The sequence below is a fragment of the Solanum dulcamara genome, chromosome 12, assembly GCF_947179165.1.
Source record: "Solanum dulcamara chromosome 12, daSolDulc1.2, whole genome shotgun sequence".
Taxonomy (NCBI): domain Eukaryota; kingdom Viridiplantae; phylum Streptophyta; class Magnoliopsida; order Solanales; family Solanaceae; genus Solanum; species Solanum dulcamara.
The window spans coordinates 7,625,188-7,680,256 of NC_077248.1; the positions used below are offsets into that span (position 1 = coordinate 7,625,188).

Consider the following 55,069-nt stretch of genomic DNA (forward strand, 5'->3'; position numbering starts at 1 on the left):
GTCGGTGGAACACTCGCTGCACCCCACAAAATAAAACAAGAAAAGATACAAGTAGGGGTCAGTACAGGACAACATGTACTGAGTAGGTATCATCGGCCGACTCAAAATAGGAATCAATATGCAATAAGTAATAGCGGAAAATCAACTGTAACACTTAACAGGTGGCAACCAACAAGATCAAGATCAAGTGACAACACAATAAACAATTCTATAACCAATCAATAATATTAAGATCACACATGAGGACTCAAGCCTCCATATCACACCCTTTTGGAAAATGAGTTATTGGAGATTGGGTAGTATTAAGTCATTTTAATTTATTTTTCTTTAATATTACCGTGCCGAAACGTGACACCCGATCCAAATATACCGTATCGGAGCGTGATACCCGATCCAAATATACCGTGTCGGAGCGTGATACCCGATCCAAATATACCATGTCGGAACGTGACACCCGATCCAAATATATCGTGTCGGAACGTGACACTCGATCCAAATACACTGTGTCGGAATGTGACACCCGATCCAAATATAATTAATTTATCATTCTTCATGATTACATTTCACTTCATTAACAATATTTCATCAAGCCTTCTTTATTCAAGGCACCATTTTTTATAGGGCAAATTCAAGATTATGGATTTCATGGCCTCGGGATTTCAGACCAATCACAACAATATATCAACCATCAAAACCGCAATAATTAAATGCGTAGTAAACTTCACACATTACTCAATGAATATCAATCACTATTAAGAGTCTATCTATGATATAGAATAAAAATCATAACCTACCTCAACCGAAAACTGAAGTAAAGCAAGCTAATCAACAATGTCTTTCCCCTTCTTCAATGCCTCACACCAATCTCAATCTATCAAATATATAATATTTATAAGTAAACTAATATGTAAACACCAATATTATATATATGTTTAACCTAGCCCCAATAACTCACCCAATTCTATAAACACGTTTCTAATCTTGATGCCACTTAACATGTCAACTCCCATATTTTTTGAATTTCAAAACTAGGGTTAAACCTCAATTAAATTAAATAATCACTTTAAAACTTGAGCCTTTCATATCGCTTCCGAATGATCAAAATCTGTTCAAATACATAATCTTCATAAGAATACGAATCCAATGACATCCATATAGCTATATTTATTTTCGGATAAAAAATTGGGTCAAAACGTTGTCCCTAGTCATTGAAGTCAAATCTAAAATTTTCTTTTCGATTATGTTCACTCATGATAAATTAAATTCACATGTCAAATTTCAGCTAAAACGGATCGTTATTCGACCCCCAAATCAAGATTTTATGTGAAGAACCCTAAGGTCATATTTTCTTATTTCAGCGTTATTTCTCCACCAATATACCCTAAAAATATGTTCATAATCACATAAAAATTTAATGGAAAGGATTAGAATAATTACCTTGATGTTTTGGAATGAAAATCTCTATTTTTCTCTTCTCCTTTATTTTTCTTTTCCCCTTTCTTTTTTTTCTTCCTCCGTATTTTTTTTCTTCTTCTAGTTTCTGCGTTTTCTCGTTTTCTCGTTACATCTGATGGCTTAATGCCATCAGATTTTATATATATAATATACATTTTTTTTTCTTCTTTTTCTTTTCTGAATCAAAATTAATAAATCCTATCATTTTCCTTTAATAATTGGTATAGAATGTTAAGTAAAATACCAACTTAGCCCACTAATTAAATTAGTTATTTAAATTTACCCCTCAACTAAATAAATATGGTTATCGAATAGTCTAAAGTACTCATAAAAATATACGAAATTCGTCTTTTATGAAATAAAAAGCTCTATTTCTCAAAACGACATAATGGGTCGTTACAAATAATTACCTTGACGCTTTGGAATTAAAATCCCTATTTTTCTCTTCTCCTTTATTTTTCTTTTTCCCTTTCTTTTCTTTCTTCCTCCGTATTTTTTTTCCTAGTTTCTGCAATTTTTTTCTTGTTTACGCCGCCCCTGCACATATGATGGCTTAATGCCATCAGATTATATATATATATATATATATATATATATTTTTTTTCTTTTATTATTATTTATTTCCTTCTTTTTCTTTTCTAAATTAATCATGTACTAAAAGTGACAAACCCTACTAACCTATTTTTATTAAATAGAAGAAAAGTGGTATAAGGTATTAAATAAATTAACACTTTAGCCCACCAATTAAATTATTTATTTAGAATCACCTATCAACTAATTAACCGAAGTTATCGAATAGTCCAAAATTCTCAATTTAGATGTACGGAAGGAGTCTTTTATGAAGGAAAGATGACTATTTCCCAAAATGACCTAACGGGTCATTATATAATTATTCTCGCTATGTCAGTTCGTTTGATCTATTTTTATTTGACACGAAATTTAAGAAAAAAATAAGATTTTTGAATCTTGTGATCTTAAATCAAAGATATATCAAATGTATCAAAATATTTTTTAATTTTATGGTCTTAAATATGATATGTAAAAAGTTAAAACTAAAAAGTTGCTAAAAAAGTTATAGAGCCCGTTTGGATAGGCATAAAAAGTAACTTTTATGTATGAAGTGCTTTTAGAACTTTGAAGTGATAAAAGTTATTTTTATAAATAAGCAGTTGAGTGTTTGGATAAAAGTGCTTAAATGAGGAAAATGATGTGAATTTTAGGGGTTAAAGAATAAAAAGGGTAGTTTGGGAATTTAGTTAAAATATAAGGGATATAAAAGTAATTTCTATGGTCAAAGAAAATGACTTTAAGCACTTAGAAAAAAAAAGTTAGGAATCCTAACTTTTCATTTTTGACTGACTTTAAGAACTTTATGGCTTAAAGTTAGCATTAGGCAAACACGTTCAAAAGCTAAAAATGGGCTTTAAGTTGGTTTTGACCAACTTAAATCCCATCCAAACGGGCTCATAATCATTATTTTTTAAATGAATTAGAGAGAAAAATAGGTTTTGTATTAAATTATACATTAATTGATATTATTTCATATCACTAAAATATGGTCTTTCCTAGAAATCTATGAAGATCAAGCATTCAAGGGTACATATAAATTAAACGGAAATCATAAGATCATTGATCTTAGAAGATAAATATTTTTTTTATTTGATATCGTATATATTCAATTTTAGTGCAATAAATCAAATAGAACAACAAGAAATAGTTCATGTATTAATTACTATTTTTTTACATTGTAATTCTTATATAACTTACCTTTAAACCAAATTACTCTCAAGTATAACTGTTTGATATGTAAAATTTATTAATCCGATTTATCAAAATTCATATCACATAAGAGCCTATTAAACGAAAAAAATACTTTCTATTTAAATTTTTTCTATTTTCAAAATTCAATTTGAAACTTAGCTCTTTGTGATAAAATTGAATTACTAAGATAAATCTCTCCCTTGTTATTGCTGCTAAAGAAATATTAGTATTTAAAAAAGATTGGGACTTCGTAATTTGGGCGGACTTTGAGTTCAGAGGTTCATCCAATTCCGAACCTCTTCGGTGAAAAATTATACTATTTATATATTGTTAAAATAATTTTTTATGTATATATAATAGATGTCAAACTCCTAGTTTGTGTGTCTATTCTTTAAATTTTAAACTTCCTTAATAAAAATTCTGGCTACAACACTTTCGTAACTTATACCGATAGTATAAATGATAGAGGTGTAGATATGTAGGTATAAGGGGTTAATTTGAATGTTTTTTGGTAAAAAATTATACAATATTTATAAGGATATATATATAGAGAGAGAGAAAAAATGATTTCTTGGTTTTTTAAATATATCTTTTTGCATATCTATTGCTGTTTGCGTCCAAATTCTAAACCAGCAACGCAAAACAAAGTGGTTGGACATGTCAAATCAATTGGAAGAAACGTGGGTAGAAAAAAAAGGTCATGACCCACCCTTTCAATTTCATCACGTCAAAATAGGGCAATTCCACACTTTCTAATCATTATTTTTTAAAATTTGAATTGATGTGATAATCTAATGTAAATTTAACTAATTGTTAGGAAAACAACAAAAATAAGTGGGCTAAGGGATGTTCTACTTTTAATTATGGGATCCATTAAAATGCAACTTGATTTATTTTCTGATTTTCTTGGCTATAAATAGCCTTGAAAATCAGAAAATTAAGAATGCAAATAAAATAATACATTGAATTTTCTCTAAATTCTCTCTCTTTCTATTATTCTTTATTTTACTATTTCTCATTCTTATTAATTTGTTAAGTCAGTTTATTTTATAATATATATAAAGATGGACTAATAAATAAAGAAATAGTGTGACCTAATATTACTAACTTGCTTTAATAATGAAACACACTACTAGATGTACTTTTTTTTGCTAAGCATCTTAAGTTTATCACTAAATATTGTGGTGGAATAGTATTGAATTCAAGTTTAGAATATAAAGTTATTTTTGAGAGAAAATATTTTACCGTTAAAATTAAGCTACCAACATGGAGCATTTTAAGAGCAAACAAACTATTAATATAACGTGACAACTGCTACACTAATATCTTTATAAACAACAAATGTAAAACAAAGAGAAATTAAAGGAAAGAGAACAACTTGAGAATCCTGTGTTTCCCATCATGTTATATTCATTTGAATTATGACATGAAAAATATGGATTTGTTGGATTATTTTATTAAGTTGGTGCCAAGTAACGATAGTTATTGCGCCTAAAATCATTTTCTTGCTCGTTAGTGTTGCTTTTTTTATTGCAATTAGCGCGCTTAACTAATAAGCTAGAAAGTGTTAAAATGCCTTTAATCTAGTCATGTTTGAAACAAGGAATCAATCATCATGCTTACATACACTTTTGATAAAGATTAAGGCCATTCTTTCTTTTAAGTAAAATCAAATTGAGTGATCTTCTATATATGAATATCTCTACCACAACAGAATGATATACAAATATAGAAGAAAGAAAATGACATAGATATTATTTATCTCACTAAAACATAGGCCAAAAAGACAAAATTGTTCATGTCTTTCCTATAAATCTACGAAGGTCAAACATTCAAGGGTACTAATGCTCTTAGAAAATAAATAAATATTTTTAATGATATCTTGCATATTTAATTTTAATGCACTAAACTAAACACTCAACAAAATATAATTCATACATTATTTATGAATTTCTACATTATAATTCTTGTATAATTTGTCTTCGAAACAACTAACTTGCAAGTGTAACTATTGGATATTTAGAACTCACAAGATAAATTCATTTTTGCATGTAATAAGATTTTTTTTAAAAAAAACTCTACTTTTTTTTCTATTTTCAAAAATTTAATCAATAACAAATAACTAAGTGATTGGACGTGTCAAATGTTGTGAAGAACGTGGGGAGAAAAATGGGTCCATATTAGGACCCAGCTGAAAGGGATTTTGACCTCATGACCCACTACTTTTTTTTCCTGGTTGAAACGAAAAACCTTTTCATTCTAATTTATGTGATAGGAGTAATATTTAACTTAGTATAAATTCAATAAAACATATATATTAGATATGTCATGAGATTTTTGTAATAATGTAAAATTTATATTATTAAGAGTAAAATAAAAATTTAAAATTAAATTATTTTGAAATATAAATATTTAAATAGATTAATAATAGTGTCAAATAAAATGAAGTCGAAAAAGTAATATTATTACCAATAACTTCCTCTAATAATTGAAACATGCCATTGAACATATTTGTTTGCTAAGCATATTAGAATATGGATATGTTATATAATTTATTAAATTGGCGTCAATTCATAGTAGCTATTGAGCCTTAGATTATTTTCTTATTTGTTAATGTTGCTTTTGATTGCAACTAGTGCTATAAAAAAGCCAAAAAGCCTTCAATCTAGTCATATTTGAAACAAGGAATCAATCATCATTTTTCGGAGGGGGAGGGTCGGGGTGTGAGGGTGGGTGGTGGTAATAGAGAAGATGATCTGGGTGGGGAGGGGTTAGGGTTCGGGGGGTGGGGGTGGAGGGGTAGTGTAGAAGACAAATTGGGGTGGGGTTGTGCTTCTCAATTCTTTTTTTTTAATTAGTTGAATTTAAAAAGATGTCACATGTCGTTGAGTCATTGACCCTTATTTTCCTGCTTAAAATTCATCACTTTAGAATTATTTTTGATATATATGTCACATGTCTTCATTTAATTTGCAGCTTTGACACATCATCGGCGAGTGTATTACACACACATTAGATATTTGGGTGATTATAAATAAAGTGTCAAAATGACACATCGGGACATTACTTGAGGTGTCTAAAATGAACAAAGTTTAGTTGAGGTGTCTAAGTGAAAGTTGGTGCCAACTTTAGGGGGCCACCGATGGATTCCGCCTTTGTTTTTAGTTGTCATGTTAAATTTTTCTGAATCAATTTGACTAATTTTTAAAGTTAAATTAGATTACATTAATTCAATACTTTAAATTAAATATTTAGATATTAAAAAGTTATATGAAAAGTACTATAAATTGTAATTCTTTTCATATAAATATGATGAAAAAATATATTTTAAAATATTAATCAAAATTCATATTGTTTGACTCTAAAAAAAAAAAAAAATTTAACAACTAAAAAGAAATGAAGGGAATATATGGGGTTCCATTGATATATCCCATTTAAGATGCATATGTCCCTTACTCTTATTTCCTTCTTTTTTGGTTAAATTACTTCATTTCATGATCCCCACTTAAATTATTGTAGTTGTTGAGGGAAACGCATTCAACCGACAAGTGAAATAACACGATTATTTTTGAGGATGGTAGTGAGATGAATAAGAATTTTATATATTTAATTAAAAGTTTTAAATTTAAGCCTTTTGTATGAAAATATTATTGATAGAGAGTGGTTCCCTTTTTTAATAGGCTTTTTGCGATAAAAAATCAGATTAATCAAAATTTCAATGTGAATGCCAAATGCCGGATGAGAAAGAACATAGACTTAAAGGAGACTACATTATATTCGTGTGCAAAGTTGCCTTGAGCTAGAATGTATGAGGCCACTTTCAGTCCCACGTTTGCAAAGTAGGCCTCTTAACTAGGTTTTGGGTCCCTCCAACCCGTCAAAGAAAAAAAGGGGTCATCGACACTTATGTCTCAATTTTGGGTTGGTCTTTAAAAATAATAATTAAGGAACACGAGTATATATTTTCGTATTATAATATTTTGCCAAATATGTCATGCATGATTTTAGTTTTTAAAGAATTTTTGTGTAGCTAGGAACAAATTTAGTTTAGTTATTGAAGGGCAAAAACTAAAGACTGGCCCATTTTAAGGACAAATATTATAGATCTATCCGTAATACAAGAAATTCGTGCAATTTAAACCAAAAAAACACTTCACTAAAATAGCATAAGAGTATACAGAGTGGGAGAGTCAGAGTCGAAAAGAGTATTCTTCACTTCTATCTCTAATTCAAAATCGTGCGTAAGATTTTCATCTCACAAGGCTCCTAAGTGATAAAAGAAAGAAGAACCCACTTTCTTTCTTTTTTGATTACCTTCCTCACGTATGTATAAGATCGAATCCATTCGATTTCTAAAAATGATTACTAATCTTTAACTTTTCGAGGAATCCTTCATCAGTGGTTGTGAATGACTCATTTTTTCAATCTTTTCGACCTTGGTTTCGTAGGAGTAAGTCAGAAAGATTGAGAAATAGAATCATCTGATTTCATTTGTTCTCAGTAACTACGAGATAATCATCTTAGGGTAATCCTTTTGTCGACGGATGCTCTTCTTAATTTAATATTTGTGAATAGTGGAGTTAAAAGCGAATCTAGAATTTAAATTTTGTTAGTTCAACTTGTAAAATTGTATTCGTTTTAATTTCTAAAATTTATAAGATCAAATCTATTATTTATGCTAATTTTAATAAAATTTCACTTCTAAAAGCACCATTAATGGGCCGAGCTTGACTGTTAGGTTGGATCAGTGAAATGAACCAAATGGGCTTGTTCACTTTCGGGAGTCCAATAATGGGCCCAAGAAACTCAATGATTCATACTGGGGGCCTTTTCTTTCTCTTTCTCTGAGACTCAAGAAAACGATTTTGCCTGTCTTGATTTATACATATACCTCGTTATACTTTCGGGTTCAATATACCCCTCATGTTATACTTTCGATTCAAATATACCTCTCTCATTATACTTTGGTACAAATTCGCGAAGAACACTTGAAAAACTCAAAATTAAATAACTCATTCCAATTTTAAATATCTGATTTTTTAGGAATAAACAAAATTTCCAGGTACTAATTTGAGTTTTCTTTTCTTTTCTTAGAAATGACAATACATAATACGTTTCATAATTTTAAGTACTAATTTGAGTCTTTTTTTTTTTATAGAATGGTAAGAATAGAAAATGCTGCAAAATTTTAAAAAATTTACTCACATCCTTATTAATGTAGCTAATTAATAAGATATAAAATAGGGATAATACACAAATACTCCCCTCAACTATAACCGAAATTGCTAGGATACACTTTAACTATACACGAGTTCTATTACCCTCCTGAATTATTTTAAAATGTAATAAACACACCCTAAAACCTATATAATCACTCACATGAAAGGAGGTACTTTACACTCGCCTCCACGTCAGCGCCATGTCAGTACCACGTTAGCACATAGTTAGTTCAAATTAAAAAATCATCAAATCTAAAAAAAAAAAAAAAATCGTCAGATCTAAAAATAAAAAATTTAAAAATCGCCAGATCTAAAAAAAATTATTTTATAAATTATTATTTTTAAAAAAGGAATTTAATTTAAATTGTGCTCACCGTATATTGCCTAAATAAATCTCTAATATGCAATTTTTTTTCGAATTTTATGTTAAGTGTTTGAGTAAAAAAGAAAAAGAAAAAGAAAAAGAAAAATTCTTTCGATATTATATAAATTGATGAAATATTTGGAAAAAGATCACCGACAATTTAAGTATGTTGTGAATAATTTTTTTATATTTCTAAAAATGATAAAATTGGGCTCTATTTCATAATGAAAAAAAGAAATTTTAATTAAGAAGATATCAACTTAAGTTTTAATGTTAACTACTTAGGTGTATTAATTAATAATGAAAATGTCCAATTGAAAATGAACATGTGTCCAAATTAGTCAGATTTTATACTTCTTTTTCGTCTCTCACTTGCCTCAAAGAGAGTGAACATACTCTCTGTGCCACCTCAGCACTGAAGGGTGTGTTTATTACACTTTAAAATAATTCAGAGGATTAATAGGACTCATGTATAGTTAAGACGTGTCCTAGCGATTCTGGTTATAATTGAGTAGGGTACTTGTGTATTATCCCTATAAAATATAGATGCAGAATTGCTTTAGCCAAGAAATACACTGCTAGTGTGCCAAAATTAATCAAATATTCAAAATATTGATAACAACATACGTAAATTATAATATGATCTTCAGCTATTTTGGTTATAATTGAGTAGGGTACTTGTGTATTATCCCTATAAAATATAGATGCAGAATTGCTTTAGCCAAGAAATACACTGGTAGCGTGCCAAAATTAATCAAATATTCAAAATATTGATAACAACATACGTAAATTATAATATAATCTTCATAGTAATCAAACATTCATGATAATCGAAAATGTAAACTCCCGTTGAACCTTTTTTTCTTTTTTATTGAAATGACATATCTCACCTTTTTCATTTTTAAAATATAAATAACTTTTGAGAAAAAACAAATGAAGATTTAGGTTTATATTTAAAATTGGGAATGAGTTATTTAATTTTGAGTTTTTTCAAGTGTTCTTTCGTTAAAATTAAGAGCGAATTTGTACCAAAGTATAATGATAGTAGTATATTTGAACCGAAAGTATAACATAAAGGGTATATTTAGTCCGAAAGTATAACAATGTATATATTTAAACTATTTTCAATGATACATGAATATATTCGACCATTTTCCGTACTATCAATATTCTATTCATGTTGGGTTTCACTTATTGGACAAAAATCCAAAGAAGTGTACTCTTTTTAAGGATAATTTTAGAATATTGTGAAGTCTTTTCATTTTTCTTAAATTTCGCACCTAGTCAAACTCGATAATATGTAAAAATATCACAAAATATTTTATTTGAACGTCACTATTTAATATATATTCAATTTTTAATTTTTTTGTACTTTTATGATATCAAAACAACTTCAGATATGTGATGTATGAAGTTTCATATGATTGAAGTTCAACCAAAATGACGTAACCCTAAACTTCAGTCATATAAAATCAAACATCTATGTATGAAGCTATTCCAAAGTGAGAAGACTTAAAAATTTGATTCAACCAAGTATTCACGATTAAAAGGGCCAAAATAAAGAAGCGTTTTAGTTAAATTCGTGAATACAAAATGTATAGAAGACCAAAGAGAAAGCAAGAAATCGGACATAAAATTTCTACTACTACTACTAGTTAATGCATACTAGCTACATAAAAAGATAAAAAATATACATTTTAATTAATTAAAACTTAAGTATATTGAATCATAGATCACAAAAATCAAAAAGGAGAATAGATTAATAATTTAAGGATTAAAAAAAAACTATTTTCCGTTGTAATTTTGTAAGAATTACATTATAAAGTGATTTATATGCGTTGGTGCAATGAATTGAACGTTAACAACACTACCTTATAGAAAAAAACACTTTTTCATATTCGTTTCGTCAATTTTTAAATATATTTTTCTTAAAAAAATAGATTTCTTAAAAGTGAGAAAAATAAGTTTCACTATTGATATTCCATATTGATAGTGCCAACTCCACTAGTCCACTCTCTAACAAATATCATCTATACCACCGCCTATGTAGCCCCTAATCCCATCATGTCACACCTCATATTTCATAAGATTTGCCTAAATTATATATTTAAAAACATTTTCAGAATGATATTTTTATTTAGGGACAAAACACAAAAAATAAAAAGTTATTTGCTTATTTTTCTAAAAATATATTTTCCTCCATACGTATACCCTTAGATTCTCTTTATATATTCGCAACACTTAAGATGCCGATTGCAGACAAAATTTATTCGTACCAATTATGAAAATATTCCTTAATCAAATATTTGTCTTTTGTACATTCTATTTTTGGCTTTTACCGATACTGCCCTCGTCTATTTCAAGGCTGATGTTGGTATATACTTTTTAAATCCCTTTTTTTTTTCTTCAGTCACTACTTAAAAGTTAAAATACACTTTTAATGATTAAGAAAACTTTATTTATTTATATTAGCCAAGTCAACTATTAATGTTAATTTTACCAACAAAAAACAAGTTCAACTACTAATGCCGGCAGAATATATGAGGAGTTGGCAGGCTGTACTAATCTCTTTAATTTATTTTTTAGTTACGACTAAAATATAAATTTAACATGATATATGATTAATTAAATAATATTTTAATTAACAATTTATTTAATTTGTGAAATTTACAAGAAAAGAAATTAAAAACACATATATTATTTAATTAAAGGTTAAATCTACTAAGATTGATATCTTAAGGACAAAAACAAAAAAAAAATTCAATATTTAAGAAACTAAAAGAACAACTTCCCCCCAAAACTTAGCTAATAAAAGGTTTGTTGTTCAATTTTGACAGTTGTTTGCCAGTCTGATTTAACAATGAGATACGTAAGTTGAGTTAAAGATATTATTAAGAAAACAATGTGTATTTTTCTAACAGTTTAAATTTTTAGATAAGACAGTTACACTATTTAATTAAATATCAGAATGAGATTTGCATATAAAAGATATGTCAAAGATATAATAACACAAGAAAAAAAAAACTTTCTTCAATAGTGTAAGATTCACATAAAGGTCAAGAAAGCAAAGGCTTGAGGGCTGAGGTCCCAAACTCATTTTTTACTAGTATTAAATTTATGAATTAGTTAAATAAAATAAAAAGAATTGGGTATTTGAAACTAAAAAAAATGTAGATATAGTCATCAATAATGCAGGTTTTGACTTATTTTCTAGATTAAAAGTATCATGAGAAATAATACAATAAGACAATACGCTTATCGATAAATTTAATCAGAAAAAGACTTGATTTTTTTTTAAATGTTTATATTATTAATAGAATAACATTAACAGTTCCTATAAAAGTTGAACCTGCACAAATACGATTTTTCAAAATTAAAATTGATAACTTCTTATCTAAGATAAACTATCTTAGATAATTAATATCTCAAGAGAGATTGAATAAATAGATGTATATATGTATATATATATTATCTAGGAAAAAAGGTTCAAATATGCCATCGAACTTTGAGAAAAATAGATGTATATATATTATCGATGACATATTTGAGCCTTTTTCCTATTATTTATTGGAAAAGAAAATTCGTACAAGGAAACAATAATAAAAAAATTATTAATATCTTTGCATCTCAAAATATAAAATTATAGACTTCAAATTAAAATGTAATCCTAAGATACTTTTTCTTAAATTAAAATTTGATTTTAGACCACTAATTTTATTGAATCATAAACATTGTGTTTTGATAAATTGAACCTATAAATATGTTTGTTGTTGACTTGCCAACTACTACTTATTCCATTTAAAGAGTAGCATGTGCAAATAGGTGAAAACAATCAAAGTCAGTCAGCTAACATCATACTGAATTCAATTCATGGAGTGTATTTGGGGATATGTGTTTTGGTCTGTTATATCTGTGATGTTGCCATTCTTACTCCTCCACTTACGCCGGCGAACATTAAGGATCAACGATCGCCGGCAGCTGCCTCCCGGGCCACGAGGGTGGCCCATGTTCGGCAGCATGTTCGAGCTCGGAAACGAGCCACACAAGACATTAATGGATCTAAAACAAAAGCACGGTCCAGTGGTTTGGCTAAAGCTCGGTTCTATCAACACTATGGTAATTCTCTCCGCGAAAGCCGCTGCAGAGTTCTTTAAGAACCACGACGTGGCTTTCGCAGAGAGGTCAGTAACCGAGGTGATGAAATCACACGGTTATAATAAAGGATCACTGGCTTTAGCTCCTTATGGTACTTACTGGCGGATCATGAAACGAATCATGACCGTTCAAATGTTAGTAAACAAACGGATCGTTGAAACAGTGGAAGTTCGTCGGACATGTATCGATGATTTAATCGAATGGATAGAAAACAGAGAAATGAACTCATCTGGCGGAATTCACGTGGCGAAATTTGTATTTCTCGCCTCGTTTAACATGCTGGGGAAATTGTTGTTATCGCGCGAATTAGTGGACCCAAAATCAGAGAAGGGGACTGAATTTTTCGCGGCGATGGTGGGGTTTATGGAATGTTCTGGACACCAGAACATTGTGGATGTTTTTCCATGGTTGAGATGGATTGATCCTCAAGGTTTGAGGAGGAAGATGGATCGCGGGCTTGGGAAGACAATTGAAATTGTTTCGGGTTTTTTGAAGGAGAGGTTCGAAGAAAGGGAAAGGACCGGAGAGAGGAAGAAGGATTTCTTGGAGGTTCTACTGGAATATGAAGGCAAGGGGAAGGATGAACCAGAGAAGATATCAGATCAAGAACTCATCTTGATTATTTTGGTAATTTTGCATTTTACATAACAAACATTATCATATTTCTTTCTTTTTTTGTATTAATTTGGGTGATCCGATGATCGTCTCTCAATGATGAGAACAAGGTAAAGTTTGAAAATAAGTTTAGTACTTGATTAATTTCTCGATCGATCTAGTTTAGTAGATACCAAGAGGCAGAATATTACTTACGGATTCAGATAAATCAATCACTTTTGCTTAAATCCAGTATTATATATTTACTTGTGAACAGAATAACTAAGACGAGCTATGTGTTTAGTGACAGTTCAAATCTCATAAACTTCAAATGCCGACTGATTTTTCTACCTGTCCAACCCACAGTTCAAGCTTCTTGATTTCCACTTTATTTAGTGAGGGAGGAATAAAACACACTTCAACCTCTATTACTCGAAATTGAATTTTATAAACTTGAGGATAAAGAAATTTAATGTGAAATTTAATTCACTATAACAGATTATTACTTTTTTTTTCCGATTACGTTATTAAATTTGTTGTAAAGAGTTATTTTTTATTGTAAGTTAACTTAACTATATATAAAAAAGGATACACATCGTCACTATGCATAACTTAAACTTTTATATGAATGGCTGAATGCAGGAAATATTCTTAGCTGGTTCGGAGACTACCAGCAGTAGCATAGAATGGGCAATGACCGAGCTGCTATGCAATCCAGAAGCAATGGAGAAGGTTAAAACCGAGCTATCCAAGGTTCTTGGAGATACCAAGAAATTCGAAGAAGATGACATCGATAATCTCAAGTATTTGCAAGCTGTTGTAAAAGAAACGTTAAGATTACACCCTCCAATTCCATTTCTAGTCCCAAGAAAGGCAATTCAAGAAACTGAATTCATGGGGTATCATATCCCTAAAGGCACACAAGTTTTCGTGAATGCTTGGGCAATTGGAAGAGATCCTGAATGTTGGAAAGACCCTCTGGATTTCAAGCCAGAAAGGTTCTTGGAATCGAATATTGAATACAGGGGTCAGAATTTCGAGTTTATTCCGTTTGGTGCTGGGAGAAGGATTTGTGCTGGGATTCCGTTGGCTCATCGGATGTTGCATTTGGTACTCGGATCGTTGTTACATGAATTCGATTGGGAGATTGATATTTCTGTTCTTGATGAGGCTTTGGATACACAAGACAGAATGGGAGTGACGGTTAGAAAACTAAAGCCATTGAAAGCAATTCCAAAGAGAAAAAACAGAACTCTATGAGTAATGAAAGACTCGAGCGGGCGTTGTATCAAAAAGAAAAAGAGAGAAAATTCTTAGCGTTGTGATAGGATCTACTCTTAAACTTTGTACTTATACCAAATACTTCAAAAAGGCTAGAAGATAATACCCTTGCAATCCAAGGAGATTGGATCCCAACCAGTATAAAACATCTTGTGTCAATTTTATTATTCTACACTTTCAATATTGTACTTCTAATTATGTCAACTACCGTCGACCAACCAGTCCCACTAGTTGACTAATACTGAAAAAAGGAAGAAAAAGAGCAATTCAACCCCCCTCTTGCACTTTCAACGCAAATAGAGATAAGATAATAAATATGGATGTAGATTTAAAGATATTGGGTTTGTAAGTTGAGATCAATTATATTAATCATCACAGTCCACATCGCTTCATTTATAACCGTTTGAAATTAGTTGATGTCACCTATATGAATTCTTATTGGCTTTATCTTTTAAGACCGTTTGTTTAATTTCCAAAAATAAAAAAACTAAACGAGACGAGACGACTCCTTCACTCGTTTGGCCATGAATAGTTTCTACTTTTTTTTTAATTCTATTCCGAAAGAATTATCTGGATATAGAATTGTTACAATATTTTGGAATTAGAATTATTTTGGAATTAGAATAAACTCTAGAAAGTTATTTTCACTCCAAATCCCTCACAAAAATTTAAAAACAACTTCTATTTTTATTCACGTCCAAACATAACTTCTCCAATTTCCAAATACAATTTTTAACTTGAAAACAAATACTACTGTTTTCTAAATCCATTCTCTCCTCTTTTTTTTTTTTGATTACACAGTAAAACTCTAGTAATACAATGTTTAATGAAAAGTAGAGCAAAGAAAGATTCAGACTTGTTGTATATCTTCTTTTCGATGCAACACTTGTATTTATAGTGCAACAGTCTGATCTTTTCTTTTTAGAAGAGAGCAACCCAAGAGTGTTGATCCTTGAAAAAGGCAATGTGAATCCTTTTCCAAGAATAAAGATGATGGCTTCTACTTTGGACGAGATATCTTTCCTGATTTTGAGTATCTCCTTGATGCATTGAATCTAGGAAATCTTCAATTAGTGTCCATCTGGAAGGTCTTCAATTTGCCATACTCCTTCAATCAGTACTCGTCTTTATTTATCCATCCTTTGGTTATGTCACTTATTGATTTGTTCCCTTTCTTGACAGTTGGTCTTCAATCATTTTTCAATCAATTTAGGAATTTCTTCTGATCCCTTTAGTTATCTCCTCAGATTTTGGGGAATCCTATCTTCCAATCAATATTTAGTGATTGATTGATGCTTTTCTTTTTGTTGTTAGATTTTTCCTGCAAAGAGACAATTAGTAATCATTAAAATCTTTCACTATCAATTGTCAGTAGTGATACTTCCCTGATATTTATGTGACATAGTTTGCTGCTCTTTTGCTCCCCCTCAGTTGTATGCCTTTGTTTGATATATCTAAAAAAGATATTATATATGCAAGTTCCCCCTTAATGGGAGTATACAATAGCTCCCCCTTAATAGGAGTTTCTCTTGTTTGATGGAGATTAACTCTATCCTTAATACCTGAAAAAGATGTAATATATGCAACCAGACAAGGCAATATATATGCATAAACATACAGATAGTAGGCATGGAACATAACTAAATCTCGTTCTTTGGCATCAGCAAAAAGGAAAGACAAACCAAAACATTAAAGTCTTAGAGCATGAAAGCTCATTAACAAAACATAGTTTGAGCAAGCAAAATAACAGATTGTCTTAGAAACACAGCCACAAAAGCTAACGAGGACGAAAGAAATAGATAAGGGTATTGACAATGGCAGTTGACATGGCTTCAAATTTGTTAGAGACAGTGATAGTGAGAGCAATAGAGCCAACTTGGATTTTGTTTGCAATCTTCACAGCTTCTTTGATGACCTGTTCAAGCCTTAGACGAACTCGGGCTACATCAACACCTGTTTCCTTGGTGACATCCTGAACTTTGACCATTTTAAAATGTGTAACAAGCAGGAGATCTTTGAAGTTGTCGAACCTTTCATCCAAATCAGTGACACGAGTGAGAATGTCACTTAGCTGAGTAATAGAGATAGTCAGGGCATCCAATTTTGCATCCATATCAGCAATCTTCTCAAGAGCGGTGTTTAATTTCTCAGTGGACACCGAGGTGGAAGAGGAAGGTTTCCCTTTAAGGGAGTCCCCAGCAGGATCATCAGCTTCATTTTTAAGCACCCAAGAAGATTTATGCGAGAATAGCCCATGCTGATGAATGCACGAGAATCATAACACTGCTTAAATATGAAGAAAGGAGGGTAATCACCCAAGCAAAGATGATTAGCTTCCAGGATACGAGAGATAAGCATACCAAAAGGAAGGCTAGAAGGCTCAGAAATCATTTCTGCCATGGCTGAGAGAATGAAGGACGAGAGATGAAACTTTTTCTGAAAGACAAGACAATAGGTCAACAAAGTATGAAGAAAGGGGGGTAATCACTCAAGCAAAGATGATTAGCTTCCAGGATACGAGAGATAAGCATACCAAAAGGAAGGCTAGAAGGCTCAGAAATCACTGCTTAAATATGAAGAACACTACTTAAATATGAAGAAAGGGGGGTAATCACCCAAGCAAAGATGATTAGCTTCCAGGATATGAGAGATAAGCATACCAACAGGAAGGCTAGAAGGCTCAGAAATCACTTCTGCCATGGCTGAGAGAATGAAGGATGAGAGATGAAACTTTTTCTGAAAGAAAAGACAATAGGTCAACAAAGTATCACGTTGAGTGAGAGTAGAATGAGAGCCAGCATGAGGAAGGAGAGTAGTTGCCACAATATGAGCTATGACACGGGATTCAAATGACAGGTGCTTAGGTCCCAATTGAGATGGAGGTATAGCAAAGGGATAAAGGGAAAATTCTTCATACAAAGAAACATTAGTGCTTCCAAAAATTATATCATCAACATAAATTTATATTATCAGATTGTCAGATTCAGAGTTCTTGATAAACATGATAGTATCAATTTTTCCTCTTGAGAAATTGTGATTAATAAGGAAGGTACTCAGACAATCATACCAAGCACAAGGTGCTTTCTTAAGTCCATATAAAGCTTTAGACAATTTAAACACATGATAAAGAAATTTGGTATTTTCAAAACCAGGGGGTTGTTTACCAAAAACTTCTTCTTCTATAAAATCGTTTAAGATAGAACTTTTAACATCCATTTGAAAAAAGTTTAAAACCTTTATGGGAAGCATATGTGAGTAGTAACCATATTGATTCTAACCTTGCTACAGGGGGGAAAGTTTCATCATAATCGACCCCTTCTCGTTGAGAGTAACCTTGTGCAACTGGTCTTGCCTTGTTTCTGACCACTTTTACGCTTTCATCAAGTTTATTCCTAAAAACCCATTTTGTTCCAATGATGGATTTAGGTTTGGGAACAAGAGTCCATACTTGATTTTTCTCAAATTGATCAAGCTCCTCTTTCATAGCTTTTATCCAGTAGTCATCAGTGAGGACCTCGTCAATCTTTTTTGGTTCGGATTGTGATATGAGAGCAACATTTGATTCATTTATCCTTGCTGCTCGAGTTTTCATTCCTTCATTAATATTTCCAATGATGAATTTGTTTGGATAATTTGATTCACTTCTCCATTCATTTGGAACAACATCAACTATTTGCTCAATAGACCTTTTTTTTCATTTGTTGGATCAATAATTGAAGTTGCTTCTTTGGAAGTTTTGACCATCAGTTGACTTTCATCCTCATCTGTACTAAATCTTTTCTCAACAGATTTGTTAATATTATCAAATATATAACATGAACAGATTCTCCAATGCTTGAAGTGCGTTTATAAAAAATTCTATATGATCTACTAGAGTTTGAGTAGCCAAGAAATATACCTTCATCACTTCAAGCATCAAACTTACCAATATTATCTTACCATTGTTATGGACAAAACATTTGCACCCAAATGGATGAAAGTAACCAATATTTGGTTTCTTTCCATTCTACAATTCGTAGGGAGTCTTCTTCAGGATTGGTCGAATTAGACAATGATTTAAAACATGACAAGCAGTGCTTACTGCTTCAGCCCAAAATTTGTGAGGAAGAGAATGTTCAAGATCATAGTTCTTGCCATATCTTGAAGAGTTCTGTTTTTGCATTCTACCACTCCATTTTGTTGACGAGAATGAGGAGTTGAGAAATTATGTGAATAACATTTCTCATTGTAGAAATCTTCAAATAATTTGTTTTCAAATTCTCCTCCATGATCACTTCTTATGGAGGTTATGTAGTAACCTTTATCTCTTTGAAATTTTTTCACAAAAAACTCAAATTTTTTGAAGGTATCATCTTTGTGAGGGAGAAACATAATCCAAGTAAAACGAGAATAATCATCAAAAGATAACGAAAGCGTACATTTTTCCTCCGATGCTAGCTATTCTTGTAGGACAAAATAAATCCATGTGTAGAAATTGTAAGGCTTGCTGGTTGTTACAATATCTTTTAGAGGAAAGGAACTTCTAGTTTGTTTACCCATTTGAAATGCATCACATATATGTTCTTTGGTATAGTCCAACTTAGGTAGGCCAACAACCAATTCCTTCTTTGCCAGTTTCTCAATTAATTTCATACTTGCATGTCCTAATTTTTTGGCCATATCCATGGATCTTCAGACATTGAAGCAAGACATAGATGTTCTCCTGTATTTTTTACTGAACCTAGGATATATACATTTTTCTCCCTGCTTCCTTGTAGAAGATTTTTGCCAATTGAATTTTCTACCAGACATCCAGTTTTTCTAAATCTCACAAGATATACATTTGTGATGTCACAAGAGTCATTGAAAGATATAGTGCCAATAACAATAACAATTCCTTTAGAATTATCACCAAAGCGAATACTTCTACCTTTATAATCTGCGACACATTTAAATAGATTTTTGTCTCCTGTCATGTGATTTGAACACGCGCTATCCAAGTACCATTTTCCTTTTGATTTTCTGCGATGTTCCTGCATACACAGATAATTACTTTCTTTTAGATACCCAAGCTTTCTTGGGTCCTTTATGATTAGAGTTATCATAATTTTTGGGTCTCCAAATCCATCTAGAGGTATCATTATTTCGAAACCAACAATTGTATGATATGTGACCAATTTTACCACAATAGTAGCAATTTTTGGAAATAGCTTCACTTGAAAGGGATTTGATACTGTTTGATTTAGAATCCATTGACCTATCTGACAAGGTTTACTAGTTACAACTAAGATAATTTTCATTTGAACCAGAACTTGATTTTTCAAGAGATTTACCAGAAGATTTGGAAAGACTTGTTTTCAAAGAACTAGGTTTATTTTGAAAACTATTCACCATGGTTTTTAACTCATGCATTTCTTCATAGAGAAGATCTTTTTCAACTTCACAAACCTCCAATTTTATTTCCAAATATTTCTTTTCCGTTTGAATATTTCTAAAGTCAGTAAACTTATGATTTTGATCAGAAATAGCATGATCAAGTAATTTCTTGAATTCAATGCAGTTAAAACATACCCTAGTATTTGAGTCCTCTACTTCCATGAAACACATGTTTCTAGTCTCTTCATTTTCATTATCTGAGTTGTCTTCATCACTCCAACTGCTTAGAGCTCTATTTTTCTGAACACCTCTGGAGTAATTTTCTTAGCTTCTGAATATTCACTGGCTTTGTGTCCATATTTTTCACATCCATAGCACTTGCCATCATTCCTATTTTGATGAGTTATATATTTACATTTTGAGAATCCTTTCCTTCATCTATTGTTTCTGGATCTTCTGAATGATTCCATAACTGATCTAGTGATTAGGGCAACTTCTTCTTCTCCTATTTCTTCTTCTTCTTTTTCTTCTTCAATAGCTTTGAAAGCAACAATTTTCTTCTTGTTTTCCTCTTGACCTCGTTTGTTTAGGTGAGTTTTCTCAAATGCTATGAGACCTCCTCTTACCTCATCATATGTTAGAGTGTTCAAGTTCATGCTTTCAAGAGCCACAACCTTAGCATGCCATTGTGGAGGTAAGCTTCTAAGAACTCTTCTTATGTCCTCAATTTGAGGAGAGATTTTTCCAGAAGCTTTGAGTTCTCCAATAATTTTGCTTAGCCGTGAAAACATGCTTTCAATGGATTCTCCTTCCTTCATTTGAAATAGCCTATATTCATATACTAGTAAACTGATAATAGTTTCTTTCACTTTGTCAATTCCTTCATATGTCACTTCAAGTTTGTCCCATATTTCCTTTGCAGTTTCTCAACATGATATTTTTTCATATTCTTCACCACTGATAGCATTATAGAGAACATTCTTTTCTTTTGAGTTAATTTGAATTGTCTCCATCTGTTCATCAGTATATTCTCTAGACTTGGAATTGTGATAGATTGTCTGTCATCTGATCTCTTAAAAATAGGAATATGAATGTCTTCAAGCTTGATAACTCTCCAGACCTTCACATCATAAGACTTGATGAAGGTTTCCATTCTTATCTTCCATTGAGAAAAATGTTTGCCATTAAAGTATGGTGATCTAGTTTGAGAAGTTCCTTCTTGAAATAGAGCATCCATGAGGTGGGGGGGGGGGTTGAATTGCTCTTTTTCTTTCTTTTTTCAGTATTAGTCAACTAGTGGGATTGGTTGGTCAACTGTAGTTGACAGAATTAGAACTGCAGCATTGAAAGTGCGGCATAATAAAATTGCTATAAGATGTTTTATACTGGTTGGAATCCAATGTGAATCTTACTCCAGTCCTCTTGGGTTGCAAGGGTATTCTCTTTTAGCCCTTTGAAGTATTTGGTGTAAGTACAAAGTTTGAGAGTAGATCCTATCACTATGCTCAGAATTTTATCTCTTTTTCTTTTTGATACAACGCCTCACCAACAAAGTTATTCTCTCATTTTTTTGATTACACAGTAAAACTCTCAGTAATACAATGTTTAATGAAAAGTAGAGCAAAGAAAGAGTGATGATTCAGACTTATTGTAGATCTTTAGATCTTCTTTTTGATGCAGCAATTGCATTTATGATGCAACAGTCTAATCTTTTCCTTTTTAGAAGAGAGCAACCTAAGAGTGTTGATCCTTGAAAAAGGCAATGAGAATCCTTTTCCAAGAATAAAGATGAGGGCTTTTACTTTGGACGAGATATCCTTCCTGATTTTGAGTATCTCTTTGATGCGTTGAATCTGGGAAATCTTCAATCAGTGTCCATCTGGAAGGTCTTCAATTTTCCATACTTCTTTAATCAGTACTCGTCTTTGGAAGGGCTTTATTTAGCCACCCTTTGGTTATGACACTTATTGATTTGTTCCCTTTCTTGACAGTTGGTCTTTAATAATTCTTCAATCAATTTCATCAATTTAGGAATTTTTTCTAATCCCTTTTAGTTATCTCCTCAGATTTTGGGGAATCCTATCTTCCAATCAATATTAATTGATTGATTAATGCTTTCCTTTTTATTGTTAGATTTGTCCTACAAAGAGATAATTAGTTATCATTAAAATCTTGCACTATCATGCGTTTCTAAAACTTAACAACAATTGTTCTTTCTAATTTGTTTTTTTAATTAATATGTATTCTTGCCCACTTTGTTCTTTTACTATCACAACACCTGTTTTCATCGAGTTGAGGTGTCTAGATGAAACCTCATGGAATAGGGGGGTCGAGATATTGGAAAAGTGCAGTACGAGAGTGTACTTGGCTATTCGTCCAAAAGAATATTAAGCAAATTCAGATTATTGGCTTCACACCACTAAGAATTTTCTACACCTCATATGTAGCTCTCAATATATTCAAATGTCAAAGTGGGACTTTGTTCTCACACTGAACAATCTCTCCCTCGACCTAAGTTTCACGTGGCTCATCACCATAATCCACGAGTCTCCCCCTTAAACCTTAGTTCCATGTGGCTTGTTACCATGATCCACAAGACAATTCCGAGATTCACTATGTGCTACCCACATCGTTAAAGTATTTTTGGAAACCAAAGCCCGCAACTAGCTTCTACTTGTGTGCGCATATCCGATTTTGAAAGTGTAAGCAAATTGAGCCCAACACCTACATCACTCCGCCATCCCCATACTCATCCTACTGAAGCTAGACTCTGAAACCAATTGTTTGGCTGAACCAGCCCATAGATACTCTTAACAAGGTGTGAATTGTTTGCTTTGGGCCAAAACCACATGACATTTCACAAAGTTCTCACAACATTAAGAGATTCAACACCTTATATGTAATGGCCTAGCCCGCTAATGATATTGTCTGCTCTGGACCATTACAAATGGTATCAGAGCCACTCATGTGTCAGCCTTCGATATGGGACAGGGTTCAACTAAGTTTAGGCAAATCCCGATTAGGCGGGGCAAACCTCAGTGCTGAGTCTAGGCAAATGTAGGGCAAACCTTAGCGAGGACGCTGAGTCCATAGATGGGGTGCATGTGACACCCCAAATTAAGATAAAAAGTTTCACATCGGCAAAACAAAGGAGAGATGTTGAGTATATAAGTAAGCAGGTCTTACCAACTAGTGACGCATTTTAAAGCCGTGCGGGCTTAGGCCCAGAGCGAACAATATCACTAGTGGGCTAGGCCGTTACATTATATGTAGGCTCCCACTCTGTTCAGCTATTAATGTGAAAACTTTCCCAGAATTCAGAGGATTTTCCTTCCTTGTAATACTGATTAGATTATTCTTATTTTCAGTCAACTTACTAATTATGGATTACCGTCAGAATAATTATTTTTTACAAATCAAGTCCTTGTTTCAGTTTGAAAAAGTTAATATGGATAATTTGGCAGAAAGCTGAATTACTGACAGTAATAAATTAAATATGATCTAACCAAGATTATATACATCTAATCAAGATTATGTTAATTGAACTTCATTATTATATATACACATCTTGCTAAAGGTGCTAGTCACCAAAACAAAATATGGATCTAAAATTCATCTCTACCTTTCTCTGCTTTGTCCTGATTCATTCATCAAAAACATTTGGTGATCATTTCACTAATCAAAGTGATTTAGAAACCTATATAGTACATCTTGAATTTCATGATCAAGTTCTCTCTAATTCAAAAGATTTACATCTCTTGCATCAATCATTTTTGCCTACAAATTCGAATCACTCATCGCGCATTTTGTATTCTTATCGTCACGTGTTCAACGGTTTTGCTGCTAAGTTGTCATCAGATGAAGTAAAAGAAATGGAACAAAATCCCGGTTTTGTGTCAGCGCGTCCCCAAAGAGTACTTCAGATGCACACCACACACAGTCCAAGTTTCCTTGGCTTGCACCAGAATGTTGGCTTGTGGAATGCATCAAGTTCAGGTAAAGGTGTGATTATTGGTTTATTAGATACTGGAATTGATCCTCAACATCCTTCATTTAATGATAATGGAATGCCTAATCCACCCCTTAGATGGAAGGGCAAATGTGAGTTCAATGTTACAACTAATTGTAACAAGAAGCTTATTGGAGCAAGAAATTTTGCAGACGAGGCTACGTCCCCTTCGGACAAAGCTGGACATGGGACACATACTTCAAGCACAGCTGCGGGGAACTTTGTGAATGGTGCCAATTTATTTGGTAATGCTAATGGCACGGCTGCTGGCATTGCACCCCGAGCCCATGTGGCCATGTACAAAATCTGTGATGGATATCATTGTCCAGAATACATGATCTTAGCTGGTCTTGATGCTGCAATTGAAGACGGTGTGGATGTGATTTCCATTTCAATTGGTTTAGAACATTCTCCGCCTTTATATGATGATACTATAGCTATTGGCGCGTATAGCGCGATGAAGAAGGGGATTTTTGTAAGTTGTTCTGCAGGAAATAGTGGACCGGATAGTGGGACTGTGACAAACGGGGCACCGTGGATTCTCACAGTTGGTGCTAGCGCAACAGATAGAAAGATAAGGGCTGTTGCAGTTTTGGGTAACGGAGCTGATTATGAAGGAGAATCAGGCTTTCAACCAAAGAATTTTTCGCGAAAACTGTTACCACTTGTGAATGGTAAGGATTGTGATTCGTTGTATTTAAGTGGTGTCAAGGGTAAAATAGTGTTGTGTGATACAAGTGGTTACTTGTCTAGAAGTGAGAAAGGAAAAAGTGTGAAAGATGCCGATGGTGCTGGCATGATTCTCATGAACGAAAAGTATCGTGGCTATACAACATTGTCAGAATATGATGCCGTTCCCATGACACAGGTTAGTTACTACGACGGACAAGAGATCATAAACTATATGAAATCAACATCAACACCAGTTGCAACGATATCATTCAAGGGAACGAAGATTGGAGACAAGCACGCGCCAACAGTTGCTTACTTTTCTTCTAGGGGACCATTTATGCAGAGTCAGGGCATACTAAAGCCGGACATTGTTGGACCTGGAGTGAATATCCTTGCAGCGTGGCCAACCCCTATAGGAGGTGAGACAACATCTGCATCTTCATCAGCAATGTTTAACTTCCTTTATGGAACGTCGATGTCTTGCCCTCATCTTGCAGGAGTTGCAGCATTGTTAAAGAGCGCACATCCAAATTGGTCTCCAGCTGCAATTAAATCCGCAATCATGACCACAGCTGACCTCGTTAACCTTGGAAACGATCCAATTCAGGACGAGACTCTTGAACCTGCTGATCTGCTTACAATCGGATCAGGGCACGTAAACCCATCAAAAGCAAATGATCCAGGACTCATTTATGACATCCAGCCCAAAGATTACATCCCATACTTATGTGGCTTGAACTATACAGATGATCAAGTCAGTTCCATTGTGAATAAGAAGGTGCATTGTAAATCAAGCATACCTCAATCAGAGTTGAACTATCCGTCATTTTCTATTCCTAAGAAATCAAGTGCTCAAACTTATACAAGGACTGTGACTAACGTCGGAGAAGCAATTTCAGCTTACACAGTTAAAGTATTTGGGCTAAAAGGCGTCAAGGTGACTGTTAATCCTAAAATCTTGAAATTTACAGCGTCAAATCAGAAGGCGTCATATAATGTAACAGTTAAATCGTCAAATCTTACAGGTCATTCCCAAGGGTACATAATTTGGTCTTCTGCTAGGTATTCTGTTAGAAGTCCAATAATAGTATTTCCCCATATCAGTGTGATTTAATTGATTGGATTTGTTATAAGAGATGACTTCTTCATGGAGTATTATTTAGACAAATTTCTATGCTTTCTTATCTGATTTATTTAGTTTCTAAAAATTCAACATGAACAGATTCTACAACAACATTAGACTCTAAATCAAGTAATCTATATGTTTTCGAGTGTTGTGCATATCCTACAAATATACTTTTTATTCCTCTAGGACCTGACTCTGTTGTTTGATGGTCAGGAACTCTATAGAAAGATATATACCCCCACACTTTAAAATAAGAAATATTTGGTTTTTTACCATTCCAGAGTTCATAACGTGAAATATGCGTACTTTTTGAAGGTACTATATTTTATACATGACAAGGAATAAGTAGAGCTTCACCCCGCAAATTATGTGGTAAGTGAGAATTCAGCAACATAGAAATAACCATATCTACTAGAGATTTATTTTTTCTTTCAGCCAACCTATTTTGTTTGAGGTGTATAAGGAGCACTAGTTTGATGTATAATGCCTTGATCTTCACAAAACTTACTAAATTCACTAGAAAAGTATTCTCCTCCTCTATCACTTCGAAGAATTTTTGCTTGTATACATATTTCACACTTTCCTCCATGTTCAGATTTACAGTTAATATAACCTTTTTTGGACACATAATTTAAACAACCAAAATTTAAATGTCCTAATCTAGCATGCCGTAAATAAGAATCATACACAACAATATAAGCAGAAGCATACATGCCATCACAGTGACATCCTTTTCCTACAAATAAACCATTTTTATACACAATTACATGATCAAGCTCAATTACAATCTTAAACCCTCGCTTAGAACATAAACTAGTAGAAATCAAGTTCTTCATCATTTATGGAGCATGGAACACATTTACAAGACTTAGCTTCCTTTCAGATGTGAAATTGATCTTAATTGTTCCTTTTTCTGAAACTTCGGCTGGATCATGCTTGCCCATTAACACCTTTTCAGAATCTTTTACTTTTGAATAAGTCTTGAACATATTCTTGTCATGACAAAGATGAACTGTTGCACCAGAATCCAACTACCAATCTTGATTCTTTGTAGTTGTAGCAGCCATATTCAACTCTTTAACGGAGATCAAAGCAGCCAGTCCTTTGTGAAGAACTTTCTACAACGTTTACCTTCTCTGACTTTCTAGGTTTTCCAAATTAGCTAGATTTTTCAGTATCTTGAATGAAAATTTATTCCTACTTTCTTAAACCTGCAATCTCGAATCATATGGCCTTTCTTTTCACAATGATAGCAATCCATATTCTCTCTCTTTTTATTAAGTGACTCCTTGAAAACTTTCTGCATTGTTCTGACTAACATTATTAACTGTGAAACTAGAGATTGAACTAAAGCATCTCTAACACGAGTCTCACTTTTAATTTGAAGGTGAGTTCTAAACTATTCCACACTCAATTTTTCAGTAGAATACAAATTTTTCTTTCTATAGTTATTTCATGAAGAAGACAATTTCGAAAGAATTGCACCTATTAGAAGTGCATCAGGAATTTTCACTTCAAGGTTAGTTTTGAAACTAAGATTTGTAACTCATGAATCTTATCCGTGACATGCTTTATATCAATCATCTTAAATTCAAAATTCTGCAGAGATAAGAGTTTGTCGATACCTCGTTTCTTATTTCCATATGCGATCTGCAACGATGTCCAGATTTTCCTCAGAGATTTCGAATTTGAGTACAGATCATACAAACTATCAGTGAAAGTATTCAGAATGTGACTTCAGCAGAGCAATTCATCTTCTTCACATTTCTTCCTCTCTGTTTTGGTTTCATCAGTATCATCCGGGGTGTGAACAAGAAAATTATCTTGTCCTTTCAGAGGGTGAAATTTCATCCATCAAAACAATCTAGTTTGATCATGTCCTTTGGATTCTCAATAGCGCACAATAATTTCTCCATAACTCAATAAACTCTTGAACATATATGCAATTGAATCCGCTACTTCTAGATCCAAGTCATTTAGATACATATATATTAAATATATATAAGTAAACTTTACTCAATTGAATAGACTTAATGGGTTAGACCTTAAATGACCTTAAGGGATGCCTTTCCCCATCGATATGGGACACCCACTATATTGCAACTATCTCAACAGAGATCATAAACTACATGAAATCAACATCAACACCAGTTGCAACGATATCATTTAAGGGAACAAGAATTGGAGACAAGCACACGCCAACAGTTGCTTACTTTTCTTCTAGGGGACCATTTGTGCAGAGTCGGGGCATACTAAAGCCGGACATTGTTTTCCCTGGAGTGAATACCCTTGCAGCGTGGCGAACCCCTATAGGAGGTGAGACAACATCTACATATTCATCAGCGATGTTTAACATCCTTTCTGGAACTTCAATGTCTTTCCCTCACCTTGCAGGAGTTGCAGCATTGTTGAAGAGCGCACATCCAAATTGGTCTGCAGCTGCAATTAAATCCGCAATCATGACAACAGCTGACCTCGTCACTTGAACCCGCTGATCTACTTGTTGAGAATGATAAGAGCCATACAGAATTAGAGTCATGAAACAGCTCAATATATGTGTTCCTATCTACAGCTGTTACTCTGTAACTGCCTTTCCAGTTTTCAGTTAGTAGTTAAGATTAGTAGCGAGTCAGTTAGGATTAGTCCATGAAGTTAGTTATCACAACTATATATTGGGATATACTATTAACCATGTATCTAAGTTATAGTATTTTATTTTATTTAAAGACTTTTTATTTTATTTTATATATTACAATAAAGTCTTTATTTAAACAAACTATTGTGAATATATGTGTGTCCATTGCTTGTATGGTGGACGATTTTGTGTATGGAGTAATTTAACTCATACAAGAAAGATTAAAATTGTCGGTTCATATAAGTTATAAATTAAAGGTTGAGAAAATAGTCAAATCCCCCTCAACCTATTGCAAAGAAAAGTTAGGCAGCAAAAGTCAACAAAGGTTGCTGTCAACAAATGCTGCCTCTTTTTAAAAGTAAAAACGCATAGAAAAACAAAGGTAGGCAGAAAAATGCATTCTTCTTTTGACAAAATACAACGCGTAAAAATTTTAAGCGTTTTTGGTTCCTATAAACAGAGGGCTCTTGCCCTCATTTTAATCATTCAGAAAAAGAGAGTAAGAATACAAACAGAGTTATACACCAAGATAAATAATTTAGTCTTGAGTGTCTTCTTTAGTGAGTTGTTCCTTTTACAAGAGAGAAGTGTTAATTGTTGTTTTCTCCTTGTATTTGAGAGCAGTGTACTTTCATAATTGAATAGTAAAATCCTTCTAACCCGTGGTTTTTCCCCTCTATCTGTTTGAGGGGTTTCCACGTAAAATTGTTGTGTCCAATTTATTTTAATTATTTTCATTATTTTTATCATATCAAACTTTAGTTGTGGTGCTTTCTCCCCCCAACAGTGGTATCAGAGCCCTCAGTTATTCTGTCTGTTTTATGGAAAGGTACTATTCGTGAATAGTAAATTTTCGTGAATAGTAAATTTGGTGAAAAGTACTATTCACGTGAATAGTAAATTTTGATAACGGTACAGTTTGTCACGATTGTTCGCAAAAAAATTCAGAAATGATCTAGAAGGGTGTGAAGCAAATAACAATGTCGAATACAACAAAGTTTGACGTTGAAAAATTCAATGAGACTAATTTCTCATTGTGGAAAATGAAAATAAAAGCGATATTGAGAAAAAACAATTGCTTAGCTGTAATTGAAGGCAGGCCCACAGACTTTATTGATGACACCAAGTGGAACGACATAGACAGCAACGCAGTTGTTGATCTGCACTTGGCACTAGCTGATCAAGTGTTGTCTAGTGTGGCTGAAAAGTGGACGACGAAGGAAATATAAGATACTCTTACGGGATTGTATGAGGACAAGTCTTTGTATAATAAAATCTTCTTAAAAAGAAAATTGTATACTCTTCAAATGACAGAATCCATGTCGGTTACTTAACACATCAATACTTTCAATACTTTATTTTCGCAACTTACAACAGCGGGTTGCAAAATAGAGGGGACTGAACGTGCAGAGATTCTACTTCAAAGTCTGCCTGACTCGTATGATCAACTCATCATCAACCTGACAAACAATACAGATAGTCTAGTTTTCGATGAAATTACAACCGTTGTCTTAGAAGAAGAAAATCAGCGCAAAAATAAGGAAGATAGACAAGCAAGTTCGCAGCAAGCTGAAGCTTTGATGATGGTGAGAGGAAGACCAATGAAACATGGCCCCAGTGGGAGTCACAATCATGGTAGATTTCAATCAAGAAGTAAGAAAAATATCAAGTGCTACAACTGTGGCAAGAAAGGAAACTTCAAGAAAGATTGTCGGTTCAAAAAGAAGAGTGAACACCCTGAGCCATCAAATGCTCAAGGGAATGTTGCATGTACCTCGGATGATGGCGATATTTTATGTAGTGAAGCAATATCAAATAATAAAGGCAGAAAACGTTTCGCTGATGTTTGGATCATGGACACAAGAGCAATATGACACATGATTTCCCAGAGAGAATGGTTCCATCAATATAATCCTATCTCAGAAGGGTCTGTGTTCATGGGAGACGATCATGCTTTGGATGTTATTGGTATTGGGTCTATTAAAATAAAAATGTATGATGGCACGATATGCACCATCCAGAAGGTACGACATGTAAAAGACTTGAGGAAGAATCTATTATCTTTGGGACAATTAGATGATAATGGATGTTCATATAAGACTCAAAGTGGAGTCATGAAAATATCCAAAGGAGCGCTTGTAGTGATGAAAGCAGAAAAACTTGCTGCAAATCTATATGTGCTTAAAAGTGAAACACACCAAGAAGGAGAAGCATCAACCGCGTCAACAAGTTCATTTGAAAAATCAAAGATGATATGACATCGTAAACTTGGCCATATATCAGAATGAGATTTGAAGATTCTTGCTGAACAAAAGCTTCTTCCAGGGTTCAAAAAGGTTTCACTACCCTTTTGTGAGCATTGTGTTACCAGTAAGTAAAATAGACTGAAGTTTAGCAGTTCCTCTGCTAAAAGCAAGGAATTATTAGATCTGGTCCACTCTGATGTCTGGCAAGCACCAATGGAGTCCCTAGGAGGAGCGAAATATTTCGTGTCATTTATCGACAATTACTCCAGGAGAAGTTGGGTGTATCCAATCAAGAGAAATGCAAATGTTTTTTCAGTTTTCAAAGAATTCAAAGCACGGGTGGAACTTGAATCTGAGAAAAAGATCAAGTGTTTAAGTCAGATAATGGAGGAGAATAAACTGGTGATGAGTTTGATAACTTCTGTAAACAAGAAGGTATTAAACGGCAGTTCACAGTGGCATATACTCCACAACAAAATGGAGTAGCAGAGCGGATGAACAGAACCTTGTTGGAACGGACAAGAGCTATGTTGGCAACTGTAGGGTTGGATAAACCATTTTGGGCAGAAGTAGTCAAAACCGCCTATTATGTGATCAATCGGTCACCATCAACCGCAATTGATCTGAAAACGCCAATGGAGATGTGGACAGGAAAACCAGCTGATTATTCTCGCTTACATATATTCGGAAGTCCTGCTTATGTTATGTACAACACCCAAGAAAAATCGAAGTTGGATCTCAAATCTAGGGAATGCATTTTTTTAGGGTACGTTGATAGAGTCAAGGGGTATCGCTTGTGGAATCCCACTGCCCGCAAGGTGGTAATCAGCAGGGATGTTGTATTTGTTGAAAACAAGATACAAGAAAAAGAAGGTAGCACTTCAAAAAAAAATTAGAGACTACTACAGTTGAAGTTGAAGAAAAAAAATTCCAGTTTGTTCTAAAGCAGCATCAGAGCACGAAGAACAAGAGCAAGCTGAGATCGAAACTCCAGAAGTTCGACGGTCAACTAGGGAGAAAAGAGAAACTGCAATTGATCATTATTTTACTATTTAAAAAGGGAAACCTCAGGAATACTGCCTCAATTTCATCCTATGAAATTGGGCTTGCTCTTTTTCCATTAAAAAGAAATGTGATTTTTTTATCACCCGCCAAAATGTGATCAGGTGCACTAATAAATCATATACAAAAATGACATTGGTCTGTTTGTCGTATCCAAAATCTTGTTTTAATGAAAATGTAAAACAAGGGAGGTTATAGCAATTTCTCAGGCCGCAATAGCGTAATTCTACTGATCGAGTGTATGCATAGCTTATTATTACCTAGTGGAGGTAGTAGAATTATTTTTGAAAAATTCTCGGTTCAAGTGCAATAAATTCAAGTAAAAGAAAGAAGAAAATATTTTCATGCACTTTTTCTTAAGAGCCTTACCATAGGCTCATTGCACAAAACATTTAGCGTTCAGAAAATGTGTGTAGATATACACTCTCAAAATTGAAGTATGTTTTACTTGCCAACTAAACCAAGTTTAAGTGTTTATTAATATAATGTAGTTTGCCTTTCAAATATCATTAATTTGGCAATAATATTACAAAAGGACAATATCATCCATCATATTTGAATTTTATGTTTGGATTGGCTTTTTAAAAATAGCTTATAAGTTAAAACTCATAAGTTGGTCATACCCAACCTTTAGCTTTTAACTTTTTTTTGCACTTTTTTTTGGCCTAAAAGTAAATACTTAAAGCATTTTTTATCTTTTTCAAACACCACAAAAAATAACATTTAAAAAGTTACAAGCACTTGAAATAGATTTAAAAGAATTAAAAAAAATGCTGGCTATGGGGTTCGAACCCATGCGCACTTATGTGCAGAAGATCTTAAGTCTTCCCCCTTAACCTCTCGGGCAAACCAGCTAGTGCTCAATATTGGAAAACAAAATATAATTATATAAACAGAACAAAATAAAAGTGAAAACTTGAAAAGATCATATATTTCAATAACGTGTTCTATATTTTAGATTTTATTATTATTTAGATTGGTTTATTGGAGTATTAAGTACCTTATTTTATAAAAAATTCATGTTACTTAGGTTTGGTGTTAAATTACAGACATTTGTTGTCTAATTTGATTCACGGATTGTTTGATTTATGATATGTCCGAAACTTAAATTTTATCTTATTTGCCTCCTGAAAATATCAAGCACAAATAAAAAGTTACCACTTGCATGCGATATAAATTCAAGGTTTTTTCGATATGAATTTATCTCGATATTAAAAGCAAATATCATAAGTTACTTTTGTGATCCTTTTCTATTAAAAGAAATTTTTCGAAACTAACAAATAAAGAAATAAAGAACAAATGGGTGGCAAATTAAATATTCTAACTACTATATTATTTTGTGATACGTATTTGTAAAGATGGATCTTGAACCTAACTCAATCCCAAAAGTTAGCTTATGACGGAATGATTATTCAAGTTCATAAAAGCAAACCACCAATTTATTCTCCAACCAATATGAGAACTTTTACCCACTCTAACACCCCTCTCCCCCTCACGCCCAGATCCAACTGGAGCGTGGACCGTAAGCCCAAACGAAAATTGACCTAGCTCTGATACCAAATGTCGAACTTAACACAACGGAAAGCTCAGAAATCAAAAGACAATTAACAGGGAAAGCAAGAAGTAAGATGAGAAGCGTGAAACTGTTTTAAGAGAAAAGTTGTTACATACTTCATTCAATACGTTAAGTGGCCTTATAAGCATATATTAAAGCTTACATATTTTTTGAAATCATATTCCCAGTAAACCACTTCTCCTAAACTCTAGCAAAACATTTATGCACTACTATAAACTAAGAAAATACCACGACTTAACAAAATAACAACTAAAACCTAGAAAATAGTTATTGCAAAACTTAGTCAAACTAAAATAAGGATAAGTTGAGGTTGTACGATTTAACATTACTTCTTTTTTAAATTGTCAAAAATACCGCAATCTTTCTATATTCTGACTTAAAACTTTTCATTCAACTGCATTGGTATATTTTAATCGATATAAATATTGCTAAATAATTTTTTTTAAAATAATTAAAGTCAGTTATACATGTGATATAAATACTAAAACCAAAAATAACATCATGCACAATAAACTTTTTGTAAAAGTATTATTTCGAAAATATTAGAGTAATATTTTCTTTTCAAGAGCAGTTGCAAGTTTGCTTTCTCCCCACAACAACATACCCAATATTTTTTTGCTTTCTCCCCGCCGCAAAAAGGTTAATAGTGCTACAACTCAATCATTTAATTAGTATCATCTAATTTCATTCAAAAATAAAACTTGAATTTTCATTTTCAACAATCAAACTTAAAATCTTCATAGTCTAACTCACTGTCTCATCCACATAGCATGAACTCCCTCGAGGTGCTTTCTCCTAAAAAAGAAAAGTCCTTGGTTTAATCGTTTCGTCAATTCAAATTGTCGTCATCCACGCGTACCTAATAAAAAGAAAGAACTTGCTAGGAAAGCATTACCCTACCGCAAATGCACTATCAACTCCCTCAAAAATGCTACATCAGCCTGTAGAAAAGTAAGAAGCTATGGCAGTTCTTCCATCTAATGACCGCATATCTATGATTCTTGAGGGGAATGAAATGTCGGATTGAATCACCAAAGCAAGGCTAAGACGAATAGATATTATCGACAAAATGAAGTCTTCTTCCTTATCTTAGTCAAACTGGCATGAAGCTTACCAAGGAATTAGGAAGATGAAAGAAAGAAAAGTTAAAAGGGGCAATACAATTATTTATTTTTCCCAACAGTTTGGCCCAAAACCAAGGTCAGGAAAAGAGACTGCCCCGCCTATCCCGCATAGAAGGTACAACACTACTATGCTACAATCTTCAAACCATAACAACACTAAGCTGCAACCTTCAAACCTCAAACCTTCCTATCTAAGATAATGTAACTCAATGAGTTGAATCAAACAAGAAATAGCCAATCATCTCATGCTATGCAGATGAGGGAAGTCATTAAGCAACAAAAAAGCTAACGTAGCAAAATACCAAAAAGGTAATAACCATTAATTTGAATAGAATCTCAACCAACACGACAGCCGAAATTGTAATAAATCTTTCACTAGTACCCAGAGATAGTTCCTTCTCGATACAAAATACCAATAAGTAGCAAAACTGGACCTAACTCTGGCTTTACATTAGGGTCAACCAACAAAAGATATTCTAAAGGCTAACACTCTTCTGATTATCATTCCCTTCAACGCTTAACATTTCAAAATCGTATCTCCAGGCAGATGTTTCTACTCCTATTTACTTTCCAGCGCTGTGCTTAGCTTTCGAGTGAGACTCCAGCGCATTTTCAGAACCAAAAGTCCTGCAAGGAGAAATGAATACAGGATACAACCTAATGCTCCTAAAATAATCAAAAAGATGTATTGAAGTTACCTGTTGCATGTCTTGCAGGCAACTGATCCGCCAGATTTTGGAGTCTGGTTTGGCTTGTTTCCAGGAGTTTTACCAGCCTGTTTTGAGGGGTGAGGGGTTGCCACATGGACAGCACCTTTCTTACCATCTAAACAGCCCAAAAAAACACTCAGGAATAAGATGAGTTAAATCACATAATAACTGAGCAAATATGCAAAAAAATGAGCCACTTGCTTTTGTAAACATTTAACATCTTTTTTATTTACTTTGAAGCTTAGAATCATTCCCAAGTAATTAATACTGGTATTCCGGTTTCTGGTCAAATTTTCTCATGCAAATCAAAAGGTGTTGGCAGACAGTCCAACATTAGACAATACATCTCCAATATTAACATTAAGGTAAAGTATTAACCAAGTAGAAAAACTAACCAGTCTTTTGAGGAGTTGTAAATTTTGTCTTTTTATCGGGAACAGGTGTTTTTGCAGCAGAATCTGCAGGTCTCTTTTTGCTAGGTTCAGCCTAAAAAAGAAAAATGAACCAGGTAGCGTTAGCTCACCTACCTGCTCAAGTAATTAGGGAGAAAGGAGAAGACCAATAACTACTAGCTACCTTCTTTGGTGTCTCCTCACTCTCATCAGACTGATCTTCATCACTATCACCATCTTCATCCTGAAGAGAAAATACTCAATAATATAAAACATTGGAAGCTATGTTATGCAGAAGAATTGCATTGTGGTTAATGCTTCAGACCCCGAAAGGAAAATGCTAGATTAGTTATATGGACCAGAGGATGAACTAGCTCAACTCAGATGCAGGGTTCTGCTTTTTCAACATGCAACATAACATTCAAGACATAAAAATCTGATACTCAATAATATAAAATATTGGAAGCTATGTTATGCAGAAGAATTGCATTGTGGTTAATGCTTCAGACCCCGAAAGGAAAATGCTAGATTAGTTATATGGACCAGAGGATGAACTAGCTCAACTCAGATGCAGGGTTCTGCTTTTTCAACATGCAACATAACATTCAAGACATAAAAATCTGATATTCAGTTTGATGGCTCTTGCAAAAGCAATCCCCCAAATATGACGATTATTTTCCCAATCTGACAATTCCATTTCGCCCTATATTTCAAGAACCAAATAGTATCTGTTTTTGGCTACTCAAAAATATGTTTAGTAGTAAGCAAAGATATTAAATCGGTTTCATCCATTAATTTTTACCCAGACAAAAGCCCATAAAATACTTAAAGAACTCAGTGATATCTTTGACAAACAATTGTTTTGCAACACCCTTATCAAAAAGTTCTCATTGAAAATTTGTTTTCCAAGACTAATTCTTTTAAAACCAAATCCAAAGTGTGATCTGAATACTACCAATGCAGATCATATTCTTCCAAAAAATCTTTAAAAGTTCACATATTGAAGATCACTCAAGTACCACAGGTTGAAAAACATATTCAAACAATTTGGCTGGAAATTGTTTAACAAGCTCAAACAAGTACGAATTGGTTTTTGTGCTTAGCCCAGACATCTAAGAACATTTAATGATAACAAATGTTATAACAATACTATAAAGCACTGAGCATATATTAGATGATAAGCCTACCTCCCCCAACTCAGAATCATCTTCATCCGCAGACTCATCATCACTGCTCTCATCTCCATCATCCGCCTTTGCAACTTTACTAGGTTCTGCAACAGTCACCTTCTGCTTAGCTGAAGCAGAATCCTTTGCACTAGTCTTGGCTTCAGTCTTTCCTGTCAGACAGGTAGGCAATACTTTAGAACAAAAAAATGGTAGATTGAAGAGACAACTATATACTAAATTTTATGTACCATTGTTTGCAATTGTGAGGGGCATTTCCTCATCAGACTCTGCACACAATAAATTATCAATTAAGTCTTTGCCTAATCCATCGAAGCTTGAATATGCTCAAACAGAAGATTTTTACTTACCATCTTCTTCTTCTTCATCATCATCCTCAGTGTCACACAGAATTGTTGTCAAGGGAACAAAAAGAACTTGAAAAATCTAATTCTTTTAATTGGAAAGCAAGGGAATTGTAGAAACTAGAAAGATAGTGAAGTTCATTTCAACAAAAGATAGAAGTTAACGGACAATGAAAAGGATATTCCTCAAATGGGTTGGAGGCCTTGTATCCAAAAAAGTAGACACTACCATTTTTCCAGTTGTGTGATAGTTCAAAGTCTCTATCAAAAATCAGGTCAAATTGTTGTTGACGCAGCTTATCTGAGCTGAGTGTTCCCAGAACAAGCTTCTTGCCATCAATAGTTACAGACAAGCATACAGGTTCTGATCCTTTATCCTTTTTCGCCTCACCAAGAGATGCCTACAAAAAAAATACATTGATAGAATACTAAAAAGAGATGCCTACAAGGTACTAGATATTGCAAATGAATTTGCCTATCAAATTCAAGTGACAAAACATACCTGTGAAAGATGCAAAATCATGTCATCTCCAGGCTGTACAGATAAAGGTTGTCCACTTTTCACCTCCGCACCTAAATGGAAGAAAATTTAAAACAGCTGTCAAATATACTTCCAATATAAAGAGGGAAGCAAACACACTAACACACTTGGATGAAGTATCAACAGCAAGCATGCATAAAAGGAAACATATTTTTTACAATACAATTATTACACAAAAGTATAGGCACAAAAGTACATTCAAATTGTATATGTGACCCAACAGAACTTCAAAAGTACGGATTCTTGAGCAATAATAATATCAAGGAGACAAGTGGTCATCAAAGTGAAGCGTAAGAGTAATTCCAAATATAATAATGAAAAATTGAGGTTTTTTCGCATCAAACACTTGAGAAATCATTTCCGGGGTTCCAAGCAAATTCTTGATTCTGAAAGAGCTAATATCAAATACCCTACTCTAAACTCCTATATAGAGGAACGGAAAATGAACCCAGAGAACAGAGTGATGACAGCATCTATGGCCAATTTGAAACACTAAAAAGCCATCCTTTTTTTACTGTTAACATTAAAGAACAATAGCCAAAGCAGAGTGTGACATATCATATATAGGCAGCATTGCACTACAATTCAAACATTTCTAGTTATTTGATTCTCACTCTCTGTCATGCCAGTGATGAAAAATGCATAGTCCGGGAATCTATCACAAAACAGTACACAAACAACATACCATGCGTAATTCCACTAATTTGTGTCTAGGCTGGGAGGGTGGTGTGTAATAAGCATTATAACTACCTTGTGCACATAGAGATGTTGTTTTCGATAGACCCAGCTATCACAACAACAGTAATCACACAAGTAGGCTCTATAGAGGGTAGACGTGTAGAGTATAGCAGACCTAAACCCAAACCTTGGGAGGGTGGTGTGTAATAAGCATTATAACTATGTGCACATAGAGAGGTTGTTTTCGATAAACCCAGCTATCACAACAACAGTAATCACACAAGTGAGCTCTACGGATGGTAGAAGGATAGAGTATAGCATACCTAAACCCAAACCTTGGGAGGTAAAGAGATTGTTTCCGATAAACACAACTATCACAAAACAGTAAAGAACCAAAAAAAAATGTAACATAACTTGAATTTGCTCTCAAATTAACAAGCTGTGAAATGTGCATATATATATAAATTCAACTACAAACAGGGGTTTCGACATTCAGACTCAGTCATCATATACTGAAGAAGTGTCTGATCAGAATCACATAAAAATCAAAGCAGAACAAACATTGAAACGGCGAAATGAATAATCAACAGATACAGCATATGACACCACGAAGCAAAACAAAATATTAAGGAACAGTCATCAAGCAATGCAGATAATCAAAACAATGAAGCGATAAACAGAGAAAAAACAAATAGCTTGAGAGAGAGTATGTACCCCAAAATTCCATTGATGATTTAAGAAGAAGATAGGGAGAAAATCTAGGGTTTAGGAGAGAGTGAGCAATGGAAGTCGGCAAGCGAAGGTTTATAAGCGGGAGAATGGAGAGAGAGAGAGGCTATAATATATATTCATGTTTCGCGTGCTAACCCTAATATGCATTATTGGGGTGAACAAAAACTGAGAAATTTCAAATAAAGAAAAAAAAAAGTAGTATTTAGAAAAAAAAAAGTGAAAAATTGGAAGTTGTGTCTGTAGGTGAATATAACTTGGAAAACTATACCAACATGAGTTATGACGTAGTGATGAAACTACTTCATCATTAATCAAAGGTCTTGAGTTCGAGTTCTAGTATAAAGAAAATCATATTAGGAGCATCAACCCCTAATTGGCACTGCAATGCACGATAAAAATTATTGAGATTATGATCCTACAACTCTGAAAGTTATAAAAGGATTAAGAATCATATATTTTTTAATCTAAAAATATTTGAATATACGACGTGTATTTTTTAGTTGTTTCATCATAGCACACAACATAAAGATACGTCTTCTAAGAAAAATATGACACACACACATATATATATATATATATAATTATATTGATATTAAGGTGGGGGAAGGGGCAATTGCAAATAAATAATATATATCGAATGAATTATCATAAGTATATTTGGATCTTCGTAAAAAAAACGTAAATTTAAAATTTAAAAGATAATTCATTTGTAAAATATTGCAATTCAAATGTCACATATTTTTGCTAATCCAAAACATATATTATGGCGTTCAACAAAATAAACTCTAACTGCTACGACTTCAAATAATGTTGAGGTAGCAGTCATTTATGAATTCAATAAAAAAATGTGTGTAATTGAATCAATAACTCAACACATTATATAGCTCTATAGTCTTTTTTTAAAGACGAATATTTCAATAATATTGTGTAAAGTAACAATACTCGCATAACTCAATTAAAGGAAGTATACATCATAGGAAACAAAACAAAATATATTTCACTAAGTTTTTTTTTAAAAAAAACATGATCTTTAATAGAATGATGAGATAAGTTTTCAACAATTCTGTTCAAGTGATAATTTGACAAATTTATTCACTAATAAATTATCAACATCAAAATTTGATAAATTGATATACATGATTGGAATGTGTTGTCTCCGAGATGCCGAATGATATTTTTATTAGGAGAGTAAATACGTGTGGCGCTCTTTTTTTATTCTTAATCAATATTTTGTCTCAGTCATATTTTCAATAAGGCATATTATAAGATATGCATACTCTTTTTTTTACTAGGTTTTTTTTTATTAATTTTTTTAATAAAATTTTAACGAGACACACTATTTATGAACATAATGTTATAAATCCACACAATTGTGTGAATATTTCGTTCAATGGACTCTTTAGAATACATATACTTTACTAATGCATCACTTAATATTTATATCTAACGGATGATTTGTATATTCTATAGATATTTTTTATCTTTGGTGGCGAATAGACTACAACACACCTGAAAGAAGAAATATTATCTCCCTTTTTTACCTTAGTTATCTTTATATTATTCTATAGGCTGTATTGTTTATATTTTATGACACAGTTATCTAAAAAGAGTGTTCTGAATTTATTCAATCGTGTGGATATTTCTTTCAATAATTTTTTTAGCATCTATCTATATATATATATATATATATATATATATATAAAAGAGAATGTTAAAGTTCGATGACATGGCACATCCACAAATTAGCATTTATTTTTTAATTTCCCACTTAAACTTTTGGCTGTATTTTTTTTAAAGTCACGCTTTATTCAAAAAGAAAAAAAATGGTGCAAATGCAAAACGACGTGTCTGACTTAAAAACTACTAATATGAATAATCACCTTAAATTTTGATAGCTGCCCCATCGCTTCCTCTCCTTTTTCAGATCAATTTTGGTCTCCATCTTCCCCAATTTCCATGGTTATTATTGTTGTAGCCATAGTAGAACAAAATATCGCCTATTCAACCATCCTTGCCTTACCGTCATGGCTGCTTCCTACAGGTTGCAACCCATCCACAGATACAATCGACACCTCTTTGTTTAACTGCTGCAAATCAAACTCAGACCAAATAAGGTACCCATGTCTACTCCCATTCTCTTTCTAAAGTGCTTAAAGTTTCAATCCTTCTCGGAATTAATTAAAGCTTGGTTTGTTCTGTTACTCTGTCACAATTTCTTTTATTTGAATGAATTTCCTTGTGCTTTGACAAAACATGCTGGGGTAACAAGTGAAGAAAATGAGGATCCTTAAAACAAAGCCGGAAAAGTAAGATGAGTGAGCAAAAAGTCATTCTTTTGCCATTACATAATTGTATATTGCATTATGTTTTTGTTTTATTTTAGATTTTTTAGAAAGAAAGAGAGGAAGTAACTCTCTTTTACCCTCACTTCGTTAGGGACAGGAATTACCCCTATAAGTTGAAGATAACAATTGAAAAAATGATGAAGACCAAGTATTTGGTAAAAGTCTTCAAAGAAATGAAGAACTCCTCTTTGAAGGAGAAGTTCTGAATGAAGGACGGGCTTCAGATGATGTTGCTTATGCTAATGTCCATGAGTTTGAAAAACCAATTCCGACATCCTTATCAATGATATCTGGAGAAATTAAGGACCTAAGAGAAATGGAGATCAACGGTACAAATGTTGGTAAACCAACTATTCCTAATAATGACAAAATATTGCGTGCAAATGTTCATGCTTTCGCTTGTGTACCGGAAGAGTATGTGTGGTATTCGAATTATTCATTTCATTCTCTTGCTTTGAAAATGGGGTCTACATATGAGGTGTTTTGGGTAAATTTGGTGACAAATAAACGCCATAAAAATGGGGAGATATAATTTGCTCGATAATGTTGACGTAGTTCCGAGTGGATATATGGATCGTAGGATTATAATGACATGTTGCTATGAATTGTTTGATGAGATTGGGAAGAAAATAGAAGTAGTTGTGACTAGGACAACAGGAGTTACTAATTTAGCAATAGAGGAGATGGTGGACCTAAGATTATACCTACTTTCAAAGAGGTGTACATGAGAAAAAAGAGTCGAAATACTGCACTGCTTCTTGCTTGGGTGTATTTGGTTGTCACTTATATTGCTAGAGTTCAGCACTAAAAGTTTCACATTGCTGATTTGAATTTTTGAAAAATAAATTGGCTTTAGAGCATAAATAGTGTAATTGTTATTGTGAAAATCGAATTTCTAAGTACATATTGCCAGAAATTTATTTTGGCACTTTTCATGTCTTTAATGATAAAGTTGTGTAAATATTTTCTGTATTCAGGAAATAAGAAAAATTTGCTAACATCACCTCTGTTGTTACTTGGATTTGAATTGAAATGTTCAGAAAGTGTTCTTCATTTCTCTTTCTTTTGCTCTATTTTCACATGATTTTCTGGTATTTATATTTCAGTATCTGGATACCAGACACCCGAACATCTGAACATAGGGAAGTATATTGCATCAAACGTACCCAGCTTAAAAGGTTTCATTGAACAATCAACTATCCAGCAGAATGGGATGTCTACTCTACGAGCTCTCTCTTCTGTGATATTTCTTCTTCAAAGGTCATGCCCATGCCCATGCTTTGAATATTGGACTAGGCTGATCTTCTTACTAGGAAGTGATGACTCTTCAGCTACTTTTATTATGCCTTCCACTTTCACGTTTCTTGTCTGACAATGTGTCCTGCTATGTGTAGTATCTTAGTGGTTTATTATTTAGTATGCACCAGAATTGGTTAAAGTGAAGTGGCCAATGCCAGAGAAGACAATAGACCTCTTGAGCATTTGGAGTGGAGTAGTTGGTGGTGTTAACCAAAAATAAATGATGGCAAACCATCCTAGCATGCATCTGGTGTGCTATGTGACAAGAAGGTGTCACCACAACTTAAGGGCAAGTTCTACAAAGTGGTGGTTAGACCGACTATGTTATATGGGACGGAGTGTTGGCCAGTTAAGGTCTCTCACGTTCAAAAGATGAAAGTTGTCGAGATGAGAATGTTGAGATGGATGTGTGGGCATACCGGGAGCGACGGAATTAGAAATGAGGCTATTCGGGACAAGGTAGGAGTGGCCTCAGTGGAGGACAAGATGCGGAAAATGCGACTTGAGATGGTTTGGGCATGTGAAGAGGAGAGACACTGATGCCCCAGTGCGGAGGTGTGAGAGGTTGGCCATGGATGGTTTCAGAAGAGATAGGGGTAGGTCGAAGAAATATTGGGGAGAGGTGATTAGACAGAACATGAGGCAGTTACAACTTACCGAGAACATGACCTTAGATAGGAGGGTGTGGAGGACCCATATTAGGGTAGAAGGCTAGTACATAGTCTCGTTATTCTTCCGTATTAGTAGGCGCATTAGCGCACTATAATTTCTTGTGCTCTAATTTCTATTATTATTTATTACTTTCTGTACTTTGATTACTCTATTTTATCTGTGTCGCTTTCGTTATTTGCTTTCCCATATCGCTTTGAACTTCTTAGCCTTATCTGACCTCTTCTTATGCTTCTATTGAGCCGGGGGTCTCTCGGAAATAGCCGTCCTACCTTGGTATGAGTAAGGTCTGCGTACATTTTACCCTTTTCTGACCCCACGTTATGAGATTTCACTGGGTTGTTGTTGTTGTTGTATGTGATTGATAACACTTGCCATGCATGTATCAATTGTTAACTCAAAATCATGAGGTAAATATCAAGAAGGTAAGCTATACAATCTCTAATATTATTGCACGAAAGAGAGCCCAAATATAAGTATATCTTGATTTCACTTAAGTACTTCTGATTACTAGGCTGCTACCAGGTCATATCTCTGCATGTAATGTTTAATAGCTTTTTGTCTCAATAAATCACTAAATTCTTATCTAAAGTGAATAATATTTAGACATAGCAATTCTACATCAAATGTTATTTTTAAGTTGTTTGGATGTGTCACGACCTGACCTAGGGCTTAGTCGTAACAAGGCGGTCGAAACCCCGAAGGCTCGAACCAAGCCTTTTGTTCATATCATAAGCATACATAAGGTAAAGTAAAAACGGAAACATCATAAGAGAGTCTAAACCATGAATAGTAAACGAAGAATGTCACATGACAACATAGATTCGAAACATTTGTCCAACTAGATGCCTCTACTAATGAGCATGGGCGGGGGCTAAGACATGTCCCTAGCTCACCCTCAATATGACACATAACAAAAATCTTTGAAAATAATAGCTAACTCGATGACTAGTCCCCGATAAATAAGGATTCACCACAAACACCGTCGGATAAAAAAGATTAACTAGCCATGTAGACGAATATGATCTTCAACCTCAACCCCTACATTATGAGACAATGTAGGCAAAAAGTGTGCATTAGTACGTTGGATTGTACTAAGTATGAGGGCATGACATGCAACGTAAATCATGGGATGCAATGGTCAAGTAAAACAGATGATAAGATGAGATAAGTAAAGTCATGAAAAAATCATAATGACCAAAGCATTAGAAAAACATAATTTAGATCATGAAAATACATATGAGGTCGTACATATGTTGGATAGGAACCCTAACCGACAATAAAATCATGCGAACTATAAAATGGAATCCCAATGTTACCACCCCTCCATCGGAGAAAAGGGGAATCTACTTGCCAAGGTATACTCTACCCCGCTAGGCGAGTCATACGTACGCTATATGTGGATCCACTAGCTAGGACAAAAAGGGCAATCCTACGGTGGCACGTAGTTATGGAACAAGAGACTTTATATAAGGGCCCCATATTTCGAGCCCCCACGAAATACATACATAGCATAGAAATAGTAATAAACATATATCATAGTCATGATCATAGGTTTGAAATCATAGAGTAGCTCATTTTTCATAACATAAGTGAAATGCGAGTATTGTCCTTCTACATTACCAATCATACATACATAGACATAATTCATACTTGAAAATCCATGATCACAGCTTATACTTAAAATTAGGATAAGACTCAATGCATGATCGATTGATTTGAAAATCATGAAATTGACTTGAAAACATGCATGATCATATACCTCCTATCAGCCCATACATAATTCATAAAGATAATATCATTTGGAAGTATAATTGAAATTACCCAAAATTCATAACATGAACCCTAAAGATCAATATAAGAGAATTCATGGAAAAGCTCTTCAATTCAATGCAATAAACATCAATTTATATCAAAATAGACTCATAATCATAATTTTAATCATAATTCATGCAATTGGAATAGAGATCATAAAACCCATAAAATACCATACTTTAATTTGATAGGAAACTTGAGAAATTGATTGGGTTTCACGGCTGAAAGAGTCCAAGATTCAATACCACATACCTTAAGTGAGAAAACCAAATAATTTGGAAGAACTTGAGAGTTTTGATGGAGAACTTGAGTGAATTTATTTGAAGTGCTCAATGGAGTCCTTGAGAGTCTTTTGTAGAGAGAGAAATATTTGGGTATGTGAATTGTAGAAGAATGAATAGAATTAGAGGTTTAGATTAATTTATAGAGCTGAAATAAGTCATAAACACGTCTAGGTTCATTAACTAACAATTAGGAAAAAGTCTAAAGTGTCCTTACGTAAAAATTGAATTCGGACAAAAACCATCGCCCAGGTTCGCGACGCGGAGGTGTTCCCTGATAGGCTAATTTTGAGTGAATGAGATTTTGGCCAGATTTTGACTCAGAAAAAATTGCACTGAACGGGAGCAAATCCGCGACGCAGAAATGTCACCCACTTTACTGTTTTGCGCAGTTTCTTGAAAAATTTATATTTCGATATACGGGTCCTAAAAATCCATCGAGATCATTTTTCCGTATGTTTTGACCCCCTGATTGATAATCCAGACTCGAATTTGTCAAAAAGATTAAGAATCATGCATTATGTGAGGCTTATTCCCAAGACATTCTTAAGGCACTTGTGAGCATTTTGAGGAATGTTACAAAATGGAAGCTCACTACCTAAAAGCTTATTCTTTTGTGTCTATTTATCCTTTAGTAAGTATGTGTGACTAACGCCAGAATATTTTGTACATCAAATTGACTTTTTATAATAAAAATGTATATATGACTTCTTTTCGAGAGTGCAAAGTTGTTCACTAAAACTGTTTGTAATTTTGTCCCAAAAGATAAAACATTTATTTTCCTAAAAAAATATATTAACAAGATAATAAAACTAAATGTGTTGTAGGTTTAATGATTTCCAGCAATAATTTTTAATGCTCATTATCTGATGTGGTTAATTTTGAAAAAAATAACTTGTATCCACAATATTGGAGATGTCCATTGACGCAAGTTTATATTCATAGAGAAATAATCAAAGATAAAAATTGGTCAAGAGAGCTTTGAGAGATGGAGAAAATATAACAATTATGTACATAACTCCCAAGTTACAAAAATTACAATATAAGACGTCGAATTCCTATACAAGATCACATAAAAATTAGTTACTTGAAATATTGGAATCACTTATTGTGACATGGTATTCACTTCCTTTTGCAGCATCTTAATTTGTGCATGCAACTTTAACTCCTCAGCATTTACAACAACTCTCTGTCAACGAAGATTGTTTTGTTAGACATGAAATAATAGCCCATACACTAACTCTTTCTTCTGAAGCTTTTAAAGAACCCTCTAACTGCTGCACTTTTTCCCATTCCCCATACATTTTCAACTTTTCCGCTCCTGAAATACCCTTGACAATTTTCCTTCCCATTAGTTCTTCAGATTACTTTTGACATCTCCCGTTTACCTTAATTGACATTGGAAGCCTCCATAGATCTGTAAAACAATAGAGCTAGAGGCTTCTAACTTTATGAATGTTCCGTATAACTACATGTCTTTCATGTTATTACCATACAGTCGTGTTTGCTTATTGTCGTTCATCTCTTAATAGAGCTTTTGCACCTACACAATTAATTTCAACATTTTTCCTCTACGGCCTTATAATTTGTGCACAATGCTGCCTCAAATACCTACGCACCATCCAGTTATGCTATTTTCATACAGTTTACCTAGGTTTATATGACTAACATAACCACAAAGTTCTTACCTGGAAAAACAAAAGATTAAAGTATGATTATACGTTTGATCTTACCCCTTTTGCATTTAAGGATCTTGGGCATAAATGACCTCCAGAACTTCATAGCTGTCATTTCACTTTTTAAAACTACCTCTTTATACATGCTTGGACGCTAGGAACTCTATGTATATTTGGAATAATGTCATGTCTTTTCGCTTATTGCATTATGGCCGTCTTTGTTTATTGTAGTTCATCACTTAGCTAATATTTAGGACCGATATAGTTAATACCACAAGCTCGCCTTTGTTTCATTAGAAGTTGTGCATCATGCCGTCCAAAATCCCTACACACCATTCAGGTATGATGCTTTATAATTTTATTTTTAATAGTGCATAAATGCGGCGTAAAAATATGATATTCTAACCAATGGCTTGAGTCGGTTTACCTCTAATTTTTCACTTTCTTAATTTCTGATTTCAAAAAGATACTATTTAGTTGAGTTGTGGCTTTTTATGTAAAAGTCTTTTCCATTCTCTTCTAATTTTGGGTTAGGCAGAAATAGTTGAAATTTGCTATTTTCTTAAGGAAATACTATGATAATTCTGATATGATCATGATATAAATCAATATTAGTTGGATGTTGCAGTTAAGTTTGCTCAAAGTTTATTTGATTAAAGTTATGGTTGTTATTGCAGTTAAAAGGAAGCCACTGATATATTTGAGCCGCCCCTACTTATTATTTGTCAACTTAATGACAGCACACTCATCATTGTTGATTTTCACACAAGTCAATATACACGCAGCTGACAATTCTAATTTGGGCACATGCAAACTGCAGGTGATAAATTTTTTCATAATAAGGCCAAGGATAATGTTACCATTCTCAAAAGAAAAAAATCAAGGATAGTTGAGGAGTGCTCATATTCAAGGGTGAACAAACTGTCACTCAGACAATCTCAAGTCTCAAAATCACTAGAGTTGACTGTGCCTTTAAAGATTAATTTGTTGGTCTGTTTAGTCATTCTTCCTCTGTGGGCTGTCATCACTGTTATGCGCAAAATATAGGGGTCTATGAGATTAAGAAAGGAGATTTCTCTATTAAGGTGACCAGTTATGGTGCCATAATCATCTTTGTTTTTCTTGCTGATAAGCATGGTATGTCTGTCTTTCATATTATCCATTCAGGGCGAATTCAGTATTTAAAATTGACGAGTTCTATATTTATAGTTCTTAACAATGTACTTATTCTACATTTGCAATTATGGGTACCAAATTTAGTGTATGTTGTAATTTTAGTATTTTTCAGATTTTTATTTATGTTCTGTGTTGAAAATATTGTTCCATGGAACCCAGAGTACATAGGTGGCATCCACCTTCGAATGAAACTTATCTTTCGACGTTCTTGATGTATATATGTGAATTGTTTTCTTCTGTTCCATGAAGAAATTGATCTTATAGTCTCTTGCTGATCTTTTGCAGGATAAATAGGTGATTTTGTTCTTGGATATGAAACCATTGAGGAATACAAGGTTAATTCACTTTGTTCTATTTTATGACATGTCTGGATTTACTTCTTTTTATAGAAAAATTAGTTCATTTTCTCATCAAGGAAAAAACAAATAGAGAAAGAGAGTGATGTACCTCTTGCCTTTCCTTTCTTTGATTTGCCTTATATTTTATTGTGGCACTGTGATTCTCCGTGAGTCAACAACAATTGTGCCATGTCAAAATTCATAGCCAATTATGAGCCAAATAAATTGTGTGTGGATGACCGAGAAGCATTACTGATATTTTGGCCTTATGTACTTTGATATATAACTGTACGACTGTATCGTTAAATGCCTTTCACAATAGGCTTTACAAAACTTAAAATGTTGCCTCTTTTACTTCCAAAATATCTATATCCCTTAAATGCCTTTTTTGGACACGTTCTTTTATAGTGCATGAAAATCATAAGTCATTCTTTTGCATCATGGTATTCGAGAGGACCATGAGAAACTGAGTTAAGTGAGTTTTTCAATTGAAGATCTATAGAAGTGGAAGATAAGCACGATTTACTTTAAAGATTGATCTTTCCTATCATAGACATTCTTTGATGGATGACAGAATAGTTTGCCCAGAGTATTGTCTAAGAGCAATCATTTGTCAACTTGGCCATTTATATCATGACTTGAGTGTTCTATGTGTGAATTTTAAAGTTCACATCTCTTGACATTTTCATACTTTTAGTAATTTTGTTTATGAACTATCTCATGGTTCATGAATCCATAAACGACATTTTTCTATTATAGACTAATTAAAGAATTGGTCAAAGTATATTTGTAATAGCACACTTAAATGTAGGAAAATGCGGATACGGAAACTAAGGAAGTCGTGGAGAAGTTAATAACTGAAATTTTGAAAACATTAATGGTAAATCTTTTTTGTTTTGATCAAGTAACTTTGGAAGCAAAACTAAATTGAGTATTTCTATATTCTTTGCATATTTTGTTGTCTAACATGTTATCAGTACCGTTACTAATACAGGAGATTATCGAAGGATGTTGGAAGCGATGAAAAATGTAGGACTTTCAAAATTGTGTTCTTGAAAAGAGGACATTATGTTCTTTGAAGTGTAGTTTGTTATATTTTACTCGAGATTAATCATTTAATTTGGCTATGCTTCATGGCGCTTATTATCGGCATGTCTTCACCATTTACCCATAAGTTAGACATGCATTTTTTCGTAAGTTGTCAGGCGATGTAATCATTTTTTATTTTGAGCTATGAAATAAAATAACTTATGGTTCTTTTTTATTCAAAAACTTTAAAAAGTGATATTTATTGCTCCTACATAATTGATTTTCTACGATTTGGAAAATATATTCCATTTTTTACATATTATTGACGATATGAAATTATAATAAGCAGTTTCAACAACTAATAATATATCAGTCACCCAATCATGTAGATACTCAACTAACAATATATGAGTAACCATATTAAATACTCATCTGCGATAAAATGTTATATACTTAAAGATTCCAAAAGAAGAAATTCATTTAGTGAAAATTGTTAATATTGGATTATGAATTTTATATTTAGGATATCATTAGAATGGTAGAAAATCAATTTTGATATGGTTGGAGAGAGAATTTGTAGTTTCAAACAATCATAGAACTTCTGTTTATACAACAAATTTATTAGTATATATATATATATATATATATATATATATATATAAACGTGGCGTCCTAACAATTAAGTAATTTTTTTAAATCCTTTTTCAATTTTTTCATCTCTTCCTCTATTTGCCGTGCTATTTTGCCCTTGCTTCCTCTGTTTACTATGCGTTGTTGTTTACTCTAGTCGCGGGATAAAATTGTACCATCTGTGTTGATTTTGAAGTTAGTAAATTCTTTTTCTATTTTTAACAAAAATTTCTACCCCAAATCATATATTCTCACTTTGTGTTCACTCTCTTTGTATATAAAAATGAATCTGTGAAGTGGAAAGTTCTTGAGGATAACTGCAGCCTCCAGGTATTATCAGCATCTTTTGAATTTCTTATATGATATGCAAGGTTCTGCAAATAATCTTTTATTTTTTAGATAGTTTAAAATAATTTCTGAGTCACCTCTTCACTTATGTCTATCGTGATTCTTCTTCCTTGAAAGTTGCATTCCTAAAAACGTTTTTTTGCATCTCTTAAGTTTTCAATAATAGTGCTTAAATACGATTTCAGATATTTTGATTTATTCCATTTTACTTATACAATTTTTTACACATTCCAACGTTTGAATGTCAAAAATTAATTTACTATGATATCTTATAATTTTGGGTTCCCCTTCCAGTGCATTCAAGATTCAAGAAAACTGAATTGCTTAGTCAATTCGTATGACAACAATTTTATTTACTTTCGGGGGTCTTAAACACCAAAATGCAACCATTTCATAGAAATGATTCAAAAAAAAATTCAGCCAAGGTAAAAAGAATGTTGCGATATAGACCTCACTGAACAATGTACAATTTTCTATATATTCTGGTCAATATCATCAAATGATTTGAGAACATTGAAAGTTAACCTTTGTTGTCGATTTATTGGATTCAAAAGAAACACAAATGAGGAGATGTAAATCAATTGGACTGGCCGATAGTTTTGAGGTGAATCGTTAAGAGGCCAAATGAGGTGATGCAAACCAAATGTCGGTTTTCTGCTAAAACTTTTTTTCGGATAAGAAGCCAATACAAAAGGGGCCAAAAATTTCATGAAATCACTCGTCATTATGATCTTTACTACATGTGAAGTGCAATTTTCTTTCTACAAAGCTTTTTTTACCTTTAGTCTATGGGCGCTTTTATTGCCATTTACTAAATCTTTGTCGTAATGTCGTTTTCTGCCAAATTATTATTTTTTGAATAAAAAGTCTATACAATAGGGGACAAAAATTTTATGAAATCTGCCTTCTTATGATCTTTACTATATGCGAGGTGTTATTTTCTTTCACAAAGCCTTTTTTACCTTTAGTCTATGGGCTTCTATTACTGTTTACTAAATCTTTGTCATAATTTAATGTAATATAGAAGGAATAGTTATTTTTGTATCCCAGAGTTCTAATTTAAGAAATAGCAAAAAGTTATTGTTCTTTACATAATTTTTTCTATATGATCACTTGTCGATGATATTGGTTAGACTAGCTACAAAGAACGAGGATCGCATTCCCTTAAATAGGTGTAGAGCAGGTTAGTTTTAGTTTGTTGCCAAGTGTTTAGATGATAGAGTACACTGTATAGTCTTTTTATTGCTGCACCAATTGATAACGATTAAATAGATAGCAAGAAAATATTGAAATCGATTGAGACCTTAAAGATATTAACTTTCATAAAGAAAGCTTGCAACTGTCTTACATATATATGATTTTGTTGCCAATTGTGATCTTCATTGGAGAAGAAAAAAAGGGGAACTATAAGTTGAACCGTCTCTCTGGATGTTCTCTGCCACCTCTGCTAAGTCAAAGTAATAATAGAAATTCATTTCTTAAAGAAAATATCCATTGTGTTGTGAGTTTCATGTTTACTAGCAGATAGTTGATTTTTTTTTATTTTATTTTTTTTGTATCCATGTATTTGTTACTTGCAGAGATTTTTGAAAATAAATTACGAAGGGGAGAATATAAATTCTTAAAGGCAAGAGGGAAGGACTCGTACTTTTCGAGTGCTTGAGAATTCATTGGAAGATTTTGAAGATTTTAACTTCTTGAATTAATTGTTAACTATGAAGTACCATCCTTTTGAATGTTAGCTTTGCCTTTTTCAAAATAATTAAATCAAAGAAATTTCTTGAATGTTTCTTTGACGACTAAGATCGAGTAGTAGAATAATGATATTGGTGATGACTAACACAAACAATGATAGTTATAGCGGAGACTAACTTGCTGTCGAAAAAGCTTATTGATGATTTGTAGGATCTGGCAAGTGTCATGCAAAGGTACTCACTTTGATTTAAACGTGCTTATGATATATATTGCTTGATCAATTTAATTTTATAATGATAAATTAAATCAATTTTATCAGTTTATTGTGTGGATGCTTTTCTACAAGAAATTTATTTTTTTCTCTGATTGAATAGGGAACTAAGCAGTTTAATGAACTAAAAAAGATGTACAATAATAATTAATGGTAAAAAAGAACTAGCTTATCAACACAGAAATGACTACAATGGTAAATTCTCATTCTTCTCTTGAAAGTTTCAATGGAAGTTCTTTTTTATCGTTAGCGTAGTAATACATGTGTTAAGATAATATTTGACATTTTTATTTGTTTGTAAATATTGTGTATATAGAGTAGAAAGAAATATATTGAGTTTGCTCTAACTTGCTTTATGATGAATTTAGAAGAGTAACTTCAAATTTTTTGATCAATATATATTTGTAACTTATTGCTAGTCTTCTTCTTTTTCCTATTCTTTAACAGTTTAATGTTGTTTATTTTTTAGGACTCAAGAAAATACTTAGAACGGATATTTATCTTTCTCCTCCTTTTTTCCTTTGATGGAATCACCCTCCAAGCCCCTTTGCTAGACATCATGATCTTAGCTAAAAAACGACTTAGATTACTCCATAAGTTTATTAGCCACAACATACATATAATGTGACTGAGGACTTGAAAGAACACATGAAATTAATCCTTGGTATTACGCTTAGTGGTGTTGATAAAGATGAATATTTGAGCCAGTTTAGCCATTTTTAGTCCACCGAAGAAAGATGACAATTAAAAAGTACTTGAATTACGTATTTGAAGTTTTCAATAAAAACCAAAATAGTATATAGAAATTGAGAAGGTAAAGAATACCTTAGATGAGCTTGAAACTTACAATTAATAAGTAATTGAAAATTATTATACAAGATGTGGGCACTGACAAGGTTAATATATATACTTTTGTACTTAAATTTTATTTTCTATGGCGTGCTTTCTTGATATTTTATTTTACTGTGGATTGAAAAAAAAAATGGTGTTGTCATGCAAGATGCTTTATGTGCTGACATTTCATACTCTTGTAGGGTGGACGGATAAGTTACTACGAGTTCTTTATAATATTAAAGACTGAAATAAATTGGATAGGGTTTCAAGACCACTATTCACGAGAACGATACAATAGCCTCAGCTTGAAACTCATGAAAAATTGAACTTCACAAGTGAGCAATTGAACTAGATAACTTAAGTCACAGGACGATATCTTGAAGAGCATAACTCAAACTTCTGGCTTTCTAAATTCTTCTTCTCTTTTAGCTTTTATTTTGCCATTATTTTGTTGTTTGTGTGATTTCTTTTCTGAAGGTGGATGAATATCAGGTATTTTGGTACCCAACATTCATGTGTTCTTTGAGTTGTAATCATGTTGTGTTTCTTTCTTTCTTTTTTCTTTTGGATGATCTGAATAAATACAACGAAGAATACGAAGGTGATTATTTTGTGGTTGTATATGGACTGTTATGGTGCTCAAATTGTTCAGTTATGGAGACTAATTATTTAATGATACAACATTTTAGATTAAAAATTGTACTTTCAATTTTTTTTACGTTAAATTTTTCATGGATAGCATATAGTTTCCGATCCTGTTTGACATTATGTATACATGTTTATTAATAAATAGGAAGTCATCAAAGGCTTCTTCTGGAGCATTAGTTTTTCGTGCCAGTGTTAATCCTTCATTTTACGACAATTATTAGAATATATGATATATTTTGATGCCAAAACAAAGGATGCTTTAATTTTGCATCTGAACATTTATGCAATTCTTCATATATATATTGTAATTTTTCTATATTTATGGCAAGACTATCATTCAAAATATTTTGCATAAAGCATAGTGTCAATTAAATTCATGAACTGTATCGCCTTATTAATGATTTGCATCTTATTACTAATGTACTTTTGCTACGATTTTGAGTCGACCCAATTACTTTTATTATTGAAAAAATGTAGAAAGAAAGGGATCTTTGACATTTTTGTGGGGGAAAAATGAACGTACGAGGGAGAAGTAAAAAAGAGGAAAAAGAGAAAAGACAAAAAAATGTATAGTTTCACATAAAAAACAAGGTGGAATAAGATTTAAAATATAATATATTTGAACTTGAAAACTAATATCTTTTTAATATAAGGGGAAAAAACAGGTTTTTAGGCCTGCGCTATGCACGAGCGGATTTAGATTCCGTTTGGATGGGGTTTAAGTTGGTCTTTTTAGTTTTTGGACGTATTTGCCTAATGTTAACTTTAAGTCATAAAGTTCTTAAAGTCAGTCAAAA

The 55,069-nt window shown here is 32.9% G+C and overlaps 4 protein-coding genes, 1 long non-coding RNA gene and 1 other non-coding gene across 7 annotated transcripts; 4 read left to right on the forward strand and 2 right to left on the reverse strand.

The window, feature by feature from the left end:
• The first annotated feature begins 12,606 nt into the window (after positions 1-12,606).
• Positions 12,607-15,212, forward strand: LOC129877656 (cytochrome P450 76A1-like). Its single transcript, XM_055953176.1, has 2 exons — positions 12,607-13,581; positions 14,191-15,212. The coding sequence occupies exons 1-2, from the start codon at positions 12,670-12,672 to the stop codon at positions 14,806-14,808; spliced, it is 1,530 nt and encodes a 509-aa protein (XP_055809151.1). The 5' UTR covers positions 12,607-12,669; the 3' UTR covers positions 14,809-15,212.
• Positions 15,213-23,776: 8,564 nt separating this feature from the next.
• LOC129877730 (subtilisin-like protease) lies at positions 23,777-25,997 on the forward strand. Its single transcript, XM_055953257.1, has one exon. The coding sequence runs from the start codon at positions 23,784-23,786 to the stop codon at positions 25,977-25,979; it is 2,196 nt and encodes a 731-aa protein (XP_055809232.1). The 5' UTR covers positions 23,777-23,783; the 3' UTR covers positions 25,980-25,997.
• A 2,028-nt stretch (positions 25,998-28,025) lies between these two features.
• On the forward strand, positions 28,026-28,477 carry LOC129875553 (subtilisin-like protease 1). The gene is made up of 2 exons (XM_055950862.1): positions 28,026-28,307; positions 28,386-28,477. Exons 1-2 carry the CDS (start codon positions 28,121-28,123, stop codon positions 28,475-28,477), a joined length of 279 nt encoding a protein of 92 aa, XP_055806837.1. The 5' UTR covers positions 28,026-28,120.
• A 4,228-nt stretch (positions 28,478-32,705) lies between these two features.
• On the reverse strand, positions 32,706-32,788 carry TRNAL-UAA (transfer RNA leucine (anticodon UAA)). Its single transcript has one exon. It is a non-coding gene; the product is annotated as a tRNA-Leu (tRNA).
• Positions 32,789-34,933: 2,145 nt separating this feature from the next.
• LOC129877471 (histone deacetylase HDT1-like) lies at positions 34,934-39,319 on the reverse strand. The gene is made up of 10 exons (XM_055952977.1): positions 39,201-39,319; positions 37,770-37,840; positions 37,451-37,668; positions 37,274-37,302; positions 37,154-37,192; positions 36,924-37,075; positions 35,921-35,980; positions 35,740-35,830; positions 35,333-35,459; positions 34,934-35,261 (listed from the first exon to the last, which is right to left on the reverse strand). Exons 1-10 carry the CDS (start codon positions 39,211-39,213, stop codon positions 35,198-35,200), a joined length of 864 nt encoding a protein of 287 aa, XP_055808952.1. The 5' UTR covers positions 39,214-39,319; the 3' UTR covers positions 34,934-35,197.
• Positions 39,320-41,024: 1,705 nt separating this feature from the next.
• On the forward strand, positions 41,025-50,076 carry LOC129876716 (uncharacterized). Of its 2 annotated transcripts, XR_008763407.1 has the most exons (4): positions 41,025-41,332; positions 47,981-48,440; positions 48,765-48,814; positions 49,812-50,076. It is a non-coding gene; the product is annotated as an uncharacterized LOC129876716 (long non-coding RNA). The 2 variants fall into 2 exon arrangements; XR_008763406.1 differs by lacking the exon at positions 49,812-50,076 and having other exon boundaries at positions 48,765-49,157.
• The last annotated feature ends 4,993 nt before the right edge of the window (positions 50,077-55,069 follow it).

Bases quoted from the DNA above. Each gene is read 5' to 3' on its own strand.
- LOC129877656 (XM_055953176.1), top strand. From the start codon at position 12,670: ATGGAGTGTATTTGGGGATATGTGTTTTGGTCTGTTATATCTGTGATG. The intron at 13,582-14,190 runs GTAATTTTGCAT...GGCTGAATGCAG, and splicing joins AACTCATCTTGATTATTTTG to GAAATATTCTTAGCTGGTTC.
- LOC129875553 (XM_055950862.1), top strand. From the start codon at position 28,121: ATGAAATCAACATCAACACCAGTTGCAACGATATCATTTAAGGGAACA. The intron at 28,308-28,385 runs GTGAGACAACAT...CTCACCTTGCAG, and splicing joins GTGGCGAACCCCTATAGGAG to GAGTTGCAGCATTGTTGAAG.
- LOC129877471 (XM_055952977.1), bottom strand. The intron at 37,303-37,450 runs ATATCCTTTTCA...TCTGTGTGACAC, and splicing joins GCCTCCAACCCATTTGAGGA to TGAGGATGATGATGAAGAAG. The intron at 35,262-35,332 runs GTAACTTCAATA...TTCTCCTTGCAG, and splicing joins GCCTGCAAGACATGCAACAG to GACTTTTGGTTCTGAAAATG.
- LOC129877730 (XM_055953257.1), top strand. From the start codon at position 23,784: ATGGATCTAAAATTCATCTCTACCTTTCTCTGCTTTGTCCTGATTCAT.